Source organism: Phoenix dactylifera, chromosome 1 (genome assembly GCF_009389715.1).
Source record: "Phoenix dactylifera cultivar Barhee BC4 chromosome 1, palm_55x_up_171113_PBpolish2nd_filt_p, whole genome shotgun sequence".
Taxonomy (NCBI): Eukaryota; Viridiplantae; Streptophyta; class Magnoliopsida; order Arecales; family Arecaceae; genus Phoenix; species Phoenix dactylifera.
Genome location: NC_052392.1, coordinates 29284169 through 29356257, shown reverse-complemented (window position 1 = coordinate 29356257; position 72089 = coordinate 29284169). Strand labels below are relative to the sequence as shown.

Here is a 72089-nt window from a genome sequence, read left to right as displayed (position 1 = left end):
GACTTTGGGCTCTAAGGTGATGCCCTAGGTTGAACCCTTCCCGGGAGAGGAAGTCAAAGTTGACTTTCCTCCCGGTAGAGACTGCCCTTTCGGTGCACGGTTGCGAGGGAACCGTCCTCGGCGTAGAAGAAACCGGAGGTGGTGGCCTCACGGGTTCGTTTCTCGCCTTGGACCGTCGCTCGGTGCCGCTTGCGGAGAGAGGTCTCTTCCGGCTCGGGACAACGGCTTTCCTAGGCATTTTGACCTAAAAATCGAGGGATGGACAAGAGAAATGGAAGAAAACCTGAGGGAAAGGACCTAGAACGGGTCGGAGACGAGGTCGGAGATGACTCTAGGGTTTTGGAACAGTGGCGGCCGAGAATAGAAGTGAGGAATAAACGTTTCGATTAGGGTTAAAAATCGAATTTCCGACCTCGAGTCAACTCTGGTAAGTCGCGAGTCGACTCGACCTCGAGTCGACTCCTAAATATGCGCGAGTCGCCTCGCCCACGAGCCGACTCTGAAATCTATTTGAGTCGACTCGAACTCTGGCGCATAACCAAAAACAAACTTGTTATTACCGTGCCAAAGGAGAGAGTTATGGAAATATCTAAGATTTAAGATCTAATTTGATGACCATAGATAAGAAATCCTATATCTAACATAAGCTAATCATCAAAATTAATCATTTAGAGAGGAGTATCACAAGAATGGATCAATCACTCCTAACCCTCTTCTAAGAATGCAAAATCGATCTTCACTCAAGGATTTTGTGAAGATATCAGCAAGTTGATCATCAGTGCAAACAAATTCAAGCATTACATCACCATTTAACACATGATCTCTTATGAAGTGATGTCTTATCTCAATACGTTTAGTTCTTGAGTATTGAATTGGATTTTTAGTTAGATTTATTGCACTTGTATTATCACAATTTATGGGAATCTTATCTTGTTTAATGCCATAATCTTCAAGTTGTTGCTTGATCCATAAAATTTGAGCACAACAACTTCCGACAGCAACATATTCGGCTTCAGCCGTAGATAGTGCAATCGAGTTTTGTTTCTTGCTAAACCACGAAATTAAGTTTTCTCCTAAAAATTGACAAGATCCGCTGGTGCTTTTTCTATCAAGTTTACAACCAGCGAAGTTTGAATCAGTGTACCCTATTAAATTTAAGCTTGATTCTTTAGAGTACCATAGACCTATGTTTTTTGTTCCTATGAGATATTTAAAAATTCTCTTAACTGTAATTAGGTGTGATTCTTTAGAATTAGATTGATATCTAGTACACATGCATACACTAAACATAATATCAGGTCTACTTGCTGTAAGATATAGTAAAGATCCTATCATACCTCTATACAGCTTTTGATCAACTGATTGACCTGATTCATCTTTGTCTAGTTTGCATGATGAGCTCATGGGGGTGCCAATTGCCTTATTTCCATCCATATCAAACTTCTTTAGCATTTTCTTGATGTATTTAGCTTGATTGATGAAAATTCCTTTCTTGGATTGTTTGATTTGAAGTCCGAGGAAGTAGTTTAATTCTTCCATCATGCTTATCTCAAATTTACTCTGCATTAACTCAGCAAACTCTTCGCAAAGGCGATTGTTAGTAGCACCGAAAATAATATCATCTACATAAATATGCACTACCAACATATTTTTGTTTTCCTTTTTCAAAAACAGAGTTGTATCAACATTTTCTCTAGAAAATTCATGGTCTAATAGAAATTTGCTAAGTCTTTCATACCATGCTCTAGGGGCTTGTTTTAGACCATAAAGTGCTTTGTTTAGTTTATAAACATGATTGGGGTATTGATGATTCTCAAAACCAGAAGGTTGTTCTACATAAACTTCCTCATTAATATACCCATTCAAGAAAGCACTTTTTACATCCATTTGGAATAATTTGAAATCTTTATTGCATGCAAATGCTAGTAACAATTTAATTGCCTCAAGTCTAGCTACAGGAGCAAAAGTCTCATCAAAATCTATACTTTCTTCTTGATTATAGCCCTTTGCTACTAGTCTAGCCTTGTTTCTAATCACAATTCCATTTTCATCAAGTTTATTTTTGTATATCCATTTAGTTCCTATTATTGAGTATTCAGTGGGTCTTTCAACTAAGTTCCATACTTTGTTTCTTGTAAATTGGTTAAGTTCCTCTTGCATAGTATTTATCCAATTTACATCACTTTCAGCTTCTTCTATGTTCTTAGGTTCAAAGTGTGAGACAAATGCAAGTTGATTATTTAAGTTCCTAAGAGATGCTCTAGTTCTAATAGGTTGAGATGGATCATCTAAAATTAATTCTTTAGGGTGACCATGAGCATACCTCCAAGCCTTAGTAAGCCCATGATCAACAGTTACCTCTTGGCTTGTTGAAGTTTCTCCAATTTGCTTCGGTACATTCTCTTGTAATTTCATATCATCTATCCTTTTCTCAAGTATTCCTGCATTATCATCAAGAGCTACTTTCTTGCTAGAAGAGACATCATTAGTATCATCAAAAACAACATGTATAGACTCTTTAATAACAAGGGTTCTTTTGTTGAAGACTCTATAAGCTTTACTTGATGTAGAATATCCCAAAAAGATACCTTCATCAGATTTAGAATCAAATTTGTCTAAGTTATCTTTGCCATTATTATGAATGAAACACCTACACCCAAAAATATGAAAATAGTTTACTTTGGGCTTTCTATCTCTCCAAAGTTCATAAGGTGTTTTCTTTATAATTGGTCTCAATAAAACACTATTTAATATATGATATGACGTGTTAATGGCTTCTCCCCAAAAATACTTAGGAAGGTTACTTTCACACAACATGGTTTTAGCCATTTCCTCTAGGGTTCTATTCTTTCTTTCCACAACTCCATTTTGTTGTGGTGTCCTAGGTGCAGAGAAATTATGAGTTATCCCCTTTTTACTACAGAATTCATCAAATAGATGATTTTCAAATTCCATTCCATGATCACTCCTAATAGCTATAACTGAAGCATTTCTTGAGTTAGTTACTTCCTTATGAAATTTCTTAAATACTGAAAATGCTTCATCTTTATGAGCTAAAAATATGATCCATGTGTATCTAGAAAAATCATCTACAATGACAAGACCATACTTGTTTCCACCAAGGCTTGTGGTTCTAGTTGGTCCAAAAAAATCCATGTGAAGTAGTTCAAGGGGTCTAGCAGTAGAGACACAATTTATGGATTTAAAAGAACTTCTAGATTGTTTGCTATATTGACATGCTTCACAAATTTATTTTTCTCAAATTTTAGCTTTGGCAAACCAATTACAGAATCTCTTTTAACTAATTTTGATATTGTATCCATACTTGCATGACCTAATTTACGGTGCCATAACCAACTTGCATCATCGACTTTAGAATCACTAGCTACTAGGCAACGGCTATTATTGGCGAGATCTTCAAAATCTACTACATAAACATTGCCACGTCTTATTCCTTTGAATACTAAGCTATTGTCAATTGAGTTGGTAATGATGCATAGAGATGGCTTAAACAGAACATCAAAACCTCTATCACATAATTGACTAACGCTAAGTAAGTTATGCTTAAGACCATCTACAAATCGTACATTATGAAGGTTGAAGAGGTGATTTGTACTTTACCTATGCCAACGATGTGACCTTGGTTATCGTCTCTAAAAGTCACAGCACCTTCCTTTTTAGGTTCTAGGGTGAAAAATTGCTCCTTGTCACCCGTCATGTGTCTTGAGCAGCCACTATCCAAGTACCAACAGTTTTTGTCGACTTTGGCTGCAAGACACTCCTACACAAGGAAATCATACAATTTTAGGTACCCAAGTTTTCTTGGATCCTTCAAGGTTAGTAATGTTGGTTCCTTTTGGAACCCAAACCTTTTTAATTTTTCTTTTAGCTTCTACTTTTCTATGATCACACACATTAACTTTATGTCCTACTTTTCTACAGCAAAAACAGGTTATATTTTTAGTTTTACTTTCTCCAGCTTTTACAAAAAAGTTTTTAAGAAACTTTTAAATATTCTTAGGCTTATACCCTAAACCAGCTCTATTAAACACAGCTCGTTGATTATTAAGGATCATCTCCAATTTTTTAGAACTATATGTAAACTTTTCTATAATAGGTTTGTATTTTTCAAGTTCTTTTGTTAACTTCAGTTTTTCTGTTTTTAGTAAGTTTAAGTCTTTTATAAAATTATCTTTTATAGTTTGTTTACTGTTTTTAAGTTCTGAAACTTCCTTAGTTAGTCTTTCGTTATCTTTAATTAAGATATTAGTTTTTTGAGTTAGCATTTGGTTGCTTGTTTTAAGTTCTAAATTTTCTTGGATGATAGAATCCTTGTCCTTAATTAATTTATCGTACTTATGGGAGTGAGATTGATTAGTTAGTTTTAATTCTTTATTTTTAAGGTTTATTGTCTTATATTCATCCATTAGTTCATTAAAAGCATCATACAATTCATCAAAGGTAAAATCTAAATACGTTTCAGATATTACCTCATTATCATTTGCCATGAAGCAAAAATTTGCTTTTTTCTCTTGTTCCTCATCCGATGATGATGATGATTGATCGGAGTCTGTCAAGGTGGAGACAAGTGTAGAAAAATAATAGATGGAGAGAAAGAAGAACTTATCAGTCGAGGCGTGATTTCACTGTCCTTAAGAATAGATCGCGCCCCTCGGAGAATGAATCTCGGTGTAGCAGGTAATGGCGGCCTATTCTCCAGGATACAACAACTGGATCACTCCAAGCGCACACTCGCAGATGCAGTGATATTGTCGAACATTCCAGAAGCGCTCAGAAAAACAAAACAGAGGAGAGTATCCTCTCGGGAACACAGAAAACAGAGAGAGAGAGAGGCTTTCGGAAATCAGAGAGAGGATTTTTTGATAAGATATCTCTATCGGATCTGATAGGGTTTAAAAAGAAAGGAAGAGGCGTATTTAAAAGACACGTCGTTTTACCAAAGAGGTATTTTTAAAAGACGCGACGTTTTATCTCAAAACAATTCAAAAAATAAAACGGCAAAAAAAAACCTGACTCAAGCCCACACGCGCAGGGGGGGTCCCCCCTGCGCGTGATAATCGAGCGCGACGCACCCGGTTAAACGTTTCCGGATCGAATTCGCCAATTTTGGCTTGGACCTCCATTGGGCTCATGCGCGCGTAGGCTACTTTCTTTTCTTTGCTTCACCAAGTTAAAAGGTTGAATACTATATAAAGATTTTTTGAGTTTTATTCCTTTCCAATGTGGGACTAAAGAAAGTACACTAGACAAAAAGACAAAAGACAAAGAAGGGCAGACTCGGAATTTTGAAATATTCCAACAATCCCCCACATATTTTAAAAATTCAATAATAAGTTAACAAGCGCGAGAGTTCAATGCATCAAATTGGTGTCTTTGAGACTATGAACCATTTTTAGGACTAGTAAGTATGACTTACAGAACTTTTGGTGAAACATGAAATATCTATGAACCAAAAGTCCTTTATGTAAATCAGTGACTCATAGCCCACATTGACCTCTCAAGTTCTGGGCTTGTTCTAAACAGGTTGGTGCAAATAGGCCATGCACCTTATTTGGATATTCATGAGTGCTTTAGAGAACTGCCTAATTCTCATAGGAAGCGGCCCCACTCCCACACCCATATAGGTGGATCCATCAAGTGTGTACTGCAGGTAGACACACCATCCTAAAGGACTATGGTATCCATTAAGAGCTTTACCTCATCCTTATCTACTGTAATTTGCACTATCTACACCATAGGGATGGATTTTCAAAATTAAAATATGATAGTGTACTCACAGTCAACTAGCGACTTGTTATTACCCATATGAACATGCTTCATGGGATCTCCAATCACACATGTTGGGTTTCTGTCGTTATTGACTTTGATATAGGCATTAGTCCCATCCCCCTCGATGTTTCACTCACTAGGTTTCTACCTAGTGGTTTTGTCAAAGGATCGGCCAAATTCAACTCTGACTTTACAAACTCAAGAGATATAATCCCATCATCAAGCAGCTGCCTTACAATATTATGTCTCAACCTTATGTGTCTATTCTTTCCATTATAAACTTTATTCTTAGCTCGATATATAGCAGCTTGGTTATCACAAAGAATAGACACAGAAGGTATTGTTTATTCTATAATGGAATATCTCCCACAAGATTTCTAAGCCATTCAGCTTCAGAACCTGCCTTTTCTAAGACAATAAACTCGGACTCCATCGTAGACCGAGCGATGCATGTTTGCTTGGATGATTTCCAAGATACTGCACCCCCACCAAGAGTAAAGATATATCCACTCGTGGATTTCATCTCATCTGAATCAGAGATCCAATTTGCATCACTATACCCTTCTAGTACAGCTAGAAATCCACGATATAACAAACCATAATTAATGGTTCCTTTTAAGTACCTTAGTACTCTATGAACAGCACTCCAATGATCCTTACTAGGATTATGAGTATACCTACTTAATCTTCCTACTGCATAAGCAATATCAGGACGAGTGCAGTTAACTAAAAACATTAAACTACCAATGATGCGAGCATATTCTATTTGTAAAATACCATTTTCTTTATTTTTCCTTAAATGTATACTAGCATCATATGGAGTAGATACGGGTTTACTATCATAATGCTCAAATTTTTTTAAAATTTTCTCAATATAGTGTTCTTGTGATAGCATAAGTCCATTAGAACTTCTTGTTATTTTAATCCCAAGAATTACATCAGCTTCACCCATATCTTTCATATCAAAATTTGAAGCTAAAAATTTCTTAGTATCTATAACTATATTCAAATCAGTTCCCATTATAAGCATATCATCAACATACAAACATATGATCACAACAACATTATTAACAACCTTACTATAAACACACTTATCAGCCTCATTAATTAGAAAGCCATTAGATACCAATACTTTATCAAATTTTTCATGCCATTGTTTAGGTGCTTGTTTTAATCCATATAAGGATTTTACTAATTTACAAACTTTGTGCTCATTACCAGGAACAACACAACCTTCAGGTTGTTCCATGTAAATTTCTTCTTAAATCAATTTCATAATTTTCATGTGCCTCCTTTTCTTGTTTATTATGAGGCAGAGAGTCAATTTTTTCTTTACCTAGTTTCATAGGAAAGATATGTTCAAAGAAATCAGCATTTTAAATTCTACTATAGTGTTGGGTTCCATAATATTAGATTCACATTTTAATACCAAGAATCTATAAGCAGCACTATTTAATGCATAACTAATAAATAAGCAATCAAAGGTTTTAGGTCCCAACTTTCTTTTCTTTGGTTCAGGTAATAGAACTTTGGCCAAACACCCCCACACTTTAAGATATGTAAGGTTAGGTACATGACCTTTCCATAACTCATAGGGTGTCTTACCAATTTTCTTATAAGGTATTCTATTTTGAATGTGACAAGCAGAGAGAATAGCTTCCCCCCACAAATAAAGAGGTACTCCTGAGCTTATTAACATAGCATTCATCATTTCTTTTAGAGTTCTATTTTTACGTTCAGCAACTCCATTAGATTCAGGAGAATATGGTGGGGTAATCTCATGGATTATACCTTTATCTTCACAAAATTTATTGAAGAGATTATACTCATATTCTCCTCCTCTATCAGTCCTTATTCTTTTAATTTTCTTATTAAATTTATTTTCTACTTCAGTAACATATTGCTGAAATTTTTCAAAAGTTTCATCTTTAGTCCTAAGTAGATATACCTTAGTGTATTTAGAATAATCATCAATAAAAGTTATGTAAAATCTTTTTTCTCCTCTAGTTAGAGTGTTTTTCAAATCTCCTAAATCAGAATGTATTAATCCAAGTAATTCAGTTTCTCTTTCTATTAGCTTATGACTCTTTTTAGTAGATTTAGATTCTACACATACTTCACATTTATCATTCACATTTCCAAAGATAATATTATTTAACAAGCCTAGGTCTTTCATTTTCTTGATATAAGAAAAATTAACATGTCCTAATCTACCATGCCATACATCAACAGAATCAATCAAATAAGCAAAAGATGATGCATTTTCATTCATAGTTTCGGTTACATTCAAGACAAATAAACCCTGGTTACAATAACCCTTCCCAATGAAAATATTGTTCTTAGTCATTACAATTTTATCAGACTCAAAATACACTTTAATTCCAGCCTTTCCTAATAAAGATACAGATACTAAGTTCCAACGGATATTAGGAACTTGCAGCACATCATTCAGGAAAAGGACTTTTCCTGATGTTAGCTTGAGGAGTACTTTTCCTTTGCCAACCACTGGCGAGGGTCTCGAATCACCCATGAACACTTGTTCTTCGCCTTCATTTAATGGAGTGTAGGAAGTAAATGCACTCCTATTGCCACAAATATGTCTGGTAGCCCCAGAGTCTACCACCCAGTCCTTTGCTGCTATAACCATGTTGGTTTCAGACACAACTGCTGCAATAATATCTGTCTCTACTAAGTTAGCATTTGGTTTAGCAGATATATCATTCCTTTTTCTAAACCTGCATTGATTAGCATAATGTCCAGGTTTTCCACAAACAAAACAAGTTCCTTTTCTTTTAAAACCAAGACTTTGGAACTTAGGTTTCTTATCATTTTTGAGATAAGGCTTCTTGGACTTTGAACGAGACCCACCTGGTTTGCTGCCCTTCTTCAGCAAGGGACAATCGACTCTGAAATGTCCTGGCTTCTTGCATTCATAGCAACTGATTCCCTCACTTTCTCTTTCCTTACCTTTGTCCTTGTTGTAGGAACTTGGGGAACCTCTCCTCTGATGAAAGAATTTCTTCCGGTTGATAAATTTTCTGTACTTTCGCACAAGAAGAGCCTCATCTTCATCTCCCTCATTGTCTTCTTCTTCACTGCAGCTACTGCAAGAGGGATCCTTGTTAGAAGAAGTAGACTTAAGGACAATTACCTTTTTCTTGTGGGTGGACTTTTCTTCACTGTGTTGCTTCATTGTGAGCTCATGTGTCATCAAGGATCCAAGGAGCTCCTCGAGTGCCAGCTTGTTCAAGTCTTTGGCTTCTTGGATCGCCGTTATCTTGGCTTCCCATGACCTTGGTAAAGATCGAAGAACTTTTTTGACAAGATCACTGTTAGTATAACTTTTGCCAAGATTTTTTAGGCCATTGACAATATCAGTAAATCTAGTATACATGTACGTGATAGTTTCATTAGATTCTATTTTAAATAGTTCATACTTATGAACTAGCATGTTTATTTTGGATTCCTTGACTTGATTCGTGCCCTCGTGGGTCACTTCAAGTCTTTCCCATATCTCTTTTGCAGAATTGCAAGTAGAGACTCTATTAAATTCATTACGGTCTAAGGCACAATAAAGTACATTCATCGTTTGGCATTTAGTTGTGCCTTCCTTCTATCATTGTCATCCCAATCTTTTTCAAGATTGGGTATAGTAATGTTATCTACAAAAATAGAAGGAATATATGGTCCATTAACTATGATGCTCCAAACCTCATAGTCTTGGGCTTAGATAAATATCCTCATCCTAGCCTTCCAATAGGTGTAGTCAGTTCCATTAAAGAATGGAGGCCTATGGGTGGATTGCCCCTCAATAAGAGAAGATCCAAAAGAGGTTGTCATTTTGATCTTTTACTCTTTTAATATAAGAGCTCCGGCTCTGATACCACTTGTTGCCCAAGAAGATAACCCAAGAGGGGGGTGAATTGGGTTTGGATTAACTGTCGACCAATTAAAAACTATGATTAGTAATTAACTAAATCTATTGCAGGCAAATTAGTTAAGTTACTAGATGAAGTGAATGAAGAGAGAGAGAGAACAGCAACCAATACAAACACAAACCAATTTATAGTGGTTCGGAGTTAACCCTTACTCCTACATCCACTCCCCAAGCTTCACTTAGGAGTTCACTATAATCCTCTGGATTACAGCCGGTTGTTTTACAAGTTCACAACCCAACTTTTTGTTTTCGCGAGATCACAACGAACTCGGTCGGTTTTCACAGGCTCACCGACTAGAACCATCCGATCGTTTTTCTGGGATCACAATCGAACCCTTACACCGTTGGTTTTAACTTCGGCTCACCAACAAACCTTACAACCCTTGATTCAATCCCCTGATTGAATCAAGTAAGAAAATAGTTTGGGAAAAGTTACAAGGAAAGCTTCTTAACAAGCAAATATTAAATAATATGAAAAGAGTAGAGTTAGAAGCCCTCAAACAGATTTTGGAAGAGGAAGAAGGGGCTTCTCGAACTCTGAGTCTCCTCTTTGAATGCACTGAAGATTTGAAATCAAAGAAAGAGCCTTGAATGCGAAGGGAAGACTTCTAGTTATGTATTGAATGCGGTTCTTCCTTCTTTTGCTTGTCTTTTCTCTCAATAGACTCTTGGTAGATGGAAAACACTTAATGCTCAGATGGAGTGACTCTCTTGGTGTCTACTACTGTTCACTCTGGCTATTTAAGCAGTCCCCTTTGAAAACTAGCCGTTAGACACTAATTTGTGGCCGTTCTGCACAGTCTGCAACTTCTGACAATGTATCCGTTGGGGTCGGAGTCGACTCGCTCGATATGGAGTCGACTCGACGGTTGCTGGAGTCGACTCATGCTTTACTGGAGACGACTCGCCTACTGTTCAGAATTTGAATTAAAGTGCTGTCCCGTTCTGGAGTCGACTCGGCCAAACCTGGAGTCGACTCGCCAGTATCCGATGATGACTCGGCCCTCTGGAGACGACTTGTTCTCAGGGTTCCAGAGATCTAATTTTCTGCATTTCTTTCTCGAGTCGACTCGGATCATCTTGGAGTCGACTCGGCTCTCAGAGCCTGAAAACTGATCCTCTATCTTTGAAGTTGAACTGCCTTGGAGTCGACTCGGATCATCTTAGAGTCGACTCGGCTCTCAGAGCCTGAAAATTGATCCTCTGTCTTTCAGTCTGCTTTCCTCTGAGAGTCGACTCTTGCTTGTTTAGGAGTCGACTCGCCAAACATTGGAGACGACTCGAACTCTTCTAGAGTCGACTCGGTAACAGGGTCCAGAATACACTTCTCTATCCTTCTGTCTGTTACTCCTTGGAGTCGACTCAGATCAGTCAGGAGTCGACTCGGTAAGCATCGGAGTCGACTCGAAACCGTTGGAGTCGACTCGGTGACAGGGTCTGAAATTCATCTTTCTATCCTTCTGTCTGTTCTCGGTCGGAGTCGACTCGTAGTGTACCGGAGTCGACTCGAGCTCGTGCCAGAACCTCTGAAATACTTAGAGTCAACTCGTACTCTTCCGTAGTCGACTCGAGCTTCAAACTTTGGCTTAAATTAGTTCAATACTTAGCCAAATGACTTTGAACAAAGGCTCAATGCTATTAAAGATAAATTCACATATATTTGCCTGAAACACTAGATTGAATTCTTTAGTACAACTTGAAATATACTCAAATGCTTTGAGCTCATCAAAATCAAATAGGGGTATAACCAATCACTCCACACTGTCGCTTACAAGTTAGGTGTGTCAATCATCAGATGACAAATGCCCATGCAGTTATATTATAACATCTCAGTTAAGTGTTTCATTATATCATCATTATGTTTATGAAGCATTTGTCAACTATTTTGAAGATATAATCAAATTTTATGTGGCTCCTCACTTAGCCCAGTAGACTTAAGGCACCTGGTTGAGACCCCTATCTTGCTGGGAAAGTATCTAGGTTTGAACCCAAATGGTGGCATTCTTACTGTGTTCTTCAAAAAATTAAAACAACGGAGACTTACTCCATTTGCTGTGAGGCTGCCTAGAATAAATTAATTCATGCTGCTTTAAAATCCAGATGAAGAATTCATTTTGAGACCACAGGGTCACAATCAGTTATAAGCAACTCTAGCTTCAAAAAATAGAAAAAGGAGGCTTGCTTCATTTGCTGCGAGAATGCCTTAGAATAAATTAGTTCATGTATGTGCATGCATGCATGTTGATGCATGCTCTTGGGTAGCCTCTGCCATTTATATTGACCAATTAAGCATTAGAAAAATAAAGCTAATCACTAAATTCTCTGTATGGTAGCTTATAAGGTGCATGTATGACTGTGTGAAATTGTCTTTAATGATAATTTTTTTTCTTTTAGGTCTTTTGCTTGCTTACTTTGTCCATCTACTAGGATACGTGAACTTTACAATGATAAATTTTTATTTTGCTTGTTCCCCATCTACTAGGATTCTTTTTTGCATATATATCCTTTTAAATATGCTAAATTGTATGAATATCCTTGCAAAATCGCTATCTGCTTGTATACTCTTATAAATATTTTTTTTGCACATCTATCCATTAAAGGCATTTTAGTCATTTTAATTTGAAACTATTAATTTTTTAATGGTATTAGATGATGTGGATAAATATGCAAAAACAAGAATAAAAAAAGGTAAAATAGCAAAACAAATGTTTTACGAGGGTATACATACAAATATCAATTTTGGAAGGATATTCATGCAAAATTTGATATTTAAGAGGGTATCCATGCAAAAAATTCTAAATTAAATTAATCCGAAATACGGAAAGTGTGTAAAAAGAAAAGGGAAGAAAAAGAAGAGAGTTGATTAAATTTTTGCTTCTTAATAGTCCAATATATTATCTTCTATATCTTTTCTCTCATTCTCTAGTCACAACAATCCATCTCTTCTTTCTCCTGCAGTGCATGCTCGATGCTAATGGATAGAGTGGCAATCTGTAATGAGAAAGGCCTAGAAGCTAGCTTCTTGTGAAAGATCTCCAAAGCTTCAAATAGGATTCTTCTTGCATACGCGTTGCATATACTGAATCGTAGTAAAAGATAATGCCGATGTCTCTCATCACCTAGAAAGCTTCTTTGATACAGTTGGTTTCATTATATGCTCGGTCTCCTTGGACCTAACTAATAGTCAATCCTTACGTACATGGACACTAATCAATAAGAAGTTCATTAATTACATCAAATCTTAAGTGCATCAAGGTCACTTCACTGTCAAAAATTGATCACTCGCCATGATCATAAAAGTATATCTCTTAGGGCTCGTTTGGTTCGCGGGAAAAGAAGGGAAAAAGTGTGGTCAACGGAAAAATAATGAGATGCCTTTTGTTTGGTTGGAGTTTTCACAGAAGAAAGATGGAAAAGTTGTATTTCCATGAAAATATGATTCCCATATTGCATGGAAAAGTCTTTCCCACGAGGAACATGAGAAAGTTACTTTCCCGTGAGGTGGAAATCACAAAAAGACCCTTCAGCATTAAAGAAGCATTAAAGAGGCATTAAAGACTTAATTTTTATTAAGGGTATAATAGAAATTATACATAACTTTCCCAGGAAAGTGCATGGTCAACCAAACATAAATACTTTAGAAATCTGTCACTTTCCCATGGTCAACCAAACATGCCAAAAGTACTTTTCTAGGCATCCTCTTCCTAGAAATCTGCTTCTTAGGAATCATATTCTTAAGAAGAAAAATGCTTCCCGCGAACCAAACGAGCCCTTAGGGTGGAAGGGGGAAAAACTTGCATCCCTCTTACTCCTTGTTAGTTTGTGGATGTGTTTGATGCCATTTCACAAAAAAAATTTTCTTTGATAATTCATTGGGTTCATGAACCACGGTGGAAGTTGGACTTGACCAAATTTGTTATACCATCCATTGATACCAATTGAACTAATTAACAACTTTTTTGGAAACTAAAACCTTCTAAAAAAGTATAAAATTTTATATAAATTTTAGATTAAAAAATACTTTTCAAACAAAAATTTGGAAAGTATTTTCAGAAGAAGCATAAGTTAAAGCATAAGAGAGGATAGAAAATCTAGTTCTAATCATTTTTTTATAAAATTATTAATTGTCTTTCAAATATAGTAAATCTATCCATAAAAAATAGTTCTACAGTCGGTAATTTTAAATATTAATATATCACAAAAATATTTTAAACATTTAGATTTGAATATTTACTTATTTATTTTTGAGGAAAGGGGCTGAGCCGCCGCCTTTTGAACCCGAACGGAGTGAACCAACGGACCAGGAAACTATTACCGGCTCGCGGTTTATTAGTAAAAACCGAACCCGACACTAAGACGACCTTTTGAGCGGCTCTCCCCCTTCCAGCCTAAAACCCTAGTTCGTAAAACCCCACCTACTCCTCTAAAATAGCGAAAGAAAGCAAGGAAGAGAGGCGGGAGGAAAGAAAGAAGAAGGATGGGGAGCGATAGCGAGACGGAGAGCAGATCGATAAAGGAGAGAAGGAATTTAATATCGCTTGCCCCCATCGCCAAACCCCTCGCCGGGAAGAAGCTCCGGAAGCGGACCCTCAAGCTTGTCCGAAGAGGTATCATCCATTCCTATCAAATCGCTTTGATATCAGATTCTGATGACCTCCGTTGTTTGCCCACTTGTATGTTTTTTTAATTTTTTTTACTATTTTTTGTATTTTTGTGGCATTCATCTCTATCCTATTCATTTTGTTAAAATATATATATATCTTTCTCTCTCTCGTTTCTTGCTTTCCTCTCATTTGGATATGTTGGCTTTCTTAATTTTTACTATCACGTTAAGAGTTTCTCCCCCTCCATATGTTATTCAGCTGCTGCCTTTTGTAATTAAATTTCTTTCGTTTTCTTTATTGTGGTTATGGAGTTCCTTAGTGAATTTTCTTCGTTTGAGGAATATCGGGTTTCAATTTGTTTCTGTTCAGTTATATTGCGGTGTGAGTTTTTAGTTAACTATACTTTGTTTTGACTTGCTCTCTCGGTCATCTGACATTGTGCGTTTCTATTTTTTCCAGCTTCCGAGTCGAAATGCCTAAAAAGAGGAGTTAAGGAAGTGGTAAAGAGTATTCGTCGCGGCGAAAAAGGGTTGGTTTTCTTGTTCCTCCCTTCCGATCAAATTAAAAAAACTTAAATTGAAAATCTACTGGAGTTACTGAAACCCTTCTTATCTGCAAGTAATTTTGTTTCATTTGCAATGCTAAACAGCATTTTATATAATAACATAATAACTATAGGACTTGAATCATTGCAGTGATAGTACAAATTTTGTTGCATCAGTGTTTTGAATAATCTGGCAGTAGCAGAACAAATGGTTTCTTTTAATCCATTACAAACGTTTCCGAACCACCTGTGATATGCATGCGCTCAAAAATATGCACATGATGTATATGTGTGTGTGTGTGTGTTTGTGTATAATACATGCGCGTATATAAATGCTTCTAGATGCTTTTTAATAGAAACCAATGAAGGGCATTTCAAAATGAAAATCATCACCATTAATCATGACCTACGATATATAAAATGGTTATAAACAAAAAATCATGAATTTTTAAGGTCGTTTAGTTATACATCAGATGAAAACAAAGTTGACATTTTTAACGGTAGGATATCATGTTTTAATTTGTTCTATAGCTTAGAAACATCCATATTAGCTGAAACTTAACATGCGTATATTTTGAAATATTTAGGTCAAGTTCAACTGTTTGGAATTGCTAAATAAATATTTTATGCTATGCTTTTGCTCACTAGCTATATTGCGACCGTTCATTTTTTCACCAGGTTAGATGCATAGGCAAGAGAGCTCAAAATATAATTTTTAGATTCAAGTATTTTATACATCTTTTATCACAATCAATTGTGCAGATTTTCATCTTGAGAGGCCGTTCATTGATTTCCATTCGGAAACAATTGGAGTCAAATACTCTTAGAAGCAATTCAGCTTATATATAAATATCTATTATGCAGCTTATATATAAATACATATTATGTACATAGCCGTGTGCGATGGAAAATGCAAGCATGGTTTGGGGAGGGATCTTTTTCATCTGTCCCAACAAAGAAAAGTTATCTACTCTATCTGACTAGTTTTGGGGAGGCATTTTTTTCTCTATCCCAACAAATAAAAGTTGTCTACTCCATCCGACTAGTTCTGGGTTCAAGTTATAGGCAACCATTTCTTTTTTCTATTTCAATTCACTTTATTTACAAATTGTTTTGGGTGATTTAGTCATGGAGATATATACTTGTTGAGATTGGTTCACATTGGCATATAAGACATGTTATATATATATACACACACACACATACGTGCGCGTGTGTAAATATATTATAACATGGCATTATAATTGAGTTAACACTCAGAGAAGTAGATTTATGTAAATCATACATGCATGCATGTGTGCAAGCAGGCCTTGTGTTGGATATCATGGCCATAAAATCCTGGTCCAGGAGGTAGCTAGGTTGAGAATCTGTGGCCTGTGGTTGTGCTAGCTTGAGTAAGGAAGCATATGGCAGAATTAGGTCCAACAATATGGAGGAGCTTGTATGAGTCATTGGGCATGTACTCCAATTCAATGCCCGCATAGAGGTTCTCTATATGGATTGAAAGATTGTTTCTAGTACACTTTGTATGGATAATATTTTTCATGGTTTTATTGTAAATACAACTGTACCATTTAATCTTGCTTAGTTTATTTGATGTCTCTTACTAGTAATTATGAGAAATTTTTCTGATGATTCACAGAGAACTAAGGGTTTTGATGTCATTATTTTTGTTATAATATTTCTTTGACTTACCTGTACTTTTATACATTGTATCAAATCATGCTCTCTTAGGTGTTAGGGCTGTAGAGTGTTGTCTTTGATAATTTGTTTGCATGTGGATACAACTGTGTTTCCGCTCTTTAGTGAGGATGTCAAGGACGGAATACAACTAAGTGGTAAATCAATGACTTCTTAAACTTTAGAACAAGAAATGCATGCCACTGATAACAAGATGGCTGTATGTGAACATACAGTGATGAACTTATTTAATAGCTTTACAGTCTTTTGTCGTGATTTATAAATTAAAGAAAAATAAAAGAGATAATGCAATGATGCACTTCGGCATCAAGCATTTTAGTTGACATGTACAGTCATATATGCATATATACGCATATATATGCATTTGTATGTATGTGTGTGTTTGTCCATATCCTATGCAAGATTACTATATATATATATATAATTATATATAATCAACTAATCAAAGCATACGCCTACTGCACCTGAAATGCAGTGATTATTTTTTTTATTTTTGATTTAAGATACCATCCTTTAGAAACTATAATTGCTTTGGTTTTCTTTTCTGAACAGAAAAGAACAAACAAGTTTTCGATATCTTTTGGGCGTACCACATATGCAGATTAGGCAACAGGCTGAATTGGTCCAATTATTTGGGCATAGAAATCACTGTCATGCACATTTTATCCACATTCTATCAATGACATGATGTGCCATGTCAGGTTTCCACTTCTCTTTTCTGCCCTTCTGAACCTGTGTGGTTTATGTAATGAAAACTTAATGTTTCTGGTATGGTAATATAAGTGGAAGTTTCTGGGGTTTAGTCCTCAAGTTTCTTTCTCCAAAAAAGCTAATAGATCTTTAGGTTTGTCTTAAGATAAAGCAGCCCATTATGCTCTTTTTTGATTCTTCTTTGTGTGTGTGGTAATTATATTATATAAACATTATTCAACACTTTGTCTATTCTAATATTGAAGTCAAAGACTGCTTAGGATGCTTAGGAGGCTTCATTTTTCTTCTTTATGTCTTATCCTTTTTGCTAAAAATTTTCCATCTCAAATAAAAATAACCTACTTAATTCAGTTCCAACTTTGAGGGAGAGAAATAAGAAAAAAAATGCACATTCCAAATAGAGAATGTAGTTGTTGTACAACGTGAATAATAAAAAAAATAGATTAGGGAATCTCGGCCATCGTTACTACCTTCACGTGACTTTGACATGTCTAGTTGTATATAAATGGAACTATATAAAAAAGACAATATAATATAGTCTTGTGCATAGCATCCTTGAATTACATTAGAATTTCAAGAATGTTCCAACTTTTCATTTGTGCAATAAAAAATGATAAAACAAGTCATTGATTAGAAAGTTGAATTTGATATAGGACCAAGGCAAAAAGTGATATGTTGAGTATGGATTATGGCCCTCAGGCTTTAGGTTAACATAGTAATGACACGATGACATTCTAGATATTCCCTTACCATTTCATGTGTTTCTACATTAAAAAGGAAACATTTTTTGACATAGGCAAAAGCCTAAAAGAGTCTGGTTAGATTCCATATAATATATGATTTTAATTTGCAAACTTCTTCGTGAAAAGAAAAGGATTATTGACCAAATACAGGAGAATGAATTGGAAAAAGGTATTAAATAATCTAGAGACATAATAAAAGGGTAGAGTTATAATGTTTCCAGCATAGCAACTCTCAAAGTAGGTTGTACGAGTAAATGCCAAATATACCTTCCATGTATTGCATTAGATAGTATTAGATGCATGGAGGTATTTTTGTCTTTTGGCCTATGCCAATAATGCACCATTTTTCCCGCAACGATTGCTGCACTGGCCAAATGATGATAATACAATCCGGAAGATTATCTAATGCAATTCATGGGGGTTAATTTGTCATTTGCTTATGTGGGAGCACTATAACTCTGTCCATATTACAAACATTACTATAGAATAGCAACCCATGTTTGGAGACCTAGGTGAGTCAATTGGGCTGACCTGCTTGACCTGCGACTTGGAAACCTTTATGGGTTGGTTCAATCGCCTAGATACTCTAGAAACCCATGCACTCTGACAAATTAACCAATTTAATCACCCAACCCACTGAGATCAATTGGTTTTGGCTCCTCTAGTTAACTTCTTTAAGGGTGCCGGAAAAATATTAAAACATAAGCTGCCTTTTTACCTCTTTAGACTTTGGAATTAGGGTTCATCTTAATCTTGGAAGAATTTGCTATTCCAAGTTCCCAGTCCCTTTGTTTTCATTTCCATCTAAAATTACTTATAGAACATGTATTTGGTGATATTAGTTACTAATACATATCCTTTTCAGTCTTTAGTAAAATAAGTTGAGAGATTCTATCATTTTTATGGCATTTATATTGCACAATAGGACCACTATCATAATATTTTTCATGCTTTTTTATAATTTTAGATTTTTTTAAAATTATTATTGTTTGTATTTCATATATTTATATATTTATAGTGTCACAGGTCAATGAGTTGACTTGCAGTTAGATTATTGACATGTGACCTGTTCACTAAAATGGGTCGATGTTTGGGCCAGATTTTAGAACATTTATTGCAACACTAGAGTAAATTACAAATATTTTTGTATGTTGAATGTGGTGTTATCTTCTTTCCTTTATTTTTTCTTAGTGCTGAGATTGATGTCCAACTTGTTTCATTTCACAATATTTGACAATTTGATTGTAAAGTGTAAACTATATGGAGAACTTGAATATTTATCCACATTAATAAACACATGCTTACTACTACAGCTGCATGGACATGTGCACGAGGAATCTGAGTTATGTCTATTAAAAAAATTGCATGGCTGATACTACATTAGCCATTCAACCCAAGATTCAACGTGCTGTTGGCTTGGTCGATACATTTTTTTTAATATCAATAATTTGTTGGATAGTGTTAGATCTTCTCAGATTATTTACCATCAATTCCAAGTTGGAAGTATGATTGCTTGGTAATTCATCATACTGTTTGTTTTTTTTCCATTTTCTGGTTGAAGTTGACATCTCCTTACCAGTTTCAATGGAAGGTTCAGGTTGAGGACTAGGTCATGGGAAAACTGCAAAATATAAAATTTTACCAAATTATCATGAACGAGAGCCCCCTTCTTTCCCCCACCCCAACCCCTAACCAAAAAAAGAAGGTTTTTTTAGCATGTTTGACCGGTTTGTCTAAAACCATTTGATAATGATCCTTTTGCTTTTACAACTGTGCTTAAAGCTTTAAATTTTCCTTAGCTAGAATCTTGTACCTAGGATGCTGCATCTCCTTCCAGATCTTGTTAGAATCTTGCTTTGACACAGTCTTCCACAGCATTTTTTGTATTTTATTATTATTATTATTATTATTATTATTTAAATAGCCTAAGGTGCACACTTTCACAACTGCTTCTGTTTTGGGAAAATGAATAATTTGCATTACCTAAACCATACAACTCAAAGGAGTGAAATTTTAAAGGAGGACAATGGAAGTTGACATGGCACATCATGTTATATACCGGTTATCATCCCTGCATGTAAAAGCGGTATACATGATGATTCATATACCTATATTGCTGAGCCGATTTGGGTACCTAAGGCTGAACTCATGCTTGCTATATGCACCCTTGGTGGGTTTGTAAAGTTCACTTTTCATTTAGAGGGTAGAGAGTTTTTGTAAGTATAGTGTGTAAGTGACAATATACCTTTGTAAAAAAGATGTTATTATTTTTTGTAAATGCTGCATATATGCTTTAATATATATTGTCCTGGCGCTTATTAAGAAACATATATAGTGTAAGTTGATTAATTAGAAGTGGCTCCTTTCGATTTTGCATCACTAGGGGGTATCATAGCATCATGGGAGGAAAATGATGCAAATTTTTGACCAAGAATTCACTGATGCATACTCTATTGCATATATCTTGTAATGGGATAGGCGGTATCATGTTTCTTGTAAATTCAAAATGCATTGATTAGTCGCAATTTCTAATCCTTTGTTCCCCTGGAACAGTGTTTTGGTATCTTTAGCAGGAATATGCAATTATTTCTACAATATAAACAAACTAACAAAGACAATACTCGAAATTATGACGGCTAAGAGACTATAGTGTAATATGCAGAAAAATCAGATGGATCCAAGAAACACGATTATAGAAGCATATAACAACATCAAGTTGAAGCCCTCATATATTCCATAATCAATACAAGGAAAAGTAGTAAAGAATATTTGTAGAAGTGCTTGTAGGATGTGTTCAATGATGCTGATCAAACTAAAAGAGCATGGAATTTTATCTTAAAGCCTGAATGTAAGCATAATCTTTATGCAGAGTGAAGATCTTCCTGCTGTATAGCTCAAGTCCATGCCCATTAATAGGTTATAAAATATCCGCTTTTCCTCTTTTCGGACAAAAATTCTGACCTGGGCTTGCCCGATGCTCACATTTCATAGATGCCTTGGCCTTATTGCTACTTATTTACCGAGACCCATGGCCTTAATATTCAATACGAGGTCTTCTTACCACAGAACCAATATGCGATGTTTTTTAAGGGGCAGCCTAAGGTTAAAAATACCAGTACTGACCATGGTACTGGTTTTTCACTGGCCTGGCATGGTACTGGTTCATATCATACTGATTTATGGTATAGCGTTGTGTCCTGGTACTTTGTTAGGATGCCGTTTTTATTTTCATTAATTTTTGGGTACTTTTTGGTGTCTAAAATGAATAATTAGTGAATTTATGCATCCTGGTACCGTACATGATGCACCCAAAATTCATCCAAGTTGTGCAACAAATTAATAGCATGTGCACACTACTGATTCTGACTATGGCTGTTGGTATATATGCCAAGATTCACGAGAAACTAGGGAGGATAGAAACCGAGCTATAAAGTTACCAAAGGTTCTGACCAATGTTTGAAATGGCGTCTTTAGACTAACATGGACTGCATTTTATGATGCACATGTCAATATGGTGTATGATACTTGAGCAGAAACACAATCTGAGAATACTAGACTCCTATATCATGTCTTGTCGATCGACATCAGTGATCTAATTGAATTTGTCAATGTATTAAATAGATTTCCATGCATTTAAATTTTCTATGTTTTGATGTTGTCAGGGTGTAATATGTTCTTATGGTTATGTTTTACAGCTTTTTCTAACACTTCAAACTGATTTTACGGCTTTTTTAACATTCTGAACTGATTTGGTGCATGCAGGTTGTGTATAATTGCAGGAAACATTTCTCCAATTGATGTAATCACGCATGTCCCTATATTATGTGAGGAAGCTGATATTCCATACCTCTATGTCCCTTCAAAGGAGGTTAGTTGTTATCTTGTTGATGCCCTTTGATCTTTTTCTTTTTTATTAAACATGCATGGGCGAAGGAGTCAAAAGAAGACTGGGGTACAGGTAACTCCCATTTAGGTGAATGAGAGTTCTGGTTTATTTATACTATTTTTTATACAAGGAGCGCATTCCTACCAAGTTGGAGAAAAGTTTGGTAGGATCAAGAAAAAGCAAAATTGTTAGAAACTTGGTAGAATATGATAGTTAAAACAGTAGGACTTCTATTCAACCTCAAAATTTGGCAATTCAGTTTGCCTATACCATTACAAGGAACTTGTAAAACACTGACCTCCAAATTCCATATACCCTCTTACCAATTTCTGAGGTCCGCCAGAGAGAGCATTCATTTAGCTGGCATATAGTTGTTTCATATTGTAATATTTCTTTCTATTCCTGTTCCATATCCTAGATTTCATCTCCACCATTGTCACCGCAACCCAATGGCTTGAACAACTTATCCAGGGTTATTTACTACTTGCACAAGCTCCACAGCCCTTCCTAAAACAGACATACAATTTAAAGCCAGCAGAAAATCTTCTTTTTAATGATGTAGAAAGCACAATCAATTTAACTAAACTGTCTAGGGGCGTCACATGATTACCAAACAACTTTGCACTTTCCTCCCTCTGATTGGTTGTTGAGGAACCTGCCACCTTAACCTTTTCATGTAAAAAGTAGTGCTATAGAAAGCAATGTGATCCCTGATTATGGAATCTCACCATTCTATCAGTATTTCATGCAAGACTGTTATAAGATTTAGTTGAGTCTGCTGACACATTTCTTGTCTGGGATCCCTTCTCTCCCCCTTTCTAGGATCTTGCCACTGCTGGGGCAACCAAGAGGCCTACCTGCTGTGTCTTAATACTAACCAAACCAACCAAAGGAGAGTTGGAGCAGGAGGTGAAGGAAAAATTGCAGGCAGATTACAACCAAGTGGTGTCAGATGTTGCTGAGCTGACGTCCTCCCTTATCTGAAAGAGCCGAGTGAAACAAGATCCAACTTCACATGATGTGTTTGACCATTCTGCTGCTGCTATTGGCTTCATCTTCCCTGACATGTCAATTTCAGACACTGAGTAAACTGTATTACGTTCCTTCTGTCTGGGGACCTCAAGCAGGTAGTCTATTTTGTTACTATCATCCACTGTACTGTGAGATAAGCTAGTGGGATGCTGGGGTTTTTTACTCGGTTTGGTTACTACGACTTGGCTGGCTATTGGACAATATATGACACGGTGAGTTTATATGAAGCCATTGCAACCGATGAAATTGTAGTTGTCTTGTCATTGTCATCTTGCAGTTTTGCATGTGATTTTTGTGTTGACATGCTGGTGAGTGGCGTTTTCTTACATGAACTAAAATTTGTCTGAAATATCAGCAATCTTTGGAAGAATCTAGTAGGATCTCTGGTTAACAGATGGTAATTTTCTAAATTTTGGTTTGCATTTGGATTGTTAGTTTTCCGCACACATAATTTGTGCTCCATAGCATCTGCCAGTATTTGGGACATGCATACAGGAGGCAAGATTATTTAGTTGATGGCTGATATCAGACTGACTGATGAAATGAATGGGATTAGGTCTTCCATTATGTTCTCGAAGAGCTCTCCATCTCCTTTAGGGAGACATTGGCCAATCTTTTCTGTTCCATGTCTTGCTTCGTGGTGGACCGGCCTCCATTGTTTTCTTTTTTTATTATTATTTTTGATTGGATGGATGAATCATACTAATCTACATCCAAAGAAGTCGGAAAACAAAATATCCTGAAAGAGGGACGGCAAAGCCGCACCACCAGCCTGCAACACTTGGCTGGAGTAATCTGCTGTTTTCTTTATCTCGCCTTTTTTTTCTTTTTTTGGGTCTTTCCTAACCATTAGAAGGTCACATGGCTCAACGAGAAAACAGAATTGTTGTATGTATCCCTTTCATTCTCTTGTAGTTTATGGCAGAAAAACCAATCCCGATTGTTTTATTCTCTTTGCTATATGTTTAAGGCAGTGGAGACAAATAAACAAAAGCAGTGATATAGATCTTACTTGGTAAAAGCTTTCAGGAAGTTGCTATGTGGTTTATCATTTGCCAAGAGAGTTGGCAAAGAGAAGGATGTTTCCTTTATGCTCAGAGAGAAAATCAATGTACATTGCTCACTGAAGACAGCATTCTCTGCCATTTGCTTCTTGTTATCTTTACTGTTATGCTTTTGGTTATCTTTTCTTTGAGGTTATAGTGTTATTGATGGATAACTATAAGAATTACTGGAAACATGTTCTATGATTTTTCTTTGATCTTTCTTCATCCTACAAGCATTCAGCATACAGTTTTAATATCTTGCATGTTTTTTATGCTTTGGATCATTGAGGTCGTAAAATTTTGTATAGTATCTACTACATCGAAACTATTCTATGTCGATATATTCAGAGCATTAGACTCAAGGTTTGCCATCTCGGTTCCGAATCTCGTACCGATGCCATACTAACACTGTGTTGGTACGATACGATACAAGATCTTTTCGGCATACCAAGTATTAGTATGCCGCTTATATCGGATACCAGTAATACTAGTGCCAAACTGGTACGGTACAATACATCTTATACAATTTAGTTTGGGCTGGTACGATAAATTATGATTAGACCAAAAGGCTAGATTTAATTGCCGATTTATCCATGCACTAATGCAACAGCTTCATATTAAGGAAATAGCAATAAATAAGTAAAATGAAATTGCTAACCGATCTGTTAAAGTTTCTTTGGGGGTTGTACTGGCAAATTTGGTATTTTGGTGAGGGTTATCCTTCGCTCTGCAGTCCATTGCCTGCAGGCCACTTCTATTGAAAAATAAATTAGTTGGAAGCTAGTACAATGGTAACAAATAACATCAACTGGTTGCCATCCAGAAGTCATCAGAGAAAAGGTAATGGCAGAAGGCATTATGTGTTCCCCTTCACTAAAATTGTTGCAAATCCTCAAGAAACCTGGTGTGTTATGAAAAAGAAGAGCTGCTGGGGAATTGAGAGTCAAAGTTTCGTGTTTATTCTCCTTTTTTTTTCTTTTTTTTTTGCTGGACAAAAAAGAGGAGGGGGGGTGGAATTAACCCCACCCACGTAGCAGCCCCCACCGGGCCCCCTCCCACCAAGGAATATTTGATGTAGGTAAAAAGTTTCTCATACCCTCCCCACCAGCACAAGCGAACCCGCATGTGACTACGTCACCCCAACACCACCTCGTACTAGAGGACCAGTAGTATTTCCAACGGACAAACCAGGTGGGGGACATCCGGTCCCCGTATTTAATCGACGCCCGCGCGTTTCAAACCTGGGTCACTCCGTTAGAAACAAAGCCCCGTTCCAACTGAAACCCAGGTGAAGCCTCCAGTCAACACGTGGAGGATAAGACACCGACACGTGGTTTACCCGGGTGAAGCCTCCAGAATTGTAGCCGTGAAGGATGTCATCCAATCACCAGCATCATTCACCTCCCTATAGATATGTGTGGCCAGAGAGAGACCACACTCATTTAAGAGCATGTGGATATCGTGGAGCAACAGTCTAGAACTAGTGCCATATCCTCGACCCCGCATCCTCCTCTTCAATGCAAGTGTTATTGAGCAAGGATGTCTTTCACCCTTTTTTTTTTTGGTACAACGGTAGTTTACACCCTACGGGTGTGGACACGACCAAAAAAATCAGAAAGCAACAAAGCAGAAAAAGAAACCGGCAATCTGTCACCCCCCAACTACACAAAACCACCAGAGTGGTATGCTGCATAGGAGGCAACCCAATCAGCTGCTCCATTCGCTTCTCTGTAGGTATGTGTGGCTTGATGGGCAACACACACCTGCAACAGTTTACGAATATCGAGGAGCAGTGGCCTACCCTCCCCAGCACGCCCCCGGCCCCGGATCCAGTCGATCACCGTAGCCAAGTCGCCCTCGAGAATAAGCCAATCTGCACCCAAGGTCCGATGGGCAAAGGAGATGCCCTCCCAGGCCGCTCTGAGCTCAGCACACACCACCGAGGTATTGAAGATCTGCTGACCTCCTGCCGCCACTACTCTGGACTCATGATCTCTGATGACAAAAGCTGCACCTCCACATCTCCTATCGTCCGCCACACTGCCATTAAAATTCACCTTCAGGAAGCCAGGGGATGGGGGCACCCAAGATACGCACACAAACCCGGGCGCTACAAGAGCAAGAGGGGGGCCCAGATGTCCCTGACCAGGCCAGAGGGTGAAATCTCAGCAGCAGTGGTGAACTCTGAAGCATGCAATAAAGCTCTGACTGCCACCACTCTGACTGCCTCAGATGTCTTTCACCCTTCTCTCATGAGGAGTGAACTATCTTTTCCGTTATTAAATTGCTCAACAAAGTATTGATGATTGATATCACCATTATGGTGCGCAATCAAAAAGTAAATCTTGTAACTCCAAAATCACTTTGTTGGGCATGATAGAAAAACACGGAAGCAAACTAATACCAAGATTTTATAAAGAAACTAAGCATACTTGAATTTAATTGTAAAAAATAAATAAAAGATAAAATAATACAAGTGAATACACAATATTTATGCAGTTCTGCAACAAAATCCTGCCTCCGTCCATGGAGAGAATAAACCTATTATTCATTATGAGAGAATAAGTAGTACAAGAATATAGCAATTGAGTTTTTATCCCCAAAACCAAATCCTAAGAATCCTCGTACACCCCTCTCTCAACCTAAAGAATACACTCTCACCCTTGCCACTTTATGTATATCTCTCATTCTCTTAATGAGCATATTTGTAGCTACCAATTATTTACCCATAAAGTCAATTGCTTGTTCACTAAGTCTTTTGAGAATATAAGTCACACATGCATACAACACCTAGCTGATAAGGCAATCAGGGATTGGTCTGATACACAGGCAGGTTAGTAATCTTAGTGAAATTTTGCATACTGCTCAACTAATCATCTGCTTCCATACTGAACTAGAATTGAATAGTGACTGGTAGGTGATCCCTAATCTTTCCATTACATAGAAATGTTTATTTTGTGAATAGCAGCTATAATGTCGAATAATAGCCTTGCGTATGTTATGCATTATCTAATCAAGTTGAATGCATACAAAATAATAAGTTATACAATTTTATTAGAATACATATGTATTATATAATAGAGAGAAGATTGCAAGTTGGATAGGCTAGATCACCTTGGATGTAAAGCCAAGTCTAATTTGTTTAAAATGAATTCGAATTATTCAAGCCTTTTATGGCTAAATACCTATGTTTTATCCAAAAGCAACAGCCGGTCTTGCTCATGTCAATTCAAGCGGTATGTTATTGACTTTGGCCATAAACTTCCATTACTATTTAGATAAGTCTAGATTCAATTGGGTTGGGGGCTGCTTATGCAAATGCAGGTTATGCTTGAACCAGATCATCTAATCATCTACGTGCATTGAGACCGGTTCGAATTGCTCAACTCGGAAGCATATTAATTTTCAATAACTCCAACCCAATTCAAAATTCCATTTTAATACTTCCAACCCAGTTCAAAATTTGGGTAGGGTTGGGATAGGACTAGGTGAACCCAGACCAAGCTACACCCTAAAATTGAGGTCTCCAAGGGGAGTTTTTTCTTTTCGGTAGAAGAGATGCAACTTTTGCTTTTGAGCCGTCTCTATTCCAAAACATACAGAGAATGACCGAGGATTATAACACTTTTAGGGCTACACATGTTTATCAGAAAACAAATACAACCGCTGACTGGATAGCCTCCTACACAGCGCATGACTTTGAAGATTTTCTTTGGATAAACCAAACAGATATTTCTACTTATTTAGTTAGCTTTTTTTTTTTTCTAATTTTATTGGTTGTAATTATATTTGTTTAGTGTGAAAAGTCGGTATGTGTATATATATATATATATATATATATATATATATATAAAAGTTCAGCTTGCTTTTGCTTTTCTTCCTGATTTGTTTTCACAACCTGCTAAGTTGTGCAGCCGGGCAGGACGTGGGAGTGTGGGTGAATCCAAAAAGCAGCCACGGCCCCACGTAATGTAACTCATGCGGACGTGATACTATTCTTCTCTTCTGCTGTATATGTAATGCTTTTAATATGATAAAAAGAAGGAAAACAGAAAGGACGATCCAACTAAGACATGCAAGCACGTATCTCGAGGTTCCAACCACGCTCCTTGGCCCGCTAAACAAAAGGAGGACCAACGAGTGGCCAAACTTATGGGATGTTGGATTCTCGCTGGGATAACCAAGCATAACCATGGGGCCATGCAACCCTACGGCCTACCATTTTTTTTATTTACTCCCCCTCTTGCCTTTGCTTTACAACTCATGGCTTCTTTTATTGATTTTGCCAACTCTTCTCTCTTGCACTTTTATCATGCTTACACTTTTTTTCAATTAAGAATTAAGGTACGATGGATATGCCGGTTCAGTTGAGCTGAAGGAGCGTACAATGACGCCGGAGTAGTTCTGCAACCATAAAAAATAATTAAAGAATCGTTTGTATAGGTCCGGCTGGAATTCTCGATGTTTATGTCAAACAGAAGTTCAAGAAAAAGTAAAAAAAATAAAAAAAGAAAAATATGAGAATATTATATTCCAATTTTACTCTATACTTTGAGGGTCCCCAGTGCTTCGTATTTAAAAAAAAGAGAATGCAAATCTATGTGATTAAGATCAAATGATTTGCACATAAGCAGTTGAGCTTTTTTCATATCCATTGATCATAGAATATTCTTTTTTAGATGTGCTGTGATCGAACGCATTTCTTATCTGTAGGTCGATCATGATATATTTTTTGGATGCATTGAGATCACACCGAGCTGTAACCAATCATACTGATTGTTTAGAGATTTAATTGGCCGTTGATTTTGCTAAATATTTATCGTCATTTGGTTGGCGAGCTGAGTTGTCAGATAAGATTAAGATGATGAATCTGGGCCATATCATTAACCATAGCCGATCTTTGCATTCAATACAAAGTAATATTTACCTTAATACTACCTAAAATATTGTTAACTATTTAATACTAAAGCATTTTATTAAATATTTTTAATTTATTAGATTTTGTTCAATCAATAATGAAATTCACAAACAATGATGTTATTTTTTTTAACCTATCACTACTATTTTGCAGTTTAACTACAAATAACAAATTATCTAATTATGAGATGTTATTCTCAAATAATATAAAATAGGCAATTTGAAAAAATAACAACTATTTTTTTTTTTTGAAATGAAGAAAAAAACAAGTGTTGTAATTGTTATAATGGTTAATGATAGTTTTGGTAGAGCTAGGTTATCATTGAAACCTTGGCATGTAGATTAGAATCACCAATCACCTAATTAAAGTTGAGTTCTGAGGCAATGCTTCCTTAGGAGTTGCATCAGGCTTCTTGGGCCAAAGAGCCTTAGGCAATCATCTTTGTTCCAATTGCATGCTTCTTCTAGCAACCAATGAATTGACTTGCTTCCTCCCACAGTCCTCAATTTTAAACAGTAAGCCACATCCATCAGATGGCACCACACAAGCATGTATTTGTCTTTAAATTGTTCCAGCTCAAAGAAAGGCATTGATCATGCTGTCATGATCCAATACCAACTGCAAATTTTTGTCTTAAAGGCTTCTTGAACCAATGGTGCCCCCAGGATGGAAGATGGTTATGGTCCCTAGGGAAATCAATAGGGTCCCCTGCTTGCTACATGGCCTCTGAAAGGCCAATGGACATTTTTGTCCTTTTGAACACCATCACAAGTTTTTCTTCCATGTTTTATGTAGGGGTGGTTCTATATACACCCCCCCTATTGCTCAGGACACCCCCCAAAAATTAAAAAAAAATTAAATACTCTCTACACCCCCCCATTTGCTAAGGACACCCCTAAAAAATTAAAAATTCCTAAATTACCCCCCACCCTTCCCACCCCCTCACCTAAATTGCTCTCTACACCCCCCAAACCCCCCCACCCCGCTCTTCCCCTCCAAAACACCCGCCGGCTTCTCCCTTCCGAGCAACGAGCACCTCGCCGGCGGAGGAGGAGGGGGGAGGCGGAGGAGGAGGACGGAGAGGCGGGGGGAGGCGGAGGGGGAGGTGGGGGATGGGGAGGAGGAGGAAGGAGGACGGGGAGGTGGGGGAAGAGGAGTGAGAGGTGGCGGAGGAGGAGGGGGGAGGCGGAGGAGGAGGACGGGGAGGTGGAGGGGAGGAGGGGGGGGAGGTGGGGGATGGGGAGGAGGAGGAAGGAGGACGGGGAGGTGGGGGAAGAGGAGTGAGAGGTGGCGGAGGAGGAGGGGGGAGGCGGAGGAGGAGGACGGGGAGGTGGAGGGGAGGAGGGGGGGGAGGTGGGGATGGGGAGGAGAAGGAAGGAGGACGGAGAGGTGGGGGATGGGGAGGAGGAGGAGGTGGCGGAGGAGAAGGGGGGAGGCGGAGGAGGAGGACGGGGAGGTGGAGGGGGAGGTGGAGGGGAGGACGGGGAGGTGGAGGGGAGGAGGGGGGGGAGGTGGGGGATGGGGAGGAGGAGGAAGGAGGAAGGGGGGGGTGTACTGAGAAAATTTCAAGGGCAATATGGTAATTACACTAAAGGTTAGTTTGGGTATTTTTTCCTGAGCAATAGCGGGGGTGTATATAGAACTACCCTTTATGTAGCCGCTTCTTATCTCTTTTTGAAGTTTTTAGTTGCTTCAATATTGTCTTCTTATTTTTGTCATCTTCCATGATGCCAAAGATTTTCTCTCTTACTGTCTATTTTTAAAATTAATTTTTTTCTATACATCATTGTAATGATGACTTATCATATATGTAATTTTCAACAAAATCACACCTGATCCAATATTTATAGATTCTCTCTCCAAATATGATTTGATACTTTTATCTTTTTATGCTACTTTCCATCAAAAATATAAAATTTGGTTTATATTGAAAAGTGCTATATTTTTAATATAAGTTTTTAAAAGTATGATAATAAAAGTTATTTTATATTTAAAATAATTATTCATGAAAACAATGAGTCAAAATAATAATAATTTTTGAAACTATACATAAACTTATTCTCATGGGGTGGGGACAATTTTTTTAAAAGAATTCCCATTAACACCTTTTATTGAAGAGTTTTTGGTCTTCTATGCATGTATATTTTTAATTTTTTTTGGTAAACATATTTTTTCCTCTGCACACTTCCAAAGCAAGTGTCCCAACTGCCCCACCGTGGAATTTTCTGTCCATAATTAATGAAGCTCTAATCTATTCCCCCCCAAAAAGCTTAGGTTTTTGGATTTTTCCAATCCCCCTTTCCTAATTCAGGCCACATCAGGTATTCAGGTGGCAGGCATGGTTGTTCCCTCCCTCTCTTTTCTCCCTGCTTGCCCCAGTCTTCTGGGCTCTGTCATCGCTACTGACATCCAAGAGGGGCATGAGAAAGCAAGGCTGCAAGCTGCTTCTGAACAGAATGGCCAGGCTAAGAACCCAGAGGTGGCGATGAAACAGAGCACCCATTAATGATTTGATCCCCTGACTCCATTTGACCATCTCTGTTGAGCCCTCAAAGGCCCAAACCACCCATAGCTTGTGCTTCCCATATGCACGCCCACTGTTGGGAGCTTATTGGTTCAATGGGAGCAAATCATAGGAAAAATGGGCTCTTTCTTATGGTGTTTCTTTGGACCTTGGCTTCTGCAGCTGGTCTTCTCTCCCCTAAAGGTGTTAACTTTGAAGGTAGTCTTGACATATTTCATGGCTTTTTTTTTCTCTGTTCTCTCCAACTCCTTTTCTCCAAAGAGGTGAAGAAAAATGGGCTACTTCTGATATGTGGCTTTTGTTGTTTCAGTGCAAGCTTTGATGGGTATCAAAGCCTCTCTGAAGGATCCCCACAGTGTTCTTGAGAACTGGGATAGGGACTCTGTGGATCCATGCAGCTGGGCTATGGTTACATGCTCACCAGAAAATCTAGTCATTAGTCTGTAAGTTCTACAACTCCAAACTCATCATCTGTTCCTTGCTTTCATGTGCCTTATATTGGCAACTTGACATAAGAAAGAAATAAATGTTTTGTACTTGGGAGTACAACTTCTGAAAGTTAAGAGGTAAGGAGTAATATGAACTTGTTTTGAGGTCATCATTTGCAGAGGAATTCCCAGCCAAAACTTATCTGGTACACTATCTTCAAGTATAGGGAATTTGACAAACCTTGAGACTGTGTAAGTTCTCACCCCTGATATATGATTGCCTCTTCTCCTCTCTTCTGCTTTTCTGTCCCTCTCTGAATTGTGTTTTGTCTCACTGGTTGGTGGTTTGCTTTTTCCTTTTTCTTTTTTAGGCTCTTGCAAAACAACAACATATCAGGACCAATTCCCCCAGAGATTGGGAAGCTCTCAAAGCTTAAAACACTCGACCTCTCCAACAACTACTTCACTGGTGGAATTCCCACCTCTATAGGCCAACTGGAAAGCCTTCAGTACCTGTAAGTAGACAGTGCCGCAATAGAACTTTCATGAAATTACTCTGTATTTAAATCATACCAAGGTTTTCATATGTGTTCAATCATTTGATTGAGATCAGGAGACTTAACAATAACAGCCTTTCTGGAGCATTACCTCTGTCTTTGGCTAACCTCACGGAGCTAGCTTTTCTGTAAGTCTGACAAGGTTTTACTTGTTGCATAGAAACCTAATTTCTGTCTTTGAAGAAGGTTGATAACTGGAGAAGAGATTTTGGCTTTTATGCTTCAGGGACTTATCTTATAATTATTTGAATGGTCCTATCCCTAGATTTCCAGCAAGAACGTTCAAGTAAGGCTACTGGTCTTTACCTTTCTGATTTCTCTGCATGTTATTAATTTGAATATTGGTACACTTGTTCATTGTAGTTGACCAAGAAACTGTGCCAGTACTGTGTAGCCAATGCATCATTAATTAATTAGGCCATTAAATTCAGATACCTAACATTTTTTGTGGATTGATTTCAAAACATATTATTAAATGCCAATCTAATTGGTATACATCCAAATGTTTGCAAACCATATAAAGTGGCCCTTTCTTTGCACTAGGGCTGGCAACTATGTTTATTAGTAAATATTATGGTGGTGTATTGTGTCAATATTTCTTATTTATCTTTTTCTTACTACAGATATAGGAAAAGTGGAACTCGAAACTTATTCTATTGTAAAATTTTCTGCAGCATTGTTGGAAATCCTCTGATTTGTGCTACTGGTTCAGAGCAAGATTGCTTTGGGATGGTGCCCATGCCATTGTCCTATAACTTGAACAATTCAAAGAGTAATTACTTGCCTCTAAAGATTTCTTATTGTATCTTCTCTCTTCTTTACTTGAGAGATTATTCTAAATAAATAACATTACTTTTCCTTATTCTAGCATGTCCCTTTTCTCCTCTATCTTCATGCTTTCAACATTTCTCCCATTTGGTTCCCAAGTGTTGATAGTTAAACTTTTGTTTTGCTTCCATACATTTTATTTTAGGAAATATTCCTAGACTTAGTCACTAATTTTTCTGCTTGGATTTTTTAATGAAATTATTCTAGACTTATTTTTTTTTTTCAAACAACAATTCTATACTTAAATAACAGCAGTTAATTGATCCTTTTCTTTTATGAATGCCTGTATCATTTGATTTACTTGAACTCTTAAATGCATAGGACATGGGATATTTCTTCTAATTTTCCTTATGCTGTGACTGACCTTATTATTTCTTGCTTCGATTCTGAATTTTGTTGATATTTTATCCAGGTACTCCAACTGCAGGAAGGCCGAGACGTTATAAAGTCGCTGTTGCATTTGGGTCCTGCATTGGAGGCATCAGTTTACTAGTTTTCGGCATTGGGCTATTTTTCTGGTGGAGACAAAAACATAACCGACAGATCCTTTTCGATGTTGATGGTTAGTAAAGTAATAAAGATAGGTTGAAAACCTACAAGTCATTCTTTCTTAAGATTAGCAATCACGGCACCAAATACGGATGACTGAGCTAAACATTGTTAGTTCTTTGGCTTAAATTCTCCATCTTTTTGTTTCTTCAGACCCACATAATGAGGAAGTTTGCCTGGGAAACTTAAAGAGGTTTCAGTTCAGGGAGCTCCAGATTGCAACAGATAACTTCAGTAGCAAGAACATTCTAGGAAAAGGTGGCTTCGGAAATGTCTACAAAGGTCAGCTCCCTGATGGAACTTTAGTAGCGGTAAAAAGGCTCAAGGATGGAAATGCTGTGGGTGGAGAGATCCAGTTTCAGACTGAAGTGGAGATGATAAGCTTGGCAGTGCACAGAAACCTCCTCGGATTGTATGGATTCTGTATGACTGCTACTGAGAAGCTTCTAGTGTATCCTTATATGTCCAATGGAAGTGTTGCTTCCCGACTCAAAGGTAAATCATACATTCTGTCTGATTCATGCATGGATTCCAAATTCCCATAAAAGATATATAGTATTTACAGTAGTATTGTAATTAATAAATATTTTTGGAATTTAATTTGGCATCTGCTGAATAATCACAATTAGTATTACTTAGCGGTGATTCAGTGCAATTATCGAATAACCAAGTATCATGGACTGACTACAATGTAGGCTTTGGTTATCATCAGGATTTTAATTATTGAAAAATAATTAGAGTTTGGTCATTATAAGAACCATGGCCTCCTGAGTTTGTAACTGCAGAATTAGTATGATATGGTCCAATTGCAGCATCATATAGTGAAAAGTTCTACCGACTACTGATTACATCATAAATTAATACTGTTCATGGATTTTAGAAATAACCCTTAATTGATAATGAGATTAAGTTACGATCATTTTTCTTCTTTTTTTCCTTTTAATATGATTTAGATTTCCGTTTTACATGCATGCAACCTTTGCTTTTTAGGAAAACCACCATTGGATTGGATTACTAGAAAGAGAATAGCACTAGGAGCTGCAAGAGGTCTTCTGTATCTTCATGAGCAGTGTGATCCTAAGATAATTCACAGAGATGTAAAGGCTGCTAATATATTGCTCGATGATTATTGTGAAGCCATAGTAGGAGATTTTGGGCTTGCAAAGCTTTTGGATCATGGGGACTCGCATGTGACTACAGCAGTATGGGGCACGGTCGGGCATATAGCTCCAGAATATCTCTCCACAGGCCAGTCCTCGGAGAAAACTGACGTCTTTGGCTTTGGAATCCTCCTCCTTGAGCTAATAACTGGTCAGACTGCTCTAGAATTTGGCAAGGCAGCAAACCAGAAAGGAGCCATGCTTGATTGGGTAAAGCTTCATCTCGCATTCAGAAAGGACTTCTGAATGCAGAATGAACCTGAATTCCAGTTCATCGTATTCATCAGCACCTTGTAATTTACTTGTTTTCTCTCGTTCAGGTGAAAAAGATCCATCAAGAAAAGAAGCTTGCTACACTCGTGGACAAGGACCTAAGGAACAACTATGATAGGATTGAGCTTGAAGAGATGATCCAAGTAGCACTGCTGTGCACCCAGTACCTTCCTGGCCACCGGCCCAAAATGTCCGAGGTGGTTCGGATGCTTGAAGGTGATGGACTCGCAGAGAGATGGGAAGCCTCGCAGAGAGTTGAAGCCCACAAGAACAAGCTGCCCGAGTTCTCCTCAGAGCACTGCTCCTCTGACTTGACTGATGACTCGTTGTTACTGGTCCAAGCGATGGAGCTTTCTGGACCAAGGTAATTTTCCTGGCAATAAACAGGCTTGGCAACTTGGAAAAGAGTTGCGACCGTTTCATTGTGATGAGTTTGTATGGTATCAAGTTGCAAATCAGAATTCTGGGATGGCAAATCTTGGTTGGATTTACAGAAGCTTTGATTTTTGTGATGAAGTGATTTTGGAGTGTCTGCTTAGCCATGAAGCCTTCATATATGGAATGAGTGTTTCTTGTATAGAAGTGACATGCTGAAGTTAAGAACCCAAAGGGTTCATGACAGTGAAAAAGATGATATGATTCACTCCTGAAGATTAAGAAACTTTGCTGGAGGCTGATGTTGTTTTTTGGTTCATGGGATTTTGTTGTATAAGTGGCACGCAAGAATTGGTGACAAGAGGAAAACATTATATAACTGATCCTGTAGATGGCATGCTGTTTGGTGTGTTTAAAGTAAGTTTAGCTCATTCTTTTAAGAGTTTAAACTGTGCAAGTGCTGAAAAAGGGCAAAATTTAGAACCATCTGCTGGGAAAATGCAATTAAAAAAAAATAATACTGTAAACTTCTTTTCTCTCTTTATGTAATTAAATAGAATATTACTCATCAAGCAATAATAATCTCTATAATCAACTCGAGTAACTAACAAACAAAATAATCAAACAATCCACACATAAGAGGCAACATAATTTTTTTAACATAAAAAATTCTTCGATGTGAAGAAAAAAATCATAGAACCTAGTCCAACCAAAAAATTTTATTATTTAGAATAATAAAATTATAATAGATTCTCTCTAGTTAAACTAGAGGCTGCACAAATATCAACAAGATTGAATCTTGGCTTCTGCAACAAGAATGTTTTTCACCAATAAAGCAGATTTTAACAATAAATAACAAAATAAATAATGGATCCCACCAAATATTGATGCTTGAAATAATCAATAGAAAATGCTTTTCAAAAATCTAAACTATTCAATTTATAGCTCTCAATGTTGGAAATAATATACTGAAATTTTAGCCAAATCTGAATAAAATCAATTATCCAATTATCCGACAAAGTAGTACAATTTTCTCTTCTTCTTCGTTTTTCTTTTTTTTCTTCACCATTTTTCACAGACCACCAAACTGCGGTTTTAAAGTGCCATCTTATCCTCTCTCTCTCTCTCTCTCCCTTTTTAATTTCAAATAAGGTGGGCCTCACATGAGGAGGGACCACACCAACAAATCTCTATCTCCCAACTCATGTGGGGGGGTCCACTAAGCCACTTTCTCTCTACAAGCAATAATTTTGTCATGGACAAGATTTTAGTCATCATATCTGACTCATTATCATCATTATAGATTTTTTCAAGACATAGTAACTTCATCTCCAAAGCATCCCAAATAATATCTCACATCAATGTGCTTGGATCTCGAATAAAATGTTGAATTCTTTGAGAGATGGATGACACTTTGACTATTACAATAAAGTATATATTTCTCTTGTTCTTGACCCAACCCTTGTAGAAAATTTTTATCCACAAAAGTTTGTTACAAGCTTCCGTAACTATAATATACTCGATCTCCTTAATGGATAAAGCAACACATTTTTGTAACTTAGATTGCCATGACACTACTTCTCCTAAAAAAATTATCAAGTATCCTAATGTGGACTTTCTGAAATCTATATCACTATCCATCTAACACAGGTTTATCATTACCAAAACATAAACAGACTCTAGAAGTGCCTCTAAGATACCTAAGAATCTATTTAACAGCTGCCTAATGTTCCTTACTAAGATTAGAAAAAAACTGACTTCAACACCAACTGTATGAGCAACATCCGACCTTATGCAAACCATGACATACATCAAACTGCTCACTGCGGTTGCATAAAGAATCTTCTTCATTATTTCTTTATCTTTTTGACTTGTAGGACACTGCTTGGAACCTAACTTGAAGTGACATGCAAGTAGAGAGCAAAGTGGTTTGGACTTGCTCATGTTGAATTTTTCTAACACCTTTTCGATATATTTCTCTTGAGATAACCAAAGCTTTCTATTCTTTCTATCACGAGTATTTCTCATGCCAAGGATTTATTTAACCGACCTCAAATCCTTCATGTCAAAGAACTTATTTAACTCTTTTTTAAGCTTTCAATCTTCTTAGTATTATGGCCAACAATCAACATGTCATCCATATAAAGCAAGAAAATAATAAAATCTTCATTAGAGAATCTATTCATAAATACACAATGATCAGAAGTGATTTTACTATATCCATAGTCCATCATAAATGAATCAAACTTTTTATACCACTGTCGAAGTGTCTACTTGAGCCCATACAAGCTCTTCTTTAATCTGCACATGAGATGTTCTTTGTCTTTAACTATAAACCCTTGTAGCTGTTCCATATAAATTTTCTCCTCTAAGTCACTATGAAGGAAGGCAATTTTTACATCAAATTGTTCGATCTCTAAATTCATGCTTGCAGATAAACCAAGAATAACTTAGATTGAAGATATCCTAACCACAGATAAGAAAATTTCTTAAAGTCAATACTCTTTTTCTGACTAAAACCTTTCACAACCAACTGTGCTTTATACCTTGGTTGTAAGCTCTTCTCTTCAATCTTCAACTTGAACACCCACTTATTTTTGAGTTCTCTCTTATCCTTAGGTAGTTTCATCAATTCAAATGTGCGGCTCATATGCAAAGATTTTATCTCCTGTATAGCTTTTAACTATTTTCTCTTTTGTTCATGATCTGTAGCCTCTTGATAGCATTCTGGTTCTTCCCCATCAATGATTATCACATACTTATGAGGAGAATATCTCTGAGAAGGTCGGTGCTCTCTAATAGATCTTCTCAACCGAGGCTCAACTGGTGATTCTGGAGATGCTTGCTCAACATGCTCATCTGGCACATCATTATCAGGTGCAGGCTCATCAACTGTGTTACCATCATCTTTCTGTACATTTTTTCTATTGTCATTATCCATCATGGTTAGAAACACTGGACCTAATCAACATAATTTCTACTGACAGACTTTGATTTCTCAACCTTTTCAAAATCTTCAATCATCTAGTCTTCTAGAAATACAACATCTCTGCTTCTAAAAACTTTTTTATCAATTGAATCCCATGATATGTAACCAAACTCTTCATGTGCATAATCCAAAAAATACACTGTTTAAACCTGCCATCAAGCTTGATCTCTCATCTTTAGAAATGTGAATAAATGTTATGCTGCCAAACACTCTCAAGTGATTATATGACACATCTTTCTCAATCTACACTCTTTCTGGTACATCACCTTTAAGAGGAATTGAAGGACAAATGTTGATTAAATCCACTGTAGTTCTTATTGCTTCACTTCAAAAGGATTTAAGCAATTTAGCATTAGAGAACATACACAAAATTCTTTCACAAATAGTACGATTCATTCTCTCATTAATTCTATTATGTTGAGGTATTATAGGAATGGTTTTTTCAAGCCTGATGCCATAATCTCGATAATATTTCTCAAATGGACCTCTATATTGACCACTATTATCTGCTTGCATATACTTCAATTGTTTTCTCATTTCTCTTTCAACACTAGAAAATGTTTGAATGAATCGAGCATCTGGTCTTTAAATTTTAAAACAAAGGCTCATACTTTTATAAAATGATCATCACTAAAAGTAACAAAATATAAAACACCACAGGAAGTTCTAGCATCTATAGTGCAAACATTAGTGTGAATTAAATCCAAAACATGTGATCTTTTATATGGAGGGGATTTATAAAATGCAGCTCTATATTGTTTGCCAGCTAAATAATGAGTATAAGTCTTTAGAAGCGTATCTTTTATAGAAAAGAATTTTTTTTGGGCCAGGATATTAAGTCCTTTCTCACTCATGTGTCCAAGCCGCTTATGTCATAATTTAATAGAGGAGTTTTCAACTGTATTCACCTCCTCCTTGTACAATTTTGCTTATCTTATGTAAAGTATGTTTGATTTCTTTTCTCTTGCTATCAGTAAAAAATCTTTAGTAAGCTTCTATTTTTCTTCACCGAAGTGGTTGTGGTAACCTTCATCATCAAGTACTCCAGTAGAGATCAATTGGAGGTAGATATCTAGAACATGTATCATATTTTTCAGCAATAATTGACACCCAATACCGGTTTCCAAGCAAACATCTTACAAGCCCACAATCTTAGTTACTCCATCATTTTTATCCTCATACTGCTAAAATCACTACTAGTATAGGATGTAAAGAAGTCTCATCGAGAAGTAACATGAAAAAAGACACCTGAGTCAACAACCCAAGTACAATCCTGGCATGTAAGGTTTACACAAGTATCATCACAAATAATACCGACATTACCATCAAATGCAACTATTGTTGTATCTTTTTCTTCCTTCTTTTTTTCACCTCTTTTTCTTGATTGCTCTCTTTTAAATTTTCTACATTCTCTTTTCATGTACCTTGGCTTGCCACAATAAAAATATTCGATCTCTTTTCTGAATTTTGACCTTCTCCTTGACTTATCATGATTTTTAGAATTTTGTAAGATTCTAGTTTTACTCTTCTCCTGCCTTTCTGTAACCAATGGCCCTAACTGTATAGTCACACCATATTCTCATCTTCTGATCTCGTCATTAAATATACTATCTTTTACCATTCCCAATGATACCATACCAATAGGAGTTGAATTACTAAGTGATACAACCAAAGTTTCCCAACTATCAGGCAAAAAGTTGAGCAACAACAGTGATTTTTATAGTATTTAGCTAATTTACCAAATCCTGAAATCTACTTAAATCTCGGCCACTGAACTTTCCTCCTAATACTTTATATTCACAAGTTTTCAAATGCCTTATTTTGTACAGTCTTCCGCTCATAGAGACTCTCTAATTTATTCCATAAACTATGGGCATTAGTCTCCATAGCAACACGATGTAAAACACTATCATCTATCCACTGCTTGATTAATCCAACTGTCTTCCTATTTATTTTCTCCCATTCTTACCGAGTTTTGTCACTTGGTTTGGCATTATCTTCTTCAATAGGATCATACAAATCTTTGCAAAATAGTAAATATTCCATTCGAAGCTTCCAAATTGAATAATTGAAATATTTGAGTTTAACCATATTACCACCTGAATGCTCTTTCATTTAATCAACACAAGAAAATTTCAACTATTAGCAACCTGCTCTGATATCACTTTGTTAAAAAATGCAATCAAGATATAATGATGCCGCAAACTTTTTTTTCCTCTATGTGATTAAATTGGATGTCACTCACCAAGCAACAATAATCTCTACAATCTACTCAAGCAATTAAAAAGCAAAATAATCAAACAATCCAAGAAGCAATATAATTTTTTTAACGTAAAAATCATTCGATGTGAAGAAAAAAATTATGGGACTTAGTCCAGTCAAAAACTTATACTATTTAGAATAATGGGATTACAATAAATTCTCTCTAGTTCAACCAAAAGTTGCACAAAAATTAACACTTAACTTCTACAACAAGAATATTCTTCACTAATATGGCAGATTTCAATAATAAACAGTAAAATAGAGGATAGATCTTACTAAGTATTGATACTGGAAATAATCAATAGAGAAAACTTTTCAAAAATCCAAACCGTTCAATTTGTAGCTTTCAATATCGGAAACAACATACTGAAATTTCAACCAAATTTGGATAAAAGCAACCATCCAATTATCTGACAAAATAGTACTTTTTTTCACTATTTTTTTCAGACCACCAAACTTCCTATTTTCACACAATTACCGCACTCCCCAAGCCTAGTGGTTTCAAACTGCCATCTCATCCTTTCTTTTTTTTCTTAAATTTCAAATAAGGTGGGTCCCATATAAAGGAGGACCGCACCAACACCATCACAGTTCATCAGAACGTTGGTTGCTTTCATATTTCGGGTCATGGAATTCATTGCCCAGAATTGTAAGTGGGGGGTCAGCAATACTCTCCATTCATAGGAACATGCTGGAGGTGGTCACTTATTTAGTGAAGTTGAGTTGGATAAAGTCATTGATTCTACTTGTTTTCTCTGTTTCTTCTCTCAACAAAGACAAAAGGGAATATATTCCAATAGATATTGTTCTTTATTCTCTATGAACAAGATGCTTTCCATGTATTATCGTGTGACATTCTCTTGTCGGTGAGATCTCCATTTGCCCTACGAATTTTATCATCAAATAACGGAGAATCAATATAGGGCATGAGTATTCTGGATGAATTCTTGTTGGTTTTTGGAGTTTTGGCATGCAGCAAGGCTAGGGTGTATGTATTGATTATGGAGATTTGATGACCAGAGATTTTTATTAATTTTGATTTTATCATTTCGATCAAGATTTTGATATTTTGGCTTGAAAATATCAGTTGCGAACTAAAGAAAATCTCGATTGATCTTGATGTCGGATATTTACGGAGATAATTAATATATCGAGATGTAAAAATCTTCAAGAGTTCACTTGCAAACTTGCTTGACGAACATTTTGGGATTCAAGAATCTTTGTGGTTTTTAAAATACTAGGTCAAATGCCTCTCACAAAAACAAATTCAGAAGTTCTTGGAACAGATCTGCAATCATGCAACCCAAGTCCTATTGGAGTAGAAGTGGCATTGCGTGTCTTCATGAAATCGCTTTTGTATCTCAAAATCCACCATGTTATGTTTCAATGAGTTTAGCACCCGAGTTCAATTGAATCCATTGTATCAAACCGTCAAATTGGACTCGGCCAAAACCTGAACTTGCCTGTTGAACCTGTCCTAACCTTTTGAACCATCAATACCATGTCTTCTTCAATACGGACTTGAACCCAATTTTAAAACAACCCAACTCACTAGAACAAAAGCCCAAATTCAACTGACTTCCTTCCCTCTTCCGTCGCTTCCCTCTTTCCTGTCTACTTATTCTATCTACTATTGACCCAAATTGAGCGAAGGCGGGATATTGTGCCAATTCCAATTTTGAACCACCGTGGACTTGTTTCATAGCTCTCAACTTTCAGGGAGGACTGACTTAGATTATGTAATAGACGGCTGGCCCAACAAGGACAGATAGAAGCCTCTCAGATCGCGTTAGAACGACTTATACGCGTTCTTAAGCAATTCAATACGCATTTATCCAAGACGAAAGCATTTATAGAATAGAGCGAAAAAGGGCTTTCGAGTGAGCTTGGGGGATTCGATCGAGGTCAAGGATTGGTCTATGCAAGTGGTAGTAGCTCATTTTTGCTTTGTTTGCCCATGTTTCGAAAGGAAAGGCCACTTTTTGTTACTTTCTTTTTACCGATTGGCGAAAATGGGTTCTTTTCCCGCCCCGCCAACCAAAAACACTTTTTCATCATTATTGAATTTTGCACCAGAAACTATTCTAGGAGAAGTTCGAATCTGTTCCGTTCGGATATTGATCGGTCTTGGTTTGACATGGTTTACGTGTTACTGGTTCCCGAAAGAGTCAATTTCTCCATTAGCTAAACCCTTTATTACCCTACCTTTGGACTCATATTTTGTTCGTACACAATCAACGGAGGCCTCCCCGACAACAAAAAGATCAAGCTAGAGCTAGGTCCGGCGGCAACCTGGCGGAGCTTTGAGCAGGGACGGTGGTGCCGATGTTCGACGAGGATTTCACCATCACCGTCGATGCATCGGACGGCTGCTCACTGCTGAGCAGCGTTCCGGTGTCCGACTAAGATTTAGTAAAAAGAGTGCAGCTAGCAGTCTTTGTTTGATTTAGTAGTTCAAATGTTAGCTGATAATACCCTTTGTTCATTTGGGTTTCTGAAAGAAATGAATCATTTTAGAGTGAAGAAATACTTGTCTTTCAATCTAGGCAGGTCTTTGTTTCCTTATTGGAATCTCATACAAACCTTATTGCACAAACAGACAGTATGTAGAGAAAAAAACAGACAGTATGGGAATAGCAGACACAAGCTCAAAGGTCTTAGCTGTTCACAAATCTGCAGCTCTTCCTCACTTCTCCACCCTCAGGGTTGGTGATATTACCCATTTTCACCATAGAATCAGAGAAATGCGTGAAGAAGGCGATAGGGTCCGCCCAGTACAGCTCGACGAGGCTGGAGGTTTGGAATCCTAACAGGCTTGAATACATCTCCTGGTCGGAGTTTAGAAGGCCAGTTCCTTTGAGGAGGGTCTCGAAGAAGGCGTTGTCGAAGAGGTTGGGGGTGAAGCTATCCATGGGAGAAGTGTTATCGTCTCCTCCGTCCTCGGGACAAACCTCTTTCAGCTTGCTGAGGTATAGTTGAGAGGTTCCTTCAAACTTTGCTGTCAGCTCGAAGTCTCCATAGATTCTATCCCGGAAGCTGGCGCAGCGAGACACGCCGATGGTGTGGGCACCTGCAATTGTTTCATTTGGTTCGACGCCATCGTTAGCAGCGCATAAAGGTTCGTGCCATGCATTTGTCAGCTAAGGGCCATGCACGTCGATTATTTGAACACAAAGTTGGCGATGCATATTATCAAAGGAAGAAATGTGTTTCAGAAGGGTAATGGTTATAACATACTGACAAAGTGGTAGAACGAAGAGAAAAATTTGATGAAAAAAATATGGAGTGCAGGCTCCTGGTTCAATTGTTTGCCATATGGTTTGTGTCAAGTTCAAAATTTGCACTTGCAATTTCTCTGAATGGTTAGAACCACTCTCTCTAATTAGTTTGCAATATATTTTATCATTAAAATTATTACTGGTATATAATGTATTATTGACATTGTTTGAATTTGTATGAGATAAATGTGGAGAAGCATTAATTTTTAGGGGAGTAAAACTGCGGTTTGATTTAATGAACCTCCAGATATGGTTCTTGATTTTTTTTTCCCTTTCCTACATTCTCTGATTGTTCATCAATTCATTCTCCATGAGTTCACATTTTTACTGATGTATATATGGTTTGTGGATATCTATGTAGATCAATAGCTTAGTGTAGGACAGTCTTCATAGTGGATGTGATGAGAAAAGGACAGACCTACAAGGGCCACCATGTCTGTTGTTGAGAGACCTTTCGCCAGGAACTTGGAGATGAGTGTGACCAGGCCCTGCTGAGGAGTTGGAATGTCTGTGTTTGCTTGTTCCAAGCTAGCAGTCTTGGAATCCTCCCTGCCCACCGGTACATCCCAGTAGGGCCCTCCAAGCTGCCCAGTTTAAAGAAAGAACAATGGGAGGAGAACAAATTAAAGGGCCATCATGCATGCAGACAATTCAGAACCACATAAAAAAGAAAAGCAAACAATTCAGAAGGCTTTCTGCGGAACACAAGTTAGCCTCTTTTATCATCTGTGGCTTGGATTTTGCCAAGGTTCTTGAGCCTTTTTAAAACCTGAAATATATTGTGACCAAGTTAAGCAGTGGTTAATTAAATGACTACCAGAATGACTGCATCTCTTGCTGCTATGGCGAGCAAATCAGCGCAGGAGACAACGCCAGGGCACTCAGCCTCCAGTCTGGTTTTAATCTTGTCGACAATGTCAAAACCTTTCAGAGAGTTCACGTTCTGTTCTGCTTGCTTCTCCCCTATCAGCGTGACTGTGTCGTCCAGCAGCACCGATCCATCGCAGCCCTGCAACCATGCAAAAAGCTCACGTATCATCTACTCTGGTTTTTAGTGCATACTTTTTTCGTCTCAAACTATGTTGATTGTGGCTTCCTGATAGCTTAAAACTTCAACAAAAAAAAAAAAAAAATTCGCATGTAGTACGTCCAACCTACAGGGCAATCTAAATGTAATGAAAATTTAGTTCCACTCAAGTACGACTGAGTTATTGCTTTAGGAATTTCATGTAATTAATTCCACGTCCCTCCTGCAACTCCAATTACTTTGGCATCATTAGTTACTAGCCATCAAAGATGTCCTAAATACCTGAACAAAACAATCATGGAAGTGGAGACGAAGGATGGCGGCGCCATTGCGGGGGTCGGCTTGCACTGCACACTCCATCTCTTTTCTCACAATCAGCTCAGCATTTGGGCATGTCTTCAGGTAGTAGTCCAAACTCAATTGGGAAGGATCCTGTGCCTCCAAGAAGGTAGTGAAAGCCCCTAGAACAAGAGCTAAGAAGAGATGCAGGGGTTTGGAGAAGCAGAGATTGCAAGCCATTGCCTTAGTTCTCCTCTCTTTGGATGATAGCAAGAGATGATGTGAAGGTTTCTATTCATGCATCCCTATATATGTTGATGTGAAGGCAGTACGTGGTGGAGTAGGATTTGTGAAGAGGAGAGCCGGGTCAAGAGAGGATCAACTAACGTTAGTGAGGTTGGTGGAACTAGGTTAGCTAAATCTATGGAACCCCGGTCGTCTGACGTGATCTTCGTCGAACTAGGTGAGAGATTTTGATTCGTTTGGTGGTTTAAGTTCACCAATCTTAGAAGTAATGCACAGGTTGGAACACTTGTGTTGCATTTAATTATATAAAAAATTGTCTAGTGTTCCGCCATGTAATCTAGAAAGCCCAATCTAAGATTGGAAGTCTTAATTAACCATACATGAACACATTCGTTTGTTTACTTATCAGCCAAGATGTTGTTGCTTTGTGTTGATTATTTTTATTTTACACTGAATGTCTTGTACATGAATTAGATACATCATGCCTCACTTCAACATTAGTGCATTCGGTCTTGTGCGTGCAATGTGGGCAATTGGAATTATCTTCAGAAGCACTGGCTTTTTTTTATATGCGCCAGATAAAAACTACGTAGACGGTACAATAACATAAATTTTCATATTTTGGATTCCAAGGGACCAATCAAATTAAAAATTTTCTTATCGGAAAATACTTTGATCAGACGGATATTTCAATTTGAAATGAATTAAATGGACGATTGAAAGTAAAACCGATATAAGAGTCGAGATCTATCTTTTATAGAATTTTAACTTTTCACATTTATTTTCATTAGTCATATCTATTTTCAAAAATTCTAGTCTTGTTTGAATTATGTTAGGAATCCAACTGGAAATGTGTAAGGATGGATATTACAATTATAAATAGAAACTATATATCTCAATTTATAATCATCAATGAAAGAAAAGAGAATTTAAACCCCATTTTCACCAATTTTTCAACCTTTTTCTTTATTTTTTTTAAGAGTTTCGAATTGAGTGGGTTGAGGAAGTTAGCCGCTTTTTGATCAGATCACTCACTCAACCCAAAATTCAAATCATATAAACTTTCTTCTTCTTTACTCTAAATAACTTTTCCAATTCATTAAATGAATTCTCATTTAAATGATTTCCTCCTTTTCATCTCAACAACTACATTTTCTCTCATCTTTTTCTACTTAATTATATTAAACTTTCATATTTCATTATTTATTTTGATGGATTCTTACTTATAATGCTCCTAAGTATATCAATATATATATATATATATATATATATATATATATATATATATATATATATATATATATATATATATATATATATTAAAAAATCATATTGTAGACTAAAAAAGATCAATTACTTTAATAACATTAAAATTATTTTGAATGAAAATTTAAGTTTAAATTGGCTCTTTTTGATTTTATTTATTTTTTAGTACTTTTATATTTAATTATCTATTATTATATTTAGATATAAAAAATAATTAGAATTTTGACTCAAATTATAGACTCAATCCAACTCGAACATAAACATCTCGAGTTGGGACCAGGTCATAGTAGACCTCAGTTGGACTCCAAGTCTCAAATCCTTTCATGGAGCTGAGTTGATTTGACTCGATCAACAAATAAATTGGATCCAGGTCCAAAATGACAACCCAAATATAAAACTAAGCTAGATCGGGTCAAGCATGCCTCAGTCCAACTCAGACCTATTTACAACCCCATAGACCATATATGAAAAGAGACAAACCAAAAGTTTGAAAATATGGAAGGATGGGCACACCTATGAACAGTTTTTGGGGGAATTTATATTATATATGGTAGAATACACATCCCTACTATCATCTTGATTTTAAGACTAACTCTTGGTCCGTTTGTTTCCACGGATAACCATACATTTGGCCCATGTAGACATAATTCATGCATGCGCAATGACATAAGAAAGTGGGCTGCTTCGTTTGAACATAGATCCGTGCATGTTATGAGAAAGCACCATTGCGTTAAAAATAGACATGTGGCATGATCTGAACAATAGCTTAAGAGTCGAAACCTTTCTTCTTCTTTCTCTTTTCTTTGTGCTCAGACTGCGTATTACACGAATTTGATATGAATCCAGCTATAAAAATTAGAAAATAAAATATTTCTAAACTTTACGAGTACATAAGCCTCAAAAGATTAAAAAAAAATTTCTAAATGATCTACCACATACGAAGCCATTCTGGTGTGGACACAGTGCCAGGTCACCCGTCACTCGGATCTACGGTCACCACAGGAGGATGTTCCTGTAACAACCCAGGACTTCACCCAAAATGGTTAGCCAGAAGTTATTATTTGGGTTCCTTGATCCTGTATAAGTACCCAAGATCTACCCAGTGAATAACCGATGTGAGACTAAATACACGCCCACACGGATCCTCACATACTCCCCCATTCAAGCCCTGACGTCCTCGTCAGGTTAAGTGATCAAATTTATTCAAATCTAATCACAAACACCACGATTGGCCCGTGGTCAGCCCCAATAGATTCATGCTGCAGTGTTCCATAGTCCACATAGGTTATGGGCCAGGTCTGCTCTGATACCATTTGTAACAATCCAGGACCTCACCCAAAATGGCTAGCCAGAAGTTATTATTTGGGTTCCTTGATCCTGTATAAGTACCCAAGATCGACCCAGCGAATAACCGATGTGGGACTAAACACACGCCCGCACGGGTCCTCACAGTTCCAGCTAGCTTGATTCTATTTTGGGAGTGATCATTTTATGTTATTTGAGCTTATTATGGTATTTTGTTATTTGACAGCCTTTAGGGCTTATTTTGGTATTTCGTTATTTTGAGGGCCTTTTGTGAGACTAGTTTCTTTTTAGGGGCTTGTTTGCATATTGTCATTTTAGGACTTTTTTATGGGATTGTTTTCTTTGTAGGAGTATTTTTGTTATTTTGTGACCCTATATATATATATATGGGTCCATGCATTTGTTTAAAATTATGCTATGAATGAAATAAAAATTAATTCTCTTTCTTCAAGCTTTGGCGTGTGAAACTCTGAGCAGGGCTAGGTGTGAAACCTAGTCCTTCGTCCTCCTCCTCCCTCCTCTCTCTCCTTTTCTATTTCTCCTCTCCCCCTTTCTCTCCCTGTTGTCCGGCATCACATTCAATTCACCGCACCATTCGCCCGTCGGTAAACATATCTTGTCACAAAGGCTGAACAACCATCAACAAAATACCATATATCTTGAATCAAAGGGTTTGGCCCCGCATCACCAGCCCTTCATCTTGGATGGAAATCTCTTCCAATGATACTCAGGTTCAACTCACAGGCTAGGCCTTGGTGGGACCCTCCAATTGAGACACGTGGCAGTTGCTTTGTCTTCCTCGCACACCCCCAGCATTCCATTGGGCTATTTTTTGTTCATAAAATATCCTTTTATTTTATCAATTTATTATATTATTCAAGTGATGAACAAATGTTGTTTATATAGAAGAATGTTGAAAACCCCCAATTGGGCCTACATTTATTGGCCCACAAAACATGGCTTACGCTCCTCCGTTACTAATAAAATATTGCTATAGTAATATTTAATAGGAGCGCCCATCTTCAGGGATTACGGAAATAATTAGTTAAGTTAGTCCGGATTCGAATCTCTGTTATAAAAATTCGAGTGGGATCTTTTAATTTGAGCCAGACCGAATAAAAATTTAGTCAATCAAACTACAATATTGCTATGAGAAATATTTATTACCTGAATCATGAAGCATCTACCTCAATGTATTACAAAAGTATTTGGTTAAGTTAGTTTGGGTTCGAATCTCTATTATAGACATTCAGGTTAGATTGAATACTGAGTTTGATCAAACAAAAATTTAATCAATCTTCTCTAATTTTAGAGCAACTCAATTTAAGATTCGAGAGCATATTGCCTAAATTAATCCTGCCTTAAATAATAATCTAATCACCCCTGACCAAATATGTGACCTTATCAAGGACTCAATGTAGTATTCCAACCCATGCTCCATCCAAAGAGGACAATGCACTTAACCTACTGAACTTCTTAGCTAGCAAGTTTAACCTTCCACTAGATCTTGATTTTAGATTTTATTTTTAAAAATCAAATTTTTAATTTTTAATTTAAATTAATAAATATTAGCTCAACTAGTTGATATTTTCTCTCCGAATAAGATAATATATTATTTCATAATAAATTTAGTGAAACATAGTAAAGTGATAACTATATTACAGTACATTTCCATGTGGAAAGTCCTAAGATGCCATTGCACCCACCTGCCATCCACATATTGCAATCACTATGAGCAATATTTAATACCCAAATCATGGAGCACCCATCTCCACATATTACAAAAATAATTAGTTAAGTCCATATTTGAATTTCTATTAAAAAAATTTGAGTGGGATTTTTGAATGAGCTAGATCAAATAATAATTTAATCAATCAAAATAAAATGTTGCTATAAGAAATATATAATACCTGAATCATGAACCACCTACCTCCATGTATTACAAAAGTATTTTCTTAAGTTAGTTTGGCTTCGAATCTTTATTATAGACATTCGGGTCACATAAAATATTAAGCCAGATCAAACGGAAATTTAATCTATCTTTATAACTTTAGACCGACTCAATTTATGATTTGAGAGCATGTTCACAATCTTATTATGGACTCAATATACTATTACACCCCATGCTTCATCAAGGAAGAATGGCGAACTTAACCGGCTCAACTTCGCTAACTAGCTAGCGTAATTTAGCCTTCAATAAGATCTTGATTTTAAATTTTATTTTTTAAAATAAAATCTACAATATTTTTAATTTAAATTAATAAATAGGATTTTTTTCATGAATACCCTTCTAAATATTAAATTTTGCATAAATTCTCTTCCAAAATTAATATTTGCATGTATACCCTCGTAAAACACTTGTTTTGCTATTCTAGCTTTTTTTTTTTATTTTTGTTTTTGCATATGTACCCATGCTATCTAACAACGTTAAAAAATTAACGGCTCAAATTAAAATGACTAAAATACCCTTAATGAGTAGACATGCAAATAGATCACGATCCCGAAAGAAGATAGAGACAATAGTGTAATTTTAATTTTTTTTTATTTTTAATTAATATAAATTTGATTTTTCTTATTTCGTTAGAATAATCATTATATTAGGGGCATTTGTACAATAATAGAATTTTACGAGGGTATACATACAAATATTAATTTGGAAGGATATTTATGCAAAATCTGATATTTAGAAAGGTATCAATAAAAAAATTCCTAATAAATATTAGCCCAACTACTTGGTACGGAATAAGATTATATATTATTTTATAATAATTTTAGTAAAAAATAGTAAAGTAGTCACTATGTTGTGGTGCATGCGCATGTGCATGTGGAAATCATTAATTTGTTCCGGCGACAGAAGATACCCGCCCGCCCGAAGGAAAGATTCCATCCTTTCCTCTTGGCATTCCAAGATGTGATGTTAGAAAAAGGATAAGTTACCACTTTGTCGCGTCGTTCTTTGATTTACGTCCACAATTAGATGCCGTTTTTATTGCGTAATGCGCTCTTTAAGTAATCATTACTTTTGAGATGATTCCCTTACTCTAAGGTTCTTTGTGGTTTTTTTTTGTTGTCGTTTTTAAGCTTCGAGGCGGGCCCGTGTCGCAGTGCTCGTTCCAGTCCTCGATCTTCTTCTCCAGGGAGTCCTGGTTGGAAACAAAGTTTCTCTAAAGAGGTGAAGGGCAAGGGGAGGGAAGGGGATGGCGAGGGATTTGGAGGGGAAACCGGCCGTCTTGGGCTTCCACATGCCCGCCGAGTGGGAGCCCCATCACCAGTGCTGGATGGGTTGGCCTGTGAGTACCCCGCCCTTGTTTTCTTTTGCCTCTTTGTTTCTTTTTTCAAGGTCGAAAACTCCCTCCTTGGGATGTCTCCTGGACTTTTTTGATTCTATTCTTGATGTTGGAATTTGTAGGTTTTCTTGAAATTTTAGGATTCCATGCCTTAAACTTGTTTATTGATCTCTAATATCTTCTTTTTCTCCCTTTTAGTTTTAGTAAGGCCTGAACTTATAGTGATTCTTCATCAATTCGGTCCATTGGATTCGCTATATACGTGGGACATTGAAATCCGAATCCAAAAAGACCGAATTTGCGTCAGTCTGTCTAGTATCTTTGATGTACCCCGATTACCATGTGTTTACCTAACAGAAACCTGGAAAAGATTGTGTCTTTTTGATGATATACTTGTGTTTACTGTGGATAGTTCTTTGATGTGGTCTCTAAAGAAAGAAAAAAAGAAGAGGAATTGCCCGCAATGGCGGCGGCTGTCTGTACGTACTCATATTAGTTCATTGATAAATTTTGAAGTCTTGGTGTTTCATGTGAATTTCAGGAACGCATGGATAATTGGCGGGATAATGCAGTTCCTGCTCAGAGGGTGTATGCTGCAGTGGCCATGGCGATTTCAGAGTTTGAGCCGGTTACCGTATGTGCAAGCGCTGCTCAGGTTTGTGCACGAAGTTCGTAAACAGTGATCATGGTTTTCTCTCATTTTCATCACTTATACTTCTAATGCATCAGTACACAAATGCATACGGGTTGCTGCACGGTAAGGACAACATCAGGGTGGTCGAGATGAGCATGAATGATGCCTGGTTTCGTGATATTGGACCTACAGTGAGCTCCTTTGTTTCCACTTAGATCTTATTATTTGCATATATGTTATAGTACTGCAGCACAGATTGAATTTCTTGGACACTAGTTTGTTCAACGAGACAGGAAACCAATTTCAGGATCCCAAGAGCAGCAAGTTGCAGGCATTGATTGGACATTTAATTGCTGGGGTGGTATGGAATTTAGATTATGTTCCCTGGTTTTATGTTTTTATCCACTATTCTTTTCTTGGCCTCGTGCATTTTTGATTTCACTGTGGAGTTAATGATTATAGTGCTTAGTGTTCTGCGCATTCCCTATAACTGTGAAGGCAAATAAAAGTGCATTATTATAACAAAAAATAGTAAACTAAGTGAGAAAATGAAAAGGAAAAAAATGGAAAACCACTTACTGTGAAGCAGTGCTAAATGCTATTAAATAACAAAACATGCTATACTTGCATGTGTCATGTTTAAAACTGGTGGAGTGAAGCTTGATAATAGCCACCTGATGTTGTTCCATAAGAACTCCCTGTACGAACTTCTCCTTTTGTTTTTATCATGACTAGGCCCGGTAAGTACAGAATTCTGGAGGGGCTGGCTCACTATTTAGATAACTGACAGAAGAGAAGACTGCATTTTACCCCACATAACCCTTTCTCATGGATTTTCTAATACTTCTATTTCTTTTTTTTTTAAAAGAAAAACATTTGTTCTATAGCTCTACCTACCATGACATAGATTTCCTTGCAGAGGGTGATGGAGAACTTTTGCTCTTCCCTGCACCATTCCATGGACTTTATCACCTTTCTTGCATTAAAAGTATCCAACACCTCAAGTAGGCCTAGAAAGTATACTATGCATTACTGTTCCATTAGAACTCTATAAAAACTTGTCTTGTGTTTTGACTTAGGAGTATCAGATTGACTACAATGAGGCATTCGCACTTTTGGGAACATGGCTACTGATCTTGTTGCTATTTTCATTAGTTGTGAAACTTTTTTGTGACAATGAGCTGAGTGAAGCCTGTATGTCCTATTCACCTTGGGCATCTTTTCCACAAAGTTGTCACCTTCATCGGGCTATCTATGGCTCGGTAAACTTCTAATGTCCAGTTTAAGCATTTTGCTCATCATCCTTTGTATTCTTTTATCAAACAAATATGATAATTATGCTCCTTGATTTGGTGTTGTTTCCAACGATAACATTATTCTCTTGCTCTGTATCAATGATATGACTATTCCTTGTGGTGATGCATGCAGAATTGCAATGACATGTTTCATTTCAATTTGGACTTAAAGACCTTGGACCCCTTCCTACAATTTGGGCTTTGATACTTGTTATCACAACATATATATCAATATGCACACTTTTAGCACATCGATGGACATTAACTAAAAGTTTCTTCATGTTGACAGAGAAGCTCTTCCTACTATCATCTACTGGAAAGCAGTTTTAAGTCAACGTAATCCTTTTTAGATGTAACATTGCCAATGAGTCCATTTTGTCCGTGCTCTTTGTGCTTGCACTATGCTATTGCCATGTGCATTCACCATTCTTTGGCTTGCCAATGCTCTTCAATTTTACCCCAAATCACTCGCTAGTCTATGATAGCTTTAAAGGGATAACCAGTCACTCTCTTCTTGTATTTCCATCTCTTCTCAAGGTCAGAGCCTATTTTGATGCTAATCTCAGCTGGATTTTATAACCAGTGTTTTACTACAACCTCCTTTGTGTTCTTTGACAACTCTTGTTGTACTCGAAGAGAAAGAAGCATGTTGTATACATTGATGTTGATTATTGAGCTGTGTGTGCGTATTTATTTAAGTATGCATGTCAGTGTATATTTATATATGTGCACATAGGATTGTATGTGTAAATCCTGAGAGTAATTTTCATGGCTCAAAACTTTATCAGTATGAAATAATCATATGCATCTTATTATTGGTACTGGAGACTGCCAGTGCAGTCCAGTTTAGGCCCTACTTTAGTTGCACTCTGTTATTTGCTAAGAAAACCTTCTTTAGGTTAACCTACTACTAATATGTAACTAAATACCTGAATAGAATAATAGCTACAGCACTTGGGAAACTAACCTTGGGTAACAAGGCTGCAATAGCCCCTATAAGTGTTTGAAGCTATTAACCACTCTTAATAGTCCTGGCTTTTCATGTGAGGAACCATTTAGTTTTTAATGGGATGATTGTAGCGATGAGGAGATGTTCCTATCGACTTTTTCTTTTTATCCTTCATGGATGTCATATCTAAAAGAAAAAGAAGATTGTATGTTTTCCTTTGATCTTGGGATTTGTGACAAGAGTACTATGCAGTGGGCACTAACAATTACATATGGGTCTGTGGATAATTTCTCAATGATTAACATCACTCAATATATGGGCACTTTTGCATGCTATTGCTGAGTTTGTCGAACCAACCCGAATTGGATGGTTTGGCGCGTATCAAATTGAACCGATACGAAATCGGGATGGTCGGACTGTTCAGGTTGGTTCGGCTTATAAAATCCCCACGACCCGTCGGCCGCTTTGACTACTCTCGCTCTCTCTCTCTCTCGTTTTCTCCTTCAACGCCGACCCACCCCATCTTCCTTGAACAATGCCAAAGGTGACGTTGTCATCCTTGATCAATGCCATGAGAGCCGTCACCAACATCTGCAGCTCCAATCAATGGTTAGGGTTAGGGTTTGGGGCTATCGCTGCTACCACCAATGAGGTATGCCTCTCTCCTCTCCTCCCTCTCCTTCCCTCCAACCTTCTCTCTCTTCCTCCTGCTCCTTCTCCTTCTTTCCTCTCTCCATAAACTCCCTCCCTCCCTCCCTCCCTCCCTTTCCTTCTTCGTCGTTCTAAAACGACATTGAAGATGATGCCATCACACTTGATCAACATCGACACCATTGCCTCTTCCTCGATACACCTCTCTCCCTCCCTCTTCCCCCCTCTCTCCTTCTCTCCCTCTCTATGCCTTTCATCTTCTCTCTCTCTCTTGGTTTTCCTTCTAGGGTTAGGATTTCTCCCTCTCTCCCCTCCTCTCCCGATCTTGCATCTCCGATGTACCTCGGCTTGGTACTATACAAATCGACACTGTACCGAACTGGTCACTGGCTGGTGCAAACTTCAGTACTAGTTCGGCAAACCTTGATAAAATGATTGGTTCCATGGTACAAGTAAGGTTATGATCATTTCCTCAAAATATTCATGAAGAATTATTTAATCATGGTGAAATGCTTGATTGATGCTGGACAATTGTCATGATATCAAAAATTAGTAGGTTAGTTTTTCTATAATTAATTGATTACATTATTTTTTTTAGTTTTTTGATAATTTTATTTCTTTTTGTTAAAGTTACTCATTGTTTTAGTTATTTTAGCATGGAGACTTGAGGACAACTTCCATACAACAAAAGAACAAGTGGAAAAAGACATTAATTTTACAAGAACAACTAGCTTTGAGAAACAAATGGAAAAGATCATGTGTATTTAAGAAATGAATACCTTGATTATCCTAATTCCAAAACTATGGTGAAAGATTCTACCTACCTTGTGCGTACTTTGCTCACAACTAGAATTTAAGTTCGGCAACAACACTTCATTACAGCATTTTTTGTGCCACTTTAGTTGCTTGATATTATAATTCAATATTTGCACCTTATGATTTATGCGTTAAATCATATTATCTAAGGTTTTAGTCTTGGTATCGGATCTCATTACTAATCTCATGTTGGTATAGTGTTGGTACACCTAATATGGAGGTTGATTCAGCATACCAAGACTTACTACAACCCTATACTGAGTATCAGTTCATCATTGATTCAACACATTATTGCCTGATACGGGGCAACACATACCGGTATTGTGAACCTTGACAATATCTCTTCCTCCACTATCTAATTAGTTTACATTGCCTGCAATCTCTAGTATAGCTTCAACCCATCCATCTTCCACTTCTGTTCCTTTCCTTGCTCCCTCCTCCCCTCCCTCTCTAGGTGTGGTTGTCGCCCAATGGTCCTGCTGTTGCACCAAGAAGCCATGGTAGTAAGAGCATGGATGCAACTCCTACACTACAATGAATGTGCTTAGATGCCTCCAGACAAGTTTACCTCATCAAAACAGCCTCGGCTCATTCTCTTCTCAAGTTGAATCTTGAGGCCATGCTTAACAAGCTTAAGGAGGTTATTGGTCTTAACAAGGCTCAGGCAAATTCTTTGGATGTTGAATCATCTACGGTTGCTGCCACTTCCGATGGATCCAACTAAAGAAGTGATGTAGCATAATACAGAAAAAGGGTTGATTTTTGCTCAGGTTCACTAGGGTTCTCGTCTCCATCAGGAGATTTCTTATGAAACCCTATTAGTCACTTGGTATTCCCATTCCTCGGAGTACTTAAAACCATTTTTTGAGTATTTAGTTAAACTCTTGCATGGAATAAGAATCACTAATGGAGGGAGGGAATCGTATTTTCTTATTTTTTTCTTTTATTTTTGTTTTTGTTTGAATGATTTCCCTACACACCTCCAAGATCATGTGCATGTGGACATGCTAGGATTTATTTGGCCTAGGGCAATTTAATAAATTTATTTCCTAGAAAAAAACCATATTATCTTCATATAATGTGCGAAAGAAAATTAAGATAAATTGTGTAATATAAATGGAAAATTGTCTAAGAGATGGAAGGAAACCTACAATTCACCATTAGAATTGGTTTCATTCTTTACAGTTTACATTATCCATTGATGATTACTTGGTATTTTAAATTATGCAAATCCACGATAGTTGCCCTTCATATATCATTATGGTGTGCTCATTGAGTATAAAAGGATTTATTTGGTCTATTTTGTTTGTCCAGAGGCAGAGGAAGGTTGTTATAGTGATTGGAGCCTTGATATTCTTGTTGCCAAGAAGGTCAGTGAAGCAATTTTCTTTTGGCATGAGGTTTCTAATAGTAGTTATAAACTTGTTTTTGCATGCTTGCCTATATTTGATGTTCATTTCTGTTACAATTTTACTTTTAGATTTTGGAGTTGGAGAGGCTCCCTAGATTTCCGCATTGTATGGTTCTTGAGGGTGGAAGCATTCATGTAGATGGAGAAGGTAACTTTTTACTTATGACATTTATGTGGGTGTTTTGGAAACTTTATATTGTTGTGGTTGTTTACTATTCTTTTATTTTCCCAAGCATTTGTGTTTATATAGAATTGAAACAATTGGTCTAGGTATAAAGAAATGAGCTTAATCTTTTGCAGAAATAGAGGCAATTGATTTTCTTTTGGCATGTGAGAAAAATAGGCATATATCTTCTGCATAAGCTCGATAATGTCATGATCTTTACCCTGTGTTTGGTTGGGGCCATGAGAGGGAGGATAGATGTTCCCCATCAACTGTTTGGTTCAAAAAATTTTGAAAGGATGGATGAAAAGGAGAAATTGTCCATCCATCCTGGCCCACCAGTTTACATCCTCCTAATTTGAGAGGATGCAAGGAAGGATGAATGAAGCATGTGAGGGGTGGGTTTCTACGTTGGCAAAATTACCCCTCATTAATTTTTTTGACAAAACTTTAACACTTCACTCTTTTTTATCAAAGGGTGGTTTAGTAAAAATATCATATAAATATCATCCATCCTATCCTTCATTCCTATGCCAAACTGAGGGAATCAACCCATCCATCCTCTCCCTCATCCATCCTTCTTACCCTATCCATCCTTCGTACCAAACAAAGGGTTCGTCCTTCTCTTCTTCGTTCTGATTCTTTCTTCTCTCATCTTTCGCATTCAACATAGGATATGTCTCTTTCTAAATAATGTTTTAATGTTTTCTTTTGTCAAATAGGCTTATAAAATTCATGCTTAGTTGAACTTATGCTCCGTCCATCTTTCTTCTTTCCAAGGATTTCACTTGGTCTGAATATTGATCACACACTTTCAAGATGAGACATGTAAAATATTGTCTAGTGTTATTTCAGCTGCTATAAACTAAGATATGTTGATATATTAGCACAAACAGTATTGTAATATTGATAGAGATTATTTAATCACTAAATTCTGTAATTTAACCAAGGTTAAAGGCCTTATGTTCGGAAGGGGGATCGACGCTCTTGAGGGCAATTAAAGGGGAGAGAGTTCGCTGGTTGGGGCAAATGGGCACCTGCAGTGGTCATTGTAGATGGATTAATTAACATGGTAAGATCCCTATCATTGGGTTGGAGGGAGATCATCCTGGTGGTATAGTTCCAAGATAAAGACTACTAAGAGGTCCGGGGTATGAATGACGCCAACATTAGTGATGGAAGGCGGGTCTGCATGGCTTAACAGGGGAGGTGGAGTTGCTTGGAGATGTGAAGAGGAGATAGAGGGGAGGCTGTGGAGAGTGAGAGAAATCTAATGGGTGCATCAGTGTCTATGACTTGCCTGTGCATAGTCCTTGTATAATTGCATGTGTACATGGATCATATATCTAGCACCGCCATGTTATCACAGCTATCAATCCCATGCATTATCATCTTTGAATATTTCTCACACAAATCTACTACACAAATCTGACCCATATAAGTGGCAATGCTACATTAAAGCACCAGGCAGAGCACCTAACGAGACATGCGAGAATCTTAAAGTACAGCATATACTTCTAATAGGATATTTTCTTAAACCCTTTTGTAATGTGAGCAAGCCTCTGAAGGTCCCATCCATATTGCTTACGTAAACTGCTCCTACTCAAACAAGAATAACGAGCTATATCTAAAAAATATGCAAAGCCCATACAACTTGATCCTAAAATACTCAGATTTTTTTTTTTTTTTTTTTGAGGGAAACTCCTAATACAATGATAACTCTTAAAAAATGTCTATATTTGAGCTTTTGGCCTATTTGGTCGGGGTAATTGAGGTCCACCCCTTGGTCAGACTGCTATTTTATGTTTAATCACTGAAAATTTTATGCTTTCCCTTAATTTTGATGGAGATTAATCCCTGGCCTCTTTGTGTGTGCACACAAAGCAGGACAACTGTGTATAGAACAGCCAAATTGTATGCAAAACACAGGCTTAACTGTGTACAGGGCTAAATATAAAATCCTGTAAAGGAGTGAAACATAAAATGGCAATTAAACAAAGGACTGGATGTTAAGTTCGATCTCCAAGTAGTCTTTGTCGGGTTTGTTGTTGTGTGTTCCTTACTGGGCCTTTCTCTGATATCCTACTCTCTTATGTTTCTTTGAAGATTACTTGAACTTCCCAATCTTCTCCATGGTTCTTCAAGTGCATAACACTCAACACAATGGCTCCCCCCTCTGCATTTACCTTTCCTTGTCAGGTCCTGTTGCAAAATAATATCAAGATGCTTAAGCAGCTGGTCCCAGTTGTATTGTTATCAGGGGTCTTTTACCTATTAGCACCCCTGATGGTGAATTTGAAGTTGGATATTTTATCCTAATGGTACTATACCATAATCATCAAGTTCTTTCCCAACTATTTGGGGTCGGGCTCGCCAAGAAGTTTATCAAAATGGTACCAATTTTTATTAAAAGGTATTTGATCAGAAGCTCCCAAATGAGCATTATATACATTCTTTTGAAATAATATTTGATCCATTACAATAATATTTTTACTCTACTCTAAAATTGCTACTTGTTTAGTTGTGAGTTTACCTTTAGAATAGGACTGAACTTGTGTAAGGACATAAAAGGCAGTCAAGAAATGATTTTTTTTTTCTTTATTAGAGGAACACTCCTTTCAGATGGTATAACTGATGTCTTGGTTAGGTCATGGACTGTCTTCAAAGGCTGGATTATATACCTTATACTAGCATTATTCACATATGGTGAAGATTCTATTTGAAAGGCTCTCATGTTTTATGTCTATTACTTATCTTTCAACAGGTACTTGTATTACAACTGAGGAATGTTTATTGAACCCAAATCGAAACCCTGATATGAGTAGAGAAGAGATAGAAGATGAGCTAAAGATGTATCTTGGGGTCAGAAAAGTCATTTGGCTGCCCAGAGGGCTTTATGGTAACTATAAATATTTATTCTTTATATTTTATCTTTTTTCATAACTCCAATTTTCTGAGTTCAAACTCATTGTTGACAAGTTATCTGTAAAATTGAGATTGTGAATAGCTTCTGCTAAACATTAGCTTGTAATAAAAGAAAGAAAAAAAATAAATGATCAACAATTTTGACATATCCTGCTCAACTCTTGATCAACTGGAAATGTTGAAATGAAAAGACTAAACCTGCATTTTCCAACTACAAGCTGCATACATGTCCATGAAATTTTAGGTGCTAGTGTTGTAAAATGAGTTGGATGTGGTGACTCATTAATAGGTTGGCGAGGATGGAGGACCCAGTATATAAAGCTATTCAATCAATTGCCCCATGCATAGTGTTCACCAATTACACAAGAATGTGGTGATGCATACCATAATACTCTTAACAGTTATAATAAGATTTCCCCACCTACAACTTGTAGACATCCCACCTCTCAACACTCCACAGAGAGGCCAAACATCGATTTACATGATACCACTGGATCCTGACATTCCAAATGTCTTAAAATCATGACCATTCACAGATATCTAGCATCACCATTTCCCAGGAAAACTAATGGCTAGCCAATGACCATCAGTTTGATCAGATGGTTGTTAAGTAGCTGTACTTTTCGGGACAAGCCCCAACCAGTTTAGGTCCTTAATTTAGACAGCTAATCAGATTATGTTTAATTGCACTGCTGGTTATTATCTCTCTCTTTGGACTGGATAGCTAGTTAGTTGCCACCTGGTTCTTCTTCCAGAACCTCTTCAATGGGTAAACTTCATCAGAATTCGTGATTTTTGGCACTTCTGCAAATTTTCCATGAGTTTTCTTTAATCTCACATTAGACATGAAACTAGTCAGCCTACCCTAAAGACACCATAAGACACGCCTCCTTCCAGGGCAAAAATCATCAGAAATTTTCTGAGTCATTCATCTTATACTAGTAAAAAGCTCAAGTCAGGGGAAGTGAATGGCCAAATAATTGAAGTTTCCTTCAGCTCTGGAGGATACAAAAGACTCAACAGTGTTGAAGGGAGTGAAGGCCAGACATCAGCATATTAGGGGGATTCTTTTTCTCTTTTCTTCCTTTTATAGTAATTAATTTTTCTAGTTTTGAGTCTTTTGCTTACATAGACCAGTTAGTTTGTAGCATAAAATCTAGCTAGTCTTTTCCTTTGGGTTTTTGTTGGGAAGAAATAATGGGTCCACTATCCAATAAATCTTCTTGTCACATATTCTTTTCAATTATTAGTAGTTCCAGGTTACTCCTTGGCCTAGTTTACTACTCTCTCTAGTTCCTATTATTGTCTATCTTCCTTTTGCAATATCAAATGTGAAGGCCCCTAGACTGTGAATATCCTTGTCCTAGGGAGGTTGGATTCAGAATGTTAACAAATCTCTGTGGTTTGAATTAAAAACCTTGCATCAGCTACAAATAGGCAGCTGGACGTTGCACAGTCTTCAAGTCTATGTGGGATCTAGCTTGAAGGTTTGACTATCAAATTTAGAAGAAATCCTCCATTGATATTAGAGTTCACTGCATCTGAGGTCCTGCAGCACCCCACCCTCCTAACTTTTAGATACTGGCTGCATAGTATAATGAGGATATCCTTCTAAACATAAATAGGTAAATATTTATGACAAAGCAAGTGATAGTTTATCTTCGCATGCTTCTTTGGCTCATGAAAATCCAGAGAATTCGCAATCCAGAGAGCATTCCATTTATAAAAATAGTGACATGTGAAAGTAGGAACGGCAGCATCTATGGAAGTACTCTAAGAACATGATACTCTATCTATTAGATCTCTGTGATATCCAAGCTCTTGATAATATGCTTCTGTATGTTAGGAGTTCTGATTTCTTGTCAGGAAAAGGGAAAGGATAATAGTAGTAATAAATGAAACATTCTACCAAAAAAAAAAAAAAAGAAACATGAGCTTTTTTGTTCACTCTATTGTTTTGCATAGTTTCTGATACTATAGTACTGCTGATTATATTTGCCAACATACTCTCTCTTATGATTGCTAAAGTACAAGAAATCTTCATGGTATGTTCTATCAGTCAAGCAAGCATGAAGTCTTCACTTTAAATGCTTTTTACATTGTTTTCAGTTCCTATGTTTGAAATTGTGTGCTAAATCTGGTTTCACAAGTTATGATCCCTGGGCTCCTTGTGATATGCATTCTTGCACTACCATTTTTATGTTATCAATCAAACAAGAGGGAAATATAGAATATAGGTTAAAGCATGTACCCAGCGGAAATTTTCCTTCTCCCTAAAGGTCTATCAATGTCGATGATTTCTATCTTTTTTCAAATTTCCCCACGTGTATGTTGTTAACCTGTAAATGATAACAGACCATGCAGCCTTTCAATGTCCTGGTTTATGGCTATAAGTTATCCCCCATACAACATTTTATATTATGTCTTTTGCTCATATGATCTGAAAATGATTCCTTCTCTTACCTTTTACTCTTTTTTTTCTTTTTCTTGTGATTTTTTTTAAACATGGCTTGGATTTCATTTCTGTTTACATATTTGTTAACAAAGTCTTTTTTCCATTTTCTCTTGTATAACAAACCTTTTGGCCTTTATTATCCTTGTAAAGCTCTTATTTATATAACTTTTGTAGGTGATGAGGATACCAATGGTCATGTTGACAATATGTGTTGTTTTGTTAAGCCTGGAGTGGTGCTTTTGGCATGGACCGATGATGAGTTGGATCCTCAATACAAACGGTCAGTTGAGGCTTTGACAGTTCTCTCCAACTCTACTGATGCCATTGGTAGAAAAATAGACGTAATCAAACTCCATGTGCCTGGGCCGCTTTATATGACAGAGAAAGAAGCAAACGGAGTTGATAATTCGGTTAGTGAGATGGTTTTAACTAATATACGATGCTTTTGTATTAAGTTGAAATTATTTCTTGCTAGTGGTCATAAATGCGTTCAGCTGATTTGAGTTGTTTATATGAGTGGAAGCTGATGCATTAGGGAATTTAATCTGTTCTGCTGTTCTTAATTAGGTTACACTCACAGACACGAACATATTGGAAGGGCAAGCAAGAGTTGACCTGGGTTCCTACCTCTTTGATTTGAGCCTAATCCTTCTATTATGAAACCTAGTGGCATCTCTGTCTTGATACACATATCAGTTATTAATGGAAAAGGAACTATATGAATGTACACGATGTCACTTAGTTTAAAAAAAAGGATGATGTGATGAATGTTTTCATCTTGGCTATCTTGTCCTAAGCTTCATGTGGAAGAAATTTTTTTTCTAGATTCTCCTGATATTCACATTAATACTGAGAAGAGCACAAAGTATCCATGTGTTCATAGAGCCTCCACAGGATGCACCCTGCTAATGTGTTTTTATACATGGGCATATTTGGAGTGTAGGTGCTTTTTGAACCAAGTGAGCAAGCATTTTACTAGGACTTCCTATGCATCATATATTATCTTCTCTTTGCTACTTTTAGTTAAGCACCATCAATGTCTTATCCCCCTGCATGATTTTGATTCCATTTGATTTTTTTTGTTTTATTTATTTATTATTACTTTTTGGGTATTGAACATCTCGTCAAGCCTAAGAAATAAGAAGTAATCAACTTCCCCACCTTTTTGAGCTGTCACTCGTAATTCATGGTGAAACCCATCTGAGAGTTCATATAAGCTGCTTAAATTGTAGGAAATAAAGAATACTGATATGCATACTGAATTTTCATAGAAGACCTTCCACAGTTACATGCTTGTTCCGATATTAGACTCCCTTAATCATAGATCAAACAGGACATGGTCTTATCACATATTTAGACTCTGAGGACCTAATCAAACTCACTTGGAGAGATACCGGGGAAACAAAATCGTTTAATAACTCCTCTTATTTGCTTTGCAAATACCTTCGCAATATTGCTTTAAATAGTGAAAAACAATTTTTTTGGGATGTCTGTCTGAGTTGTTAGTGTGTTTTCAGAGACCTACTATTTTGCCTATAGCTTCTTTCTTTGGCAAATTTGGTCCACAGAATGGTTTGTGGCAAGCTAGGAAGCATGAACATGGATGCACATATGGATACAATAGATACGAAAATGCTAATAAGGCAAATCTTGAAACATAGGACATGATATAGCTAGGACATGTAAAAGAAACATATATATTTGGTACATAGACATATGTGTATCTATATGTATACTATATATGACCATTTATGCGTGTGTGAAAACATCCATAAACATGCTTTGGATAGCATCAAATTCTACAAGCTCATCATTTAGTTATCATTCAATTCTATAGACATCATAGTTTCCAAAACTGACCATTCACAATTCAAGGTTAACATTGAAAAAGGAAAGCAAATGTTCTTCTCTTCATTTTTGGATGTATCAAGAAAATATCTCGAGTGTATCCATGAACTATCTGATGTTTTTTTTTTTTTTTTGGTTTTGAAGAATATGATATTTGATAACATATATCTGAAAAGTATCTGACAAGTCTCCGTATGCGGCAAGTATTTGATAAGACAAGATGTGATTTGAGGTATCGATGCTTCTAATATTTCTTCTTTCATTTGACTCTTGCCAGTGCAGTGACTTGAAGTGCTATATAGTAATTTGATATGCTATATTATGCAAGGTCTACTGTGCCGGTACCGGGCACTGTACTAGTTGTCCGGCGGTATGAGTCGGTACGGGCGTTGCCGGGCCTGTACTGAGAGAGAAAACTTGCCAGAGCTGGAGAAGGAGAAGAGAAAGAGAGCGAGCGGGGGAGGGAGAGAGGAGCGGCAGCGGACACTGATGGAGGCCACGTGGGGCGGTGGAGGCCGAGGCCGCGGCTGTATCCCCTATTTCAAAAGAATAGGGGATGAGGCCGCAAAAAAAAATTTGGAATTTTTAGGCGAAGTCGGCAAGCTGCGGCCCCCCTGCGGCCCTCCGCCAGCGTCCGCCGCCGCTCCTTTTCCCTTCCTCCCCTTCTCGCTCTCTCTTTCTCTTCTTCTTCTCCAGCTCTGGCTCATACTTCTCTTAGCCTAATTTTTCTTTTCTTTTCCATGTGTTTCTATATTTGTCAAACCTTATATCAGATTCATTCATAAACATAGCAGATACCAGCAAAATGTCCTACTAGACTCTTCATCCACTCCATATATTTTTGTATATTGTTTCCTAGTAATCCTTACCCTTGAGTACCTATACTTTATCAGACCTTTTTCTTTATGTCTTAGATCTTTTTGTTGAAACTCTGTAAAGCATTGTGTTAGCCCTCAATTCTGATATTATTTGTTTCACAAAATCCAATCTCTTGCTAATGAAATTTTCATCTCTAGAAATCAACATTTCCTCAAGTCTTGATTCTTTTTCCTCCAGATTTTCTGAACCACTCAGTTCAGATAAAGTTTTTTGAACAGCAGAAATCCTATGTTTTAAACCTCAGTTACTTCTAATTTTCGTATCCTCAACCTATTGTTTCATTAGCAACTTTTGGAGCAAGATAGTAATTGCAGTCATGTCTCTCTAATTCTGAATTAATTTAGGGAAAAGCTGTCTGTAATTGCTTAGAAAAGGTTTTATGGGGCTTTTATTTTTGAAGCTATGACCAACCAATGGGTATGGACCTGATTGATCTGTTACACCAGTAGTTTAGAGAAGATAGTTGTCACGCCCCCGGCCCGAGATCGCGAGCCGGGGTCCGCGCCAACCGCCGCACACCCGTAGGAAACTCTCCCCACGAGCATGCAAGGCATCTTAACCAAACATCTCAATTATATATATATATCTAAAATAATTCAACTGAAATAAATGCAATCTTATTCCATTGACTGACCCAAATTATATAGTCTCACAGTTCTAAATACGCAGCGGAACAATAAAGATAAAACATCAATTTAAATAAAGCCTAATCTAGGATAACTTGTGCTTCAGTTCTTCTAGTCGCTCTCCCATTTTAAATCCCCGATAGGTTAGTTCTCAGAATCTGTAAAACAACAAGAAATTGTATAATGAGCTAGACAGCCCAGTAAGTAATAAACACCTTAACTAGTCAATTCATATAATAACATAAAATATAAATACAAATTACGATGAATCAACATAATAACATAATCAATTCCTTTTCAAGCACAAATTCATTAAAATTCGTATTTTTCAAATATCTATATACATATTCATAAATCTGATTCGAAACAAATCATATTCATCTCATCAGCTTTTAGCTACGACCACACTTATACCCTGTGGCTAGGCCAGAAACAGAACCGCACTTATACCCTGCGGAGTGGGCCAGAATACCGCACTTATATCCTGCGGAGTGGGCCAGAATACCACACTTATACCCTGTGGTGGGGCCAGAATTGCCAATGCATAATCCCCTATTGGCAGGGTCCAGAACATAGCCAGGCTGAGAGTTCTAAATCTGATGCACATCAAAATTCTTTTGTAACATAATAGATATATCATAATCCGATCTAAATATGCATATACGATGCAAAAACAGTAATATAACAATAGTCCGAAAAATATTATTCCAATTCACATATCCATTTTTCATTCAAAGCATCATCTCGTAAAATTCATAAATCACATATAAATTCATTAACAATTTATTCGATGCAAAAATAATATTATATAAATGAAGAGTCTAGAGAAGGCAGTTCATTACTTACATTGTACGCGATCCACAACAAATCCAATTAATCTCACAAATTCCTCGTAGAACCTAATATCCAAAAATCATATTTTCTTTTAAAATTAATCACAATATATATAAAACTTAAATTTTAACATTCTTCCAGGGCCGACCCTGCAGAAGTGTCTAGCACCCCGGGTTCGGGTTCGGATTCGGGTTCATACCCGTAAACCACCCTCCTCCTTTTATTTTATTATTATTTTTATTATTATTATTTTCTTTCTTTCTTTCTTTTTTCAAATGGTTTAACAGAGAGATGAAGTTAGGAACCTTACCTCAGCCCCGGCGAAGATCCGGCGGCTTTTTTCTTCTCCGGCGGCAAACGGAGGAGGAAAGGGTCGTCCGTGCTGTGGCTGCTCGGCTCTCTCTCTCTCTCTCTCCCCCCTCCCTCTCTCTCGGCCGGCAGCCCAAGGAAGAAGGATCCCCCCTTCTCCCTCTTCTTGGTGTGGCGGCTCTCCTCGGTGGCCTCAAGGAGAAGGAGAGGAAGCCCTAAAAACAGGGCTTCCTTCTTCTTCGGAATGGAAGGAATTCCATCCCGTTGCCTCACGTGTTCTTCGGGATGGAAGGAATTCCATCCCGTTGCCTCACGTGCAATTTGGGACTGGGCCGGTCAAATGGACCGGGCCCAGTTCCAGGGTCTCACAATAGTTGTGGTATGGATATTGCTAAATTTATTGCCCCTATTATTGTTCAATGCTTGATAGCTAGTTCCGAGATGCGCTCTTCTAATTTCGAGAATGATAATCCGTTTTTTCCCAGACTACGAGCAAGGGGCAGGGGGCCTGATGCACCGTCGGGTTCATGGAGGTCCTGGGTTGTTACAAATGGTATCAGAGCAAACTCGGCCCATAGCCTATGTGGACCAGGGGACGCTACAGTCGGGTTCATGGAGGCTGACCACGGACCTATCATGGTGTTTGTGATTAGATTTGAGTGGATTTGAACCATTAGCCTGACGAGGACGTCAGAGCTTGAACGGAAAAAGTATGTGAGGACCCGTGCGGGCGTGTATTTAGTCTCACATCGGTTATTCGCCGAAGAGAACTGGGGTGCTTATACAGGATCAAGGAACTCAATTAATACCTTCCGACTAGCCATTATAGGTGAGGTCCTGAGTTGTTATATGATGCACCACCAGGCGAATTCGAACATAAATCCCATTTCTTGGGGGGATATATTCATAAGATACCTCTATTGTTTCAAGGAAACATCGAGGAAAGAAAAAATAACTTAATTTCAGATTAAAGTCACTTAAATTATCTTGGGAGTTGGAAAGGAGAGATTGTCTCGTGCACAAACTCTTGTATATGGAGATGGTGTAAAATATATGTAATTCAGACTGTACTATTCTGCAGTTACTTCTATTTCTGAAAGGTTTATCATTTAAATGCTCCAGCCATCAATCTAGTGGAATTTGAGTATCCACAGTTTACTCATTACAGGGGGCGGATGCAAAAGCAAGATTGGCAGGCACTAGGTTGGCGGCTTCTTATGTAAACTTCTACATTGCCAATGGTGGAATTATAGCACCAGCATTTGGTGATGAGAAGAGGGACCAGGAAGCTTATAATGTCCTCAAATCAGCATTTCCAGGTCATAAGGTAATATAGAATTTCTATTTTGCTGTTCTATTATTTTCCTGTGTGACCTGAGAGATTCTATGGTAAGAAACTCAAATGAGTAATATAAGTCTTATTGGAGATTTTGGTTTTTTTATTTTGCTGTTTTATTCATATAATTAAAACATACCAAAGGATATGGTTTTCCAAAGGATATCACTCAATCTTTTTTTGATTCTTTAGCTATCCTTTAATTAATTGTTATGGTTCCCTTGAGAAGATGCATAAGTCTCATATTTTTTTGATTTCTACAAATTTAGTTCATATGTTCAAAATAATCTATAAATTGGTTGGCCCCCCAGGTTGTAACGATTCAAGGTTCAAGGGAAATTTGTCTCGGAGGTGGAAATATTCATTGCATTACCCAGCAACAGCCAGCATTTCCTCGCATGGACGTGAAGAATTAGATCTGAAGTGGATGATTCAAATATTTTACCGTTTTGCCAAATAAAGGTTATTCTCTTCATTATGTATCAGGCATGATAATGAGCAAAGAACAGAACTTTTCATTTTATTTGAAAATTATGAAGTGTCAGAGATTCTCCACCATTGATCATTTAATAAGGGTTTGCTGCAGTTTTTGAGGGACATCATAATCATATACGTCTAAAATTTATAATGAAAATGGTCTCTGCAGATGGTTAGATCTCCATGGAGTTTGGAGCTCCTTTCGAGCAATCTATATGGGACGTTACTAATTGCAGAATGTTGCATATGGGACTTTATTTTTTAGTATGTCATGACATGTGAACACGCTAGCGCACCATCAAAGTTCACTAAGTTAACCTATGCATATAAGTTCCTCTTTAGCTTATGTCCATTCATGTGATCATTTTTGTTGTTATCAATGTGAATGTGAGATTTTATTTTGTGAATAATTTCTGTGACTTGAGCTTGGATAATGAAAGCCATGATGTGGCCTTCACCTTTGTTTTTGGGACATCGCCCTATGATTATTATGGCAGTTTCTTATGTTTGCCCAGGTTTTCCATTAGTGCAGGCTCCTTACAGCTATAAAGTTTGGTGCTTTGTTTCGCAATTTAAGTTGAAATGACTCATTTATAATTCAAAATATTTACAACTATATCATATGCAAAATAGATCTCATCGGGAAATGAAAGGTACAGTTAGGGGTGTAAATGAGCTAAGCTTGATCGAGCTTTGGTCTTATTAAGCTTAGTTTGAAATTAATTTCGTTTTAGACTTCAGGATCAAGTTTAATTTGTTTACCATTGTTTTAAGCTCAATTCAAGCTCAATCTCAAACTGAGCTGAACATGTGCCTAATCGGTGAGCTTGATAATTCTAAGTTGTTCTGAAATTAATTCAAGCTTGACTTAAGATCAATTCATGCTTGATTCGAGCTTTTCTCAGGCTGAGCTCCATCTACTCGGTTCGTTCATTTGACATCTCTATGTAGCCTTGCATTGCTCATTGATTGATCTTGAAACAGTTACATGGCAAAGAATTGCACTTGAGCAATGCTATTGCAGCACAGAAGATACACAAAAAGGTTATACAAGCAAGCAAGTAGCTCTCTTATTGCTTTCTTTAGAACTTGCACTATATAGGTTTTCGTTACTAGCTAACATTTTAAGAGATTTAAAGTAACATCTATTGGCTGTTATAATAGGATCTGTTTTATATGTATGTATGTATGTATTCATATATATATATGTATATGTATATGTATAGATAAATACATTAAGGTCTTGCACAAGCGATGCAAGTCCTAGTGTGGATATTTTTGATGATTGAAATAACGGCTTTAAGTTTTGAAATCGAAGGCTTTCTTTATGGTAGTAAAGAGATTAATCAAGATTTAGGAACATACCAAAGTTTTGTACAAGGATAAGCAGTAGTATCATTCATTAACCAAATTCATATACAAGTTTCTCAATAGTTAAGAGTGCCTAGGGAATTCTTGACATTAATGAAATTTTATTGATAAGATGTTCAATCTATAAGGTGAACTAAAGTTTATAAAAGAAACAGGCTCCAATGACATTGTTGGTCATGCATTGCCTTTAGGTGGCAATTAGCAAAATAATTTGCAGCAATTAGAAGTCGGCATGCCTAGCTAACTTGTTGCATATTCCTACCCTCTCTTTTTTTAATCTTTTTAATCAATCTGGGACAACCAAGCCGGAGAAAAAAGAATTCAGAGATAATTTCAGAACATATAAAAGCATCAATATTTTTCTTCATAAAAACTTTAATATTTCCAAAAAATCCATATATAATTTTAATATTTTTTAGTAGCCAAAACTCTTGTAATACCCTATAATCTGCCAAACCAAAATGCAAAACTAGCTACCCTTGAGTTATTTACCTATTTATTTCGATTAAATTGGTGTAGTTGTAAGAGCAACTTAAAACTGAAAATTTAAACTTTTTCCTTCCACTTTTGATATCTAATATTGCTATAATCTCTCCTGTGCCATTGGATCTATATTGGGATTGGAACTCCTGTTAGAATTTCACTACTAAAACACTATAAACTAGGTCATAGTTTGCATGCCCAGATAAAATGCTCTATGTTTAGTTAGAGTAATTAGAGCTATGTTAATTTAAAACACCATTGTAATTCTTGTGTTTAGTAAATTCAGCCATAATAATAAGGTCCACTTTCGAATTTAAATTTAGATGCGTGACCCTACCAGAATGCATAAAGATCATAGTGTTCCATTGTGACATCGTGCTCATCAAATTTTCAATTAATACGTCTAAGTATATAGCTGTCCACACTAATATTATTGCTACCTCTCTTTTATATCCATTTAATGGATGAAAACTAGCCTTTTAAAATATATATCTATTTTCCGATAGCTTTTATAATAAACTATGATTAATGATATAATTTCTTGATCTAGAATATTAATTATCAATTAAAAAACTGGTATGATTGAGGTCTCAATCTTTTCAAAATGAGAGCAGACAAACCCCTACAACAATGCCTCCCAACAAATTCAGAACTTAAAGAAAACTATTAGATTCTAGAGAAAGAACTGAACTCTACATCCATCAAAGGGAGGTGGAGAATTTCCACTCCAAAATCCTCAAGTCATCGAGTTGTAGACTTGGGAACCCCTTTATCTGACTGCTAGTTCTTCCTAATAAATTGGCAACATTCACTTACCATAGAATTAATGGAGAAGGCTACTTTGGTTGACAACCGAAGAGCAAGTGTTGGGTAGAGTACCTTTTAGTCATGTCTTTCCTTCAACATCGAAATCATGAAATCTTCCTCCAATACAAATCATATGGAGCATGACTCTAAAAGACCAAAGTCACCAATTCATTTCTGTTGCTGGAAATTGGACCCGGGGGCAATCGTCGGTCGAAGAGGGGGAGCGGCGGTGGATGCGAGGGAGCGGCGGTCCGTCGGCGGGCGGCGTCCTCCAT

The 72089-nt window shown here is 37.0% G+C and overlaps 4 protein-coding genes across 7 annotated transcripts; 3 read left to right on the top strand and 1 right to left on the bottom strand.

The window, feature by feature from the left end:
* The first annotated feature begins 14092 nt into the window (after window positions 1-14092).
* On the top strand, window positions 14093-23318 carry LOC103722411 (H/ACA ribonucleoprotein complex subunit 2-like protein). Its single transcript, XM_008812963.3, has 4 exons — window positions 14093-14334; window positions 14791-14860; window positions 21793-21898; window positions 22739-23318. Exons 1-4 carry the CDS (start codon window positions 14205-14207, stop codon window positions 22898-22900), a joined length of 468 nt encoding a protein of 155 aa, XP_008811185.2. The 5' UTR covers window positions 14093-14204; the 3' UTR covers window positions 22901-23318.
* A 7876-nt stretch (window positions 23319-31194) lies between these two features.
* LOC120112327 (protein NSP-INTERACTING KINASE 1-like) lies at window positions 31195-36055 on the top strand. 3 transcript variants are annotated; one of them, XM_039131331.1, is made up of 11 exons: window positions 31195-31634; window positions 31747-31879; window positions 32045-32116; window positions 32236-32379; window positions 32478-32549; window positions 32648-32707; window positions 33096-33193; window positions 33662-33811; window positions 33952-34293; window positions 34936-35168; window positions 35279-36055. In XM_039131331.1, the coding sequence occupies exons 1-11, from the start codon at window positions 31499-31501 to the stop codon at window positions 35597-35599; spliced, it is 1761 nt and encodes a 586-aa protein (XP_038987259.1). In that variant the 5' UTR covers window positions 31195-31498; the 3' UTR covers window positions 35600-36055. The 3 variants fall into 3 exon arrangements, with proteins under 3 accessions (XP_038987259.1, XP_038987248.1, XP_038987254.1); XM_039131320.1 differs by having other exon boundaries at window positions 31198-31634; window positions 34789-35168; XM_039131326.1 differs by lacking the exons at window positions 32478-32549; window positions 32648-32707 and having other exon boundaries at window positions 31198-31634; window positions 34789-35168.
* Window positions 36056-43406: 7351 nt separating this feature from the next.
* Window positions 43407-45718, bottom strand: LOC120112325 (peroxidase 11-like). The gene is made up of 4 exons (XM_039131313.1): window positions 45445-45718; window positions 44953-45144; window positions 44554-44719; window positions 43407-43927 (listed from the first exon to the last, which is right to left on the bottom strand). The coding sequence occupies exons 1-4, from the start codon at window positions 45679-45681 to the stop codon at window positions 43515-43517; spliced, it is 1008 nt and encodes a 335-aa protein (XP_038987241.1). The 5' UTR covers window positions 45682-45718; the 3' UTR covers window positions 43407-43514.
* A 5625-nt stretch (window positions 45719-51343) lies between these two features.
* Window positions 51344-69337, top strand: LOC120112323 (agmatine deiminase-like). Of its 2 annotated transcripts, XM_039131310.1 has the most exons (10): window positions 51349-51548; window positions 52087-52200; window positions 52275-52370; window positions 52456-52540; window positions 57205-57260; window positions 57371-57449; window positions 60229-60363; window positions 63019-63254; window positions 68509-68667; window positions 68988-69337. In XM_039131310.1, exons 1-10 carry the CDS (start codon window positions 51456-51458, stop codon window positions 69090-69092), a joined length of 1158 nt encoding a protein of 385 aa, XP_038987238.1. In that variant the 5' UTR covers window positions 51349-51455; the 3' UTR covers window positions 69093-69337. The 2 variants fall into 2 exon arrangements, with proteins under 2 accessions (XP_038987239.1, XP_038987238.1); XM_039131311.1 differs by lacking the exons at window positions 68509-68667; window positions 68988-69337 and adding an exon at window positions 64837-64890 and having other exon boundaries at window positions 51344-51548.
* Window positions 69338-72089: the final 2752 nt, after the last annotated feature.

Excerpts from the sequence above, each read along its gene's own strand:
- LOC120112325 (XM_039131313.1), bottom strand. The coding sequence starts at position 45,681 with ATGGCTTGCAATCTCTGCTTCTCCAAACCCCTGCATCTCTTCTTAGCT. Across the intron at positions 44,720-44,952 it reads CAAGAGATGCAGTCATTCTG|CTTGGAGGGCCCTACTGGGA; the intron begins GTAGTCATTTAA and ends TAAACTGGGCAG. Across the intron at positions 43,928-44,553 it reads AGACATGGTGGCCCTTGTAG|GTGCCCACACCATCGGCGTG; the intron begins GTCTGTCCTTTT and ends AAACAATTGCAG.
- LOC120112323 (XM_039131310.1), top strand. The coding sequence starts at position 51,456 with ATGGCGAGGGATTTGGAGGGGAAACCGGCCGTCTTGGGCTTCCACATG. Across the intron at positions 52,541-57,204 it reads GACATTTAATTGCTGGGGTG|AGGCAGAGGAAGGTTGTTAT; the intron begins GTATGGAATTTA and ends TTGTTTGTCCAG. Across the intron at positions 60,364-63,018 it reads GCTGCCCAGAGGGCTTTATG|GTGATGAGGATACCAATGGT; the intron begins GTAACTATAAAT and ends TAACTTTTGTAG.
- LOC103722411 (XM_008812963.3), top strand. The coding sequence starts at position 14,205 with ATGGGGAGCGATAGCGAGACGGAGAGCAGATCGATAAAGGAGAGAAGG. Across the intron at positions 14,861-21,792 it reads ATTCGTCGCGGCGAAAAAGG|GTTGTGTATAATTGCAGGAA; the intron begins GTTGGTTTTCTT and ends TGGTGCATGCAG. Across the intron at positions 21,899-22,738 it reads TCTATGTCCCTTCAAAGGAG|GATCTTGCCACTGCTGGGGC; the intron begins GTTAGTTGTTAT and ends CCCCCTTTCTAG.
- LOC120112327 (XM_039131320.1), top strand. The coding sequence starts at position 31,499 with ATGCACGCCCACTGTTGGGAGCTTATTGGTTCAATGGGAGCAAATCAT. Across the intron at positions 32,550-32,647 it reads CTCACGGAGCTAGCTTTTCT|GGACTTATCTTATAATTATT; the intron begins GTAAGTCTGACA and ends TTTATGCTTCAG. Across the intron at positions 33,194-33,661 it reads TAACTTGAACAATTCAAAGA|GTACTCCAACTGCAGGAAGG; the intron begins GTAATTACTTGC and ends TATTTTATCCAG.